At 38.2% G+C, this 72089-nt stretch overlaps 3 protein-coding genes across 3 annotated transcripts; all 3 read left to right on the top strand.

Moving 5' to 3' along the window:
• Positions 1-19489: 19489 nt before the first annotated feature.
• LOC137824908 (uncharacterized) lies at positions 19490-20795 on the top strand. The gene is made up of 2 exons (XM_068630587.1): positions 19490-20289; positions 20354-20795. Exons 1-2 carry the CDS (start codon positions 19490-19492, stop codon positions 20793-20795), a joined length of 1242 nt encoding a protein of 413 aa, XP_068486688.1.
• A 1065-nt stretch (positions 20796-21860) lies between these two features.
• LOC137824910 (uncharacterized) lies at positions 21861-22628 on the top strand. Its single transcript, XM_068630588.1, has one exon. It carries the CDS (start codon positions 21861-21863, stop codon positions 22626-22628), a length of 768 nt encoding a protein of 255 aa, XP_068486689.1.
• A 30274-nt stretch (positions 22629-52902) lies between these two features.
• Positions 52903-61004, top strand: LOC137825863 (ABC transporter B family member 15-like). The gene is made up of 7 exons (XM_068631656.1): positions 52903-53464; positions 53694-53748; positions 53891-54069; positions 54171-54628; positions 54754-55294; positions 56270-57136; positions 59221-61004. The coding sequence occupies exons 1-7, from the start codon at positions 53204-53206 to the stop codon at positions 60631-60633; spliced, it is 3774 nt and encodes a 1257-aa protein (XP_068487757.1). The 5' UTR covers positions 52903-53203; the 3' UTR covers positions 60634-61004.
• Positions 61005-72089: the final 11085 nt, after the last annotated feature.

Below are 72089 nucleotides of genomic sequence, written 5' to 3' on the forward strand. Positions count from 1 at the left end.
GAAGGTGCACCAGGTACTGGTGGATCAAGGAAGCTCGGTGGACGTGATGTTCTGGACGACTTTCAATAAGTTGCAGTTGTCTCTTGACATGCTAACGCCTTATACTGGTTGCCTCTACGGTTTCACAGGAGACCAGGTGGAGGTGCGTGAGCACTTAGAGCCGAGGACCACCTTCACAGATGGTACCGCGTCTCGTACGGAGAACATCAGGTATCTCGTCGCCAATGCCCCCTCCGCTTATAACATGTGGCTGGGTAGACCTACACTAAATAGGCTGAGGGCGGTGCCATCGACGAAGCACATGAAGATGAAGCTTCCTGACTTAGCAGGAAAGGTGATTACCATCAAATTAGACCAGAAGGAGGTCAAGAGGTGTTATGAGAATAGCCACAAAATGAAGAGAGGGGTATTCATGGTCACTACACGCGCACTCTCGTGCTCAGAAGAGGTCACCCAGCCCGAGATCAATCACGCAGAAGTTGCCCGGGGGAAGCGAGCACAGAGAACAGAACCCACTATCGCCACCCGCGTGGAGATCGCCCGGGGGAGGCGACCTGAGCCGGCGACGATGTAGGGGAAAGAGAGATTGGAAGAAAGGTCTTCAAGCTTGGCAGCGCTCCCGAACAAACGGCGCAGGATCAGATTGCCAAGGTTCAACCTGTCCACCAGTGGGCGAAAGAACAACACTTTGCTGGTTTAGAAGAGTTATTCACGACAATAGCTAGGTACAGGCTGAAGATGAACCCCGAGAAGTGCATGTTCGGAATAGAAGCAGGGAAGTTTCTGGGTTTCTTGCTCACCGAGCGTGGGATAGAAGAGAACCCAGAAAGGTGCGCGGTGATGAGGCGCGTGGTTGTCCTGTCTGGATTCGTGTCAGCTGGAGGAGACAAGGGCCACTCTTACTTCCAATGTGTATGGACCCACTGTAAAGAGGCGTTCATCAGGCTGAAGGAGTACCTAGACAGCCCTCCAATTTTGTGCAAACTGCAGCCAAGCACACCACTTTGCCTGTATTTTGCCGTGACCGACCAGGCGATCAGTCCAGTCCTTATTCAGGAACAGGACCAGTTTCGGAAACCCATATGCTTCGAGAGTAAAGTATGGCAAGGGCTTGAGGTAAGATACCAGGTATTGGAGAAGGCGGCCCTGGCGGTCCCATGTCAGCTCTCCCCCATGTGGACTGGTCCTTTCAAAGTGACAAAGGTCCTTAGGAACAAAGCATACAGACTTGAGACACTGGAAGGAGGCGCGATTCCTCGCACATGGAATGCAGTCAACTTCAAGTTTAATTTCAGTTAAGCAATAACATTGTACATTGTATTAAGGGACACTCTTTTTCCCTTATAAAGGTTTTTTAAGGAGGTCACCCAATAAATTTCGATTGAAATATTTTCTCGAGTCTTGTACAAAGTAGTTACGAATTTGTTTCCCTTGTGTTAGAGGTCTCGTGAGTGGAAAGGTAGGTTCGTAGATAACACCTCCCCCCTCGAGTGAGAACGCCAAGGTTGAATGAAATAGTTCACCAGATAAATCCTCCTCGCCCTTGTGCGAAGCTGAGGTAAGTTAAGAACTTGTTTCCCTTGCGTTAGAGGTCTCGTGAGTGGAAGGGCAGGTTCATAGAGAACACCTCCCCCCTCGAGTGAGAACGCCAAGGTTGAACGAAATAGTTCACCAGATAAATCCTCCTCGCCCTTGAGCGAAGCTGAGGTCAGTTAAGAACTTGTTTCACTTGCGTTAGAGGTCTCGTGAGTGGAAGGGTAGGTTCGTAGAGAACACCTCCCCCCTCGAGTGAGAACGCCAAGGTTGAACAAAATAGTTCACCAGATAAATCCTCCTCGCCTTTGAGCGAGAATGAGGTCAGTTGTAAGTTGTCCCTTGGGTTAGATGTCTCGAGAGTGGGAAAGGTAGGTTCGCAGAGAACACCTCCCTCCCTCGAGTGAGAACGCCAAGGCTGAACAACCTAGTTCACAGTTACACCCTCCTGTGGCTTTATACAGCAACGGAGGGTCAACACAAGTTAGCAGTCGAGTAAGACAGAAGAGCAGTTTTTAGTCAAATCAAGATTAAGGAAGTTAAAACAGCTACGCATCCGAGCAAGTAAGTTACAAGCAAATAATAGAAACTGTTCGTTTGGTAACCAAGTACAAGTTAGGAGGGATGAGCCCTTAGAACAATCTGCCCATCTACAACACGGTTTGATGCTGCGAAGGGTAAAGCATCCATCTCGGGGTGCGCGCATGCAACCTGAGCAAGGGCGTTCTCAAACCCCGCGGCATAAGCATCAACAACATCCTCGATCAGCTGAGCCTCAAATTTCTTGAACCTCTCGGCTTATTGAAGGGGCTCGGCCTCTGCACGACCCAGCTGCACTTCTTGTTTGGTAGATATTTCTTCAAGCCTCGCCATCTTGGCCTTAGTTTCTTTGGCCGCCTCCTCCAGCTCGATAGCCCGGTTTCGCAGGGGCAGGATTTTGACCTCCAGCTAGACAGCCTCTTGACTCTTGTCATGAAGCCGTTTGGAGAGGTCCTTTTCATCTTGGCAGAGGCTGGCCCACTCCTGCTTCAGGGCAGTCTCACGGTTGGTGAACGCATGGGCCAGCAGGGTCGTTTACTCATTAGCTTTGGCCTCCACCAGTGCCACCTGTTCCTTAACCCTCACCTCGGTCCTGGTTGTGAAGGCGTTGGATTGAGCAAGAAGAGCGCCAAAGCTGAGACCCAGACTTTCCCTTGTCGTGGCCTCATCCGAGTCCTCCGTCACCCCTATTTGGAAGCCTTTGAGGGCATGTTGGAGGACAGCGGGCAGTTCGGGGGCAGATGGGGTTGCAGGGGCGCTCTCACCGCCACCTTCAAGCACAAGGAGGCTAGAGGGCGAGGAAGCGTTTGGCGGTTGGCCCCAGAGCGATGCAGTGGAAGAGTGGGAGGTCGTCGTCGTCGTAGGCCTACGCCTCTTGAAGACTGGCCCGTCTGCGGAGTTCTCATCAGATTCAATCTCCACCACTCTTTTCTCACGGGGAGGCAGAGCGGGTGATGCTTGGGCGGCGGCAAAAGGGACCGCGGCAATAGGAATGGAAGGAGTGGGGGAGGGCACAGCAGCGGCAGAGACAAGGGCGTGAGGAGCACAGGTGCCCACAGCCCCAGACACCCCTTGACGGCGAGTAAGGGCGTCAGCCAGCTTAGCCCGTTTCTCCTTATTCAGCACCATACCTATGCCCAAATTCCAGAATACAAGAGGTTAGAAAGCAATCTAGAACACGGGGGTAAACATATGAATATGAAGAGGTAGAATGTACAAGCATAATAATATAGTAATAGGCACAACCAAGCAAGACAGGGCGAAGACGATACCGATGTAGCCCTTGAGGGCCTCCGCATCATACTCATGCTTGATCAGTTGAACTGTGTTGAACACGGCTCCCAAGCTAGCAAGGACCTGGCAGAACTCGCGATCATGAGGATTTAGTTCCTCAAGAGTTCTAGGTTTCTTGAACCCTAATTTCCTCACCCAGTAGAGTGGGAAGCCATCTAGGAGGGTTCGGTCATGGTTAATGCAACACACTCTGAAGAACTTCCCTTTGAAGCCCTTATATGACTGTTGGAACAGCGTGAGGAGAACTCTCCCTGCCACACCATTAAAACTCACCCAGAGATTCTTCCCCAGATTCTTAGCCTCGAAAAAATGGAGGAAGACGTCCAAGAGGGAGGATGCCCAAAGTGGTTGCACATAATTGAGAAGGCCCTCATGAAGGCCCAGCTGTTGGGATGGACCCAGTGATTTCTGTCAGCAATATGGTTATTGACAGCACATCGAATTGTGATCCATTTGAAATTTTGTATGGATTAAATCCTTTAACTCCAATATATTTGTTAACTATGCCTAACATTTCTGTTTTAAAGCATAAATATACACAGGCTAAGGTTGACTATGTGAGATAGCAACATAAAAAGGTTGAAGCACAAGTTGAAGAAAAAGGTGAAGGTTATTCTAAACAAGTTAACAAAGGAAGAAAGAAAGTAATCTTTGATCCTGGAGATGGGGTCTGGGTACACATGAGGAAAGAAATGTTAACTAGACAAAGAAAATCCAAGCTCCAATCTAAACGGGATGGACCTTTTCAAGTGTTAGAAATGATTAATGACAATGCCTACAAGACTCAAGAGGGAGTGAATGATGCGGACATCCAAGCCCAAGGGCTACGCACAACAAGATTGGAGTATTAAAATAAAATAATATTAATATTTTATTTGGAGTTAGGATTTAAACTCAAGACCAAGTACAGAGTATCAACCTAACCACTGGGACAAATGATCATTCTTGAAATATAAGGATTGTAGTATTGTCTTATTTTCTTACAAACAAGAAAAGACCTTTGTAATTTATACACTATTGGAACTCAGATTAAGGGGACGAATATTTTGATAATTTTAGAGATTGTTTCTCTGCTAGGGTTTTTCCCTGTATCTTGCGATCTTATCAAGAATCCACCAATTCTTGTGGCGATCATCCTTAGGCTTATCAAACTTTGTTTGTGGCGCCTTCCTTTATCCAGGTTTCTATTGTTACTGTTTTGAATTTATTCCGTTCCGTAACCCTAAATTCCCAATTTTATTGTCATGTCTATTTGGATTCATATCATCATCCCCTGTTCCATCTCCATCACCAATCCCTCCTCCTTCCGCCTCCTTCTATAAGTCCCTATACTGCTGGGCACCGACTGCTCTTCTAAATGAGACCTCTAGCTTTACCTCCCTCGAGAGTATAGCTGCTTATAGGAAGAAGCAGACCTTTCAAAAATCGCGCGTCTTTGGCAAAGACCACGACAAGTTTGTGAGGATGGTGGCTTGCCGAGAAGGAGAGTCGGTGTGTGCTAACGAGTCTTCAAACCCCGAAGGCCCCTTCTGTTTCATTTATTCCGCTGTTTTTCGAAGGCTTGGGCTTTAATTACCCTTCACCCCCTTCGACCGAGCGCTCCTAATAAAGGTGAACGTCGCCCCCGCCCAACTACACCCCAACAGCTGGGCGTTCGTAAGGGCCTTTCCAATCCTCTGCCACTGTCTTGGCCATACGCCAGGTGGATGTGTTCCTCTTCTTCTTCGAAGCGAAAAGTCCAGGCAAGAAGTTGTGGGTCAGCTTCAACAATGTTGCTAGGAAGGTGCTGTTAACGCTCTTCCAGCAGTCAAACAAGGGGTTCAAGAAGCACTTATTCAAGGTGCGAAACAATCGAAGGGACCCCACCCTTTTAGGTGGGTTCCCCCTTTACTAGGCGGAGAAACCAAACCTCCAGAAGCCCAGGTGTCTCGAGGACCATCTTCCTCAGGAGTGGGAAGTATGCGAGCTCCTCTCTGGACTCCATACCCCATTTAGCACATTGGAGCTGCTCAAACTTGAGTTTACCCCCAAGGCTCTTAAGAAATACATCAGTACCCTTCTCATTCCTGTCTTACCTTTGCCTGCATTTTACTTGCTTTATTATTATTTACCTACGTTGACTTGCTGTCTCCATGCAGATATGGGCTTCAACAAAGACAAGAAGAAAAAGTTGGCCAACCTGTTTGCCAAGCGCAGGGCGGCCGCTGCTGGTGTGGGCACTTCAACGCCCACAACTCCTCCACCTTCCGCTACCTCTGCCCCCAATACAACCGAACCAGCCCCTGTTGATGATAGGCAGAAAGGGGTGGTGGTCATCGATTCGTAGGAAGAGGACACGTGCACGGGCCTCGTCTACCCAAGGCAGAGGGTGGGCGAAACCGTGGCGCCCTCTCACTCTACATCTGGTGGGCTTACTCCCACCTTCAGGAATAACCCCCTGAGCGTTTCCTCTTCGCGGCACCTTATTGTTCATGAAGGCGGGGGGGAGAGCGCCCCTGAAGACTGCTCAGTGCCCCCTGCTCCCGAGCTCCCTGCGCTTCTCCAGCAAGCCCTCAAGCGCTTCCAAGACATTGGAGAGCTTGAGCGGTAACCTCCTCCAAGATCGTGTGGCCTACAGCCTCGGAGACTTCCTTGTCGCATCTAGCCTTACGCTAAGTAAGGCCCAAGAAACATAAGAACTCAAGGCTAGGATGGGGAAACTGGAGGAGGAGCTGGCCCTCAAGACCAAAGCCTTCTCCAACCGCGAGATCGCCATGTACAATGAAATGGCTATCCCTGCTTATCCGAGAAGGACGTCAAGAAGCTTCTTTTTGACAAGAGCCACGAGGCCGTCCAACTGGAAGCGAAGATCTTGCCTTTTCGCAACAACGTGGTCGACCTGGAGGAGAAGGTCGACGAGATGCAGGAAAAAATGGCCAAGTTGGAGGAGAGGGCCACCCAGCGCGAGGTCCTACTAGTGAAGGTAGAAGGGGAGCTAGCCGAAAAAGTTGAACTCTTCAAGAAGACGGAGGAGGAGCTCACCAATGATGATGTTGATGCTTACGACAAGGGGTTCCAAGATGCCATCGCTCAGTTTGCCTGGGTGCATCCTGAGGTGGATCTTTCCCCCTTCAATGAGTCCAAATGCGTCGTTGATGGGAAACTCGTGCTGAGAGAGTAACCACCCTGTAACTCTGTCTTTTTGAAGAACAATTTGCCCCTTGTACATGTACATATATCTTTATGAGTATTTATCTTTCCTTTAACTGTTTGTCTTAGTTGCCTTGGTCTGCGTTTCTCTGCCTTTACTTGCATTGATTTCAACTAAGAGCGCCTTCGACCTAGGTTCGCCCTTTAGGTAGCACGTTTTAACCTCATATGTTTTATCTTGTGTGCGCGGATCCCTTAACTGGCTCAACCTTTGTTCGAGGATAAACCCCTTTTTCTATCTTGATCTTCTTCTTGCGAAGTAAGGCGATTTGTTGATCTCATCCCTACCCTCCTTAGATCGACAGGAATGTCTTGCTGGTAACACTGGTGAATGATACCGCTCTCGACCTTGGCTTACAAACAAGGGAGAAGTGTATCCTCCCGATTTTTACCCTGCATCATAAGGGTAAGGGTGAACTTAACCGATGAGCCATGTTGTTCGACCCTGGAGTTCCTACACAAGATGGAGGCTCCCTAAGGAAACATATTGTCCCCATCTTGGTCTTTCTAACTCGAGTGAACGGCTCTTACCGACCTCAGCCTTACTGTACGAAGTCAAGGGACAGGTTTGAATAACTGACCGCAACCTTGCTATAAAAAGTCAAGGGGCAGCCCTTTAACGTTCGAACCATACTGTTCTTAGCCTTGGTAAACTTACGCAAGAGGGAGGCTCATCGAGGAACCATACTATTCCTGACCTTGACGTATTATTTTAAGGGAGAGGTTCATTGACTGGCGAACCATACTATTCTTCACCTTGGTGAACTTACACAAGAGGGGCTTATTGGGGAACCAAACTACCTCAGCTCTTGGTGTATCACTTCAAAGGAGAGGTTCATTGACTGGCGAACCATACTATTCTTCACCTTGGTGAACTTACACAAGAGGGGCTTATTAGGGAACCAAACTACCTCCGCTCTTGGTGTATCACTTCAAAGGAGAGGTTCATTAACTGCAATGCACACATATTTCTCAACTAAATAACTGAAACTTTATTTGGGTGACCTCGTTAAAAAACCCTTATGAGGGAAAAAAAGTGTCCCCTTAAAACGTGTACAATCCAAAACATCTTTAACTAAAATAAAACTTAAGATTGGTCGCGTTCCAAGTACGCGGGATCGTGCCACCCTCTAATGTTTCAAGCCTGTATGCTCCATTCCCAAGGGCCTCCGTTATTCTCAAAGGGTCGGTCCACTTGGCAGATAGCTTGTTTTCCAAATGGTACAGGTAGGCCTTCCGCATCACTAGGTCAGCAACCTGAAACTGCCGAGGTCTCAGCTTGGAGTTGTACTTGTACTCTACCCTCCTTTTCAAGGCTTCAGCCTTAATCCTCTCTTCCTCCCTTACTTCATCTAGTAGGTCCAGGTTCACCTTTCTCTCTTCATTGGACTCCTCGACCATGAAATTCTGGAAACGCAGTGAGTTCTCCTGGATTTCCACTGGAATCATTGCATCTGAACCATACACTAAGTTGAATGGTGTTTCCCTGGTTGTGGATTGAGGAGTGGTGTGGTAGGCTCACACGATTCTAGGAACTTCTTCCGCCCAGGTCCCCTTGGCTTTGTCTAGCCTTCTCTTCAGACCTCTGAGCAAAACTCGGTTGGCCGACTCAACCTGTTCGTTCGTCTGGGGTGTTCTACTGATGCGAACACCTGTTTTACTCCCAGCTCTATACATAGTTTGCCAAGTTGTTGGCTTGCAAATTGGGTACCATTATCAGATACCAACCTCTTCGGGATTCCGAAGCGGCACACTATGTTTTTCCACACGAAGTGCTGGATTTTATGGGTTGTGATCTGTGACACTGGCTCAGCCTCGATCCACTTCGTGAAATACTCTATGGCTACCACAAGGTACTTCATATGCCGTACTGCCAAAGGGAAAGGCCCCAGAATATCGATTCCCCAAGTATGAAATGGCCATGGGCTGTAGATCGATCTCAACTCCTCTGGGGATGCCTTGTGCCAATCAGCATGTTGTTGGCACTACTTGCTTCGCTGGGCGTATCTCGTGCAATCTTCCCTCATGGTTGGCCAGTAATACCCTGCACGAATGGCCTTTGACGAGAGGGATCAGCCACCGATGTATATATCCCTTCTTGTAGTTCTTCCATGATGCGCGTGCATTGTTCACCGTCTACGCATACCAATATAGGATGGGTGAATTCGTGCCTAAATAGTTTGCCATCGATCAAGGTGTACTTGCTCAAATTTTTCTTGATTTTTCGAGCTTCTATGGGTTCTAACAGGAGTATTTCATCGGCTAAGTAGCGCTGGTAGGTCGTCATCCAGGTTTCTCCTGATTCAACCTGGTAAACTTGCAGCGCTATTTCCCCAGCAACTAGGTACCTGCTTATTCTAAGCGTTTTCACTGTCTCTTGCGTTAGCGATCGATGACTCCTCCTCCTCCCTTCCGATGTGCTAACCTGTTGAATTTCTGCCATATTGTCTGTGGTGGTTCGAGGTGTCTTTAGGGTCTCCTGAATTATCGTCCTCTGCCTGCCCCCCTTGCCTGAACTGGCTAGCTTTGCAAGCAAGTCGGGTCGGGCATTTTGTTCTCTAGGCACGTGGACTAACTCGAACACTTTGAACGACTCCTTCAGGACCTAGACATATTCCAGGTATGCGGCCATCTAAGGGTTTTTAGCTTGGTACTACCTCGTGACTTGGCCTGTAACTAACAAAGAGTCACTCTTTGCCAACAGCCCCTTCGCTCCCATCTCCTTAGCAAACAACATTCCCACGATCAGGACCTCATACTCTGTTTGGTTGTTGCTGGCCTTGAAAGCGAAACGTAGAGCCTGCTCAATCAGCAACCCATCTGGTCCTCCCAAGATAACACCAGCTCCACTACCTTGTTGGTTTGAGGAACCATCTACATAGAGCACCCACCTAAAACCTGCCCCTGATTGGTGTGTGGCTACTGAGGAGAGTTCCATTACAAAGTCAACATAGATCTGGCCCTTGATGGGGCCTCTGGGTTCGTAGTGTATGTAGAATTCAGACAGTTCTACCGCCCATCTTGCCATTCTGCCCGCTACATCTGGTTTTTGCCGGCCCTTGCAGATTGGAAGGTCTGTCATTACTATCATAGTAAAGCTCTGGATGTAGTGGCAGAGTCTTCTTGCTGAGAATACCACTGCTAAGGCTGTTGTCCCGACCAGTCTTCAGTCATCGACTCAGAGGTTGACCTTAGACGTCGCACACCGATGCTTGGTAATGGAAGGGAGCCACGTGAAGTGGGCCCCAGACGCACCTACCAGGGGATTAGTTAGTCTTTGATATTGCCATTCTAAGCCCGTTGTTGGAGATCGATAGACCTCTCCAGTAGAGGGAGAAGATCGGACATCAGCCATCAGGATGTAGTAGAAGGCCACGTAAAGTGGGCCCTAGAGTTTCGTTAAGATAACAGTTAAAGACAAGAGATATGTGGGAAGCTTAAGTCACGAGGGATCCATGCATGTGGTGTGTATGACGCATGGAGGCGCAACACATATAGATAACTCTGAGAGGTGTTAAGGCCCACTAGAATTAGGGTTTTCAGGGAAGTTTCATGCATGGCACGTGGATACTTAGGGCACCCACAAACAGATGGCGCGGGAGATTAGGTGCACGAGTTGGTACCCAGGAGGCCACTCTGTTATTCGTTGCACTCCAGTTAAGGGAGGTTCATGTGCCAGATACGCTAAGATCCTATGAATAGCAGCGCAAGGACATTCTCCAAGGAACCCTAGACAAGGGTAACAACACAAAGGTAAACCCTAGTTTCAACCTATATAAAGAGTGCCAAGAACCCTAGTAAGGTACGTAGTTTTTAAGACTGAAGCTATTTTATACACTTAGTGTTCTTAGCCCTAATACTGACTTAAGCGTCGGAGTGCAAACGGCCGCTAGGGAACCCCTTTGTCTTTGCAGGCGAGAAGTTTCTTGACGGAAAGGGGCACGGTTCTTTAGCAAGGATAGAAGGGCCAAAGTAGCCGTTGGAGTCAACCGGCGAGGCGAGTCAACAGGCGAGAACATTTGGCGCCCACCTTGGGGCCCTTTAAACCAAGGTTCCACTCACATTTACATAAGGAGTTTTTACCCGCAATATGAGAAGTACGAGGCAGGCAGCTGCTGGATCCACGGGAAGGGCACCCACCAAGGGGACAATGAGACCACGCAGCAGATCTTAGATACGATGCACGCTCTCCAAGCAGAAGTAGCAGCTTCCCGAGCGGACAACGCAGAATTACACAGAGCCAACGAGGAACTACGAACGGACTTACAACAGGTAGGGAACGCGCGGCGGATGAACGTGCACCACCGGTGCCACTTAGGGCACGTCCCATGCCATTTTTGCGAGCAATCATGAATGTCGTGTTACCAACAACGTCTCTAGGTCCAAAAGTCTCCTTCACAGGACTAGAGGACCCAGAGGCCCACCTTACAGCATTTCACACCCAGATGATGCTCACCGGGGGATCTGACGTCGTCTACTGTAAGATGCTGATGAGCACCCTATCAGGCGCGGCGCAGGAGTGGTTCATCAGCCTTCCCGACGGACACATCACTAGTTTTCATCAGTTTGCCGCACTGTTCAGGGAACATTACCTTGTAAACAAGGCCCCCACTCGACTTTCTTACGATGTTTTTTATGTCAAGCAGTACCAGGGAGAATCCATGAAGGACTACCTGAACAGGTTCGGGATTCAAGTGGTCCGCTTGAAGCCCCACCGATGAGGCCAGGATAGTTCATGCCTTTGTCAAGAGAATGCTACCTGGGCCTTTCAGCGAATCATTGCTAAGGGTTTTGATGGAGATCAAGCTCAAGTGGACATGGAGGCCAATCAACAAGATCAAGAAGAGGTAGATGCACAAATGGAGGACGCCCATGGAGGTCAAAGCCCACCTCAAAGGCTTACAAGAAGCATGTTCAAAGCTTTAGGAGCTAAGGGACAATTATTTTCTCTTTTTGTAATTTCTTTGGTTGAAGGTGCTTAGAGGGAAACATTAGAAACCTCTATTGTTATAGCATCTTTTAGGCTTTAGTTAGGAGCTTTAGGAGGGGGGGTGCGTTACTAGATTGGAATTTAGAGTAAAGAAACTATACTCAAATTTTGAGTGAGCATTGGAGAGCTTTTGAGCCTTCTTCTCTAGTCTTATCTTGAAGGATCCATGGTGTCCTCAAGTGGCGGCAGCACACTCATCTAGGAGCAACCATCCTTCTAGTGGCGTGATCATCCAACCTTACATCCATCTTCATGAGCTTTCTCCTCTCCTTCCTTTCTTCTCTTTTGTTGTTCATGTTTTGAGTTTGTGTTCTTGAGATTTTGGTTCGGCTTTAAGTTTTCCAGCAGCTGTTCTTATTCTTCTTTGTGTTTGGTTCGGTGCATTTCTGTTTCCAGCACTCCTTTTCAGTTCACTTGCCTTTTAATTCATTTTGTTCGGTTCATTTTAGTTCTTGTTCAATTCTATTCGGTGCTTTGATTTTTACCTCTTTTGTTGGTTCAATTTGACAATATGAGGAACTTCCATATGAGTTTGGATTTGGTGCTAGTTTTGGTGAGTTCTTGACTTAGAACATTGATCCAATTCTAAGAAAAAGTGCCTAACAATTGTCCAACTCAAGTTGATTCCTAAGAAAGTCAAGAATCATTCTCTTCTTTGCTATTGGAATCACATCATGTGGTATCAAGAGTTTAGGTGTGTTCTTGTTTAATTGTTGAGTTGTGTAGCACTTTATTTTCAAGAGCTATTGAAATTCTTGCAATTTAAGGTTCTGTTTTAGGCTTATTTGAGTATTGCTTGCTGTTTTAATTTTTGTGCCTATCATATGTTTGAGTATTTTCCTTTTTTGAATCCATACAAGTTTTGTCTTAGTCTTGTTTTTCCATAATTGTCATCACTTCTAGTAGTACTTTTATTGCTTTTGATTGTTTCTTGCTTTAGTGTCATATAATTTTTCTGAATTTGATATTGATCCTTTGTGCCTTTTCTGTTTTAGAATTGAGTTCATACTTGTATTCTAGACCTATACAAGTTCCATTATGTCTTTGCTAGTTCATAATTCTGTTTTTCATTCCTATTAGGATTCCTCTGTTTCTGAAAACGTGCTTACTGTTTTTCCTTATTGCAATTGATTTACTCACTGGAAAATTCTGAAATTCTGGATTTGTGTTAGAAAAGAGTAGAAAAAAGAAGTACTCAAAAATTCAAAGTACACAAAAAATGATAAATAAAATAAAAAAAGTGTACAATTCTGCCGAAAAGAATACGGTAATCTGGCAGCGATTTTGAAAAATTTATCTCAATTAATTGGATTACTGTTTTTAAGTGATTCCAGTGCCATTATTGAGTTAACATCTTGAAGTTTCTGTGGTTTAAATTTCATAATCCAGTTCGCTCTATATCATTCCAGTTAAATCAGTGAACATCAAGCACAGTTTGCATAAAAAAATATCTTCCAGTAGCTAATTTTTGTTTTCTTCATCTACTCTAGTGCTTTTCTTTAAGTATTCTTTTGTGTGCCTACTTTCTCATTGAGTTCTTTAATTTTCTTGCTTGTCTTTTGTTCATTAATCTTTGAGTTTGTCAAACATCTAGTATTCCTTTTGTTCTAGCCTTTCTTTGTTTATACTTTTTCTTGTTTGTCTTTATTGCTTCATTGGTTTTGTGGTGGTTGACTTTGAGATTGGTGTGCTTGCTTTGACATCTTTCATTTGAGGATTCCAAGGCCTCAAGATCAGATTGGTGCAAGGACATTATTTCTTTGAGAGTGACCTAAATTTTTCTGCCTAAATTCACTTCGGCAGTTTGCTTTGAAACACTCACTGTTTTTGCTAATTTTTTTTTGTTTCTTGACTTGTTTGTTGTTTTGTGTGTTTGCTGTTTTTAATTTCAAATGGCTGGATTTTCAAGTGATGCATCCTACAAGCAGAATTCTCCTTCCAAAGCTTCAATCCTTGGTGAATTACATGAAGCACAAAGAACTATTAGACGCTTGGAAGAGAAAATGCAAAAGATGGAGGTCCAACAAGCTAGGCCATCTCCTTCTCTCCATGATGGGCATCATTCTCATAGACCATCTTCAAGAGCCTCTTCAAATGATTTTGGCCGTGAAGAAGAGCATAGGAGAAGGAGGAATCCACCACAATTTCATGGACAAAGACCTCATCATCAAGGAGAAAGACATCACTATGGCAATGGCTTCTATCAAGATGCAAAGTCTAGGCTTCCTTCGGTCAAGCTTCCTTGTTTTAATGGCTCTAGTGATCCTAATGTATATTTAGATTGGGAGGCTAAGTGTGAACAAATATTTGAGATCCATGAGATCCAAGATGAGCATAAGCTTAAGCTAGCCACCCTAGAGTTTAGTGATTATGCCATGAAATGGTGGCATGGAATTGTAAAGGACATTATCTATCACAAGGGTCCTCCCGTGGACTCTTGGAACTCTTTAAAGGATCATATGCGCGCTAGGTTTGTGCCCCCACATTTTAGGAAAGACCTCATGTTGAGACTCCAATGGTTTCAACAAGGCACGCTAAATGTGGATGAATATTATAAGGAGCTAGAGACGCTTGTGCTTAAAATTGAATTAGAAGAAAGTGAGGAAGCTATGATTGCTAGGTTTGTGAGTGGACTTAGGAAGGATATTCAAGACATTGTTGAGTTACAAGAGTATTCATCATTGGGTTCTTTAGTTCATCTTGCAATGAAGGTGGAAGCCCAACTTGCTAAGAAAAATTCTTTCAAAAATGCTCCCAATGATGGTTACTACAACTAGTCTTGGAGAAACAAAAAGTCTTTTTCTAAATTTCCTTCCAAAGAGTCTTCTATCATACAAAGCCCTACAAATTACAATGGCTTAGTGAGGTAGGAGAAATAATTGTCAATAAACAAGTCCTCATCCATTTCTCCATTGGAAAATACAAAGATGAGGTATTATGTGATGTTGTGCCCATGGAAGCCACTCATGTTCTTTTGGGAAGGCCTTGGCAATTTGATAGAAAAGTTTTACATGATGGCTTTACCAACAAACTATCTTTTGAATTCCATGGTCACAAGGTTTGATGTGATTCCAATAGCATAGAAGAGAATGATTCTTGACATTCTTGGGAATCAACTTGAGTTGGACAATTGTTAGGCACTTTTTCTTAGAATTGGATCAATGTTCTAAGACAAGAACTCACCAAAACTAGCACCAAATCCAAACTCACATGGAAGTTCCTCGTATTGTCAAATTGAACCAACAAAAAGAGGTAAAACTTAAAATCACCGAATAGAATTGGAAAGGAAGCAAACTGAACCGAACAAAATGTAATTGAAAGGCAAAGAACTGAAAATACTTGCTGGAAAATAAGAACAACCGAACCAACAACTCAAGAACACAAGACAACATGAACAATTGAAAAAGAAGGAAGGAAGGAGAAGAGAATGCTCATGAAGATGGATGCATGGTTGGATGATCACGCCACTAGAAGGATGGTTGCTCCTAGATGAGTGTGTTGCCACCACTTGAGGACACCATGGATCCTTCAAGATAAGACTAGAGAAGAAGGCTCAAAAGCTCTCCAATGCTCACTCAAAATTTGAGTATAGTTTCTTTACTCTAAATTCAAATCTGAAAAATACAAAGGGAGCACCTCTATTTATAGCCTAAGGTGCTGAAAAATAGGTGGGAAATTTCAAATAAACTCATTTGAAATTCCCACCAAAAACAAGTCACATGGGAGGTGTGACCTTTTTCTACTATGACACCTCCTAAAAAACTACACCTACACCACTCTCCTAAGTCACATGGACAATGTGACTTTATTTTACATTTTCACACTCCTTTATTTAATAACCACACCTCCTAAAACTATACAAGAGTATTTCAAACTTGGCCTTGCCCCTCATGGGATGGACTTGGGCTCTTTGGGCTTTGGCCTTCTTAGGTTTGGGCTTGGGCTTTGGGCTTGGGCCTCATCTTTATTTTATGTCTTCTTTTAATTTTGAGAAGACTAAAAGGAAGAACTTCAAATGTGAAGGTGGATGTCCTCTTCCTCCATTAATAAAAGCCTCCTTTATTTGATTCTCATCAAGGTTACTTTAAAATCTCTCTCTCCAAGAGAAGTCCATGAGGACCAAGTTATCATGAAGAAAAAGAGGGAGAGTGAAAAAGATAAAAAAGATAAAAAAAAAAGATAAGAGTTCTAAGCCTACACTCCTTGTGTCTAGGCGTGACATTGAAAGGGAAATAGTGGCTCATCATCCTCTTTTCTTAGCCATCCCTAGAACTCTTAGAGTAGAATCACTTGTTGATAGTCCTCATTGCTTGGAAAATTTGGTAGAAGAGTTCCAAGATGTGTTTCAAGATCCTCCAAATGGACTTCCACCTTTGAGAGGGATTGAGCACCAAATTGATTTGATACCAGGCTCTTCTTTACCAAACCGTCCAGCATATAGGACCAATCCAAGTGAAACCAAGGAAATTCGCCAACAAGTTGAGGCTTTGATTGAGAAAGGGTGGGTGCAAGATAGCATGAGTCCTTGTGCTATGCCTATCATTTTAGTGCCCAAAAAGGATGGCACGTGGCGAATGTGTTCGGATTGTAGGGCCATCAATAACATAACAATTAAGTATAGGCATCCCATACCTAGACTAGATGATTTGTTGGATGAATTACATGGTTCAAAAATCTTTTCAAAGATTGATCTTAAAAGCGGCTACAATCAAATCCGTATCAAACCGGGTGATGAATGGAAGACGGCTTTTAAGACCAACTTTGGTTTATATGAGTGGTTAGTTATGCCTTTTGGTCTAACTAATGCACCAAGTACCTTCATGCGCCTCATGCATCATGTTCTTAGACCTTTCATTGGTAAGTTTGTTGTTGTTTACTTTGATGACATTCTCATTTATAGCTTATCTTTGAATGACCATAGGTTGCATGTTAGGCAAGTTTTAGAAACCCTTAGGAAGGAACATTTGTATGCTAATCTTGCTAAATGTATGTTTGCTCTTGATCATATAGAATTCCTAGGGTTTGTTGTGAGTTGCAAAGGGGTCCATGTGGACAAAACAAAGGTGATGGCCATTCAAAATTGGCCTACACCGAAATCTTTGAATGAGGTCCGAAGTTTTCATGGACTTGCTTCTTTCTATAGAAGATTTGTCCCAAACTTTGGTACCATTGCCGCACCACTCAATGACATAGTGAAAAAGGATGTGGTCTTTCAATGGGGAGAAGCACAACAAAATGCTTTTGACACTTTGAAAGAAAAATTGACTAATGCTCCCATCTTGGCCCTTCCTAATTTCACTAAGACATTTGAGATTGAGTGTGATGCTTCAAGCATAGGTATTGGGGCTGTTCTCCTTCAAGAGGGCCACCCCATAGCCTATTTTAGTGAGAAATTGAAGGGAAGTCATCTTAATTATTCCACCTATGATAAGGAATTATATGCACTTGTTAGGGCTTTGTTTACTTGGCAACACTATCTTTTTCCCAAAGAGTTTGTGATACATAGTGATCATGAATCTCTTAAATATTTGAAAAGCCAAAACAAACTTAACAAGAGGCATGCTAAGTGGGTGGAATTCATTGAGCAATTTCCTTATGTGATCAAACACAAGCAAGGCAAAGTAAATATTGTGGTGGATGCTCTTTCTAGAAGATACACTTTGCTAAATCTTTTAAGCTCTCAATATCTTGGTTTTGATCACATTAAGGAACTTTATCATGATGACCTTGATTTTTCCCTCATCTATTAAGAGTGTCTTAAGGGAGGACACAAAGACTTTTTTATACAAGATGGCTTTCTTTTTAAAGGAAAACGTCTTTGTGTTCCTCAATGCTCTATTAGATTATCTCTTGTTAGAGAAGCTCATGAGGGGGGTTTAATGGGACATTTTGCGGTTGCTAAAACTTTGGATGTGTTGCATGAACATTTCTTTTGGCCTCATATGCATAAACATGTTCATAGTTTTTGTGATAAATGCATAGCTTGCCACAAAGCTAAGTCTAAGATGCATCCCCATGGTCTATATACTCCTCTTCCTATCCCTTCAATGCCTTGGGTAGATATATCTATGGATTTCATCTTAGGCTTACCCAAGACATCAAAGGGAAAGGACTCCATTTTTGTGGTAGTGGATCGTTTTTCAAAGATGGCTCACTTTATTCCTTGCCACAAAGTGGATGATGCATGCCACATTGCAAACCTCTTCTTCCAAGAAGTGGTACGCTTGCATGGGATTCCTAGATCTATAGTGTCCGATAGAGATCCCAAGTTCTTGAGTCACTTTTGGAAGACCTTGTGGGGCAAGCTTGGGACTAAGCTTTTATTTTCTACCACTTGCCACCCACAAACTGATGGTCAAACCAAGGTGATGAATAGAACTTTGGGACAACTATTGAGATGTTTTATTTCGGGGAATCCTAGAGTGTGGGAGAATTTACTACCCCATGTTGAGTTTGCATATAATCGTGAAGTAAATTCTACCACCTCACATTCTCCTTTTGAGGTTGTCTATGGGTTTAACCCCCTAACACCTCTTGATCTTCTTCCTATTCCCCTTCTTGGAGATGTCTTGTGCAAAGATGGGGATGAAAAAGCTTCTTTTGTGAAAACTTTGCATAAAGACATCAAGAAGAGAATTGAGAAGAAGGTTGGCAAGTATGCTGAACTTGCCAATAAAAGGAGAAAAGCATTGTTGTTTGATGAGGGCGATTGGGTTTGGCTTCTCTTAAGGAAGGATCGTTTTCCTACTCAAAGGAAGTCCAAACTAATGCCTCGAGGGGATGGACCTTTCCAAATCCTCAAGAGGATTAATGACAATGCTTATGAGTTAGATATGCCTGATACATTCTTAGGTAGTCATACTTTTAATGTCAGCAATCTAACTCCTTTTTCTGTAGGTCTCCAGAATTTGTGGTCGAATTCTCTCCAACTCGGGGAGTATGATGGAGATCAAGCTCAAGTGGACATGGAGGCCAATCAACAAGATCAAGAAGAGGTAGAGGCACAAATGGAGGACGCCCATGAAGTCAAAACCCACCTCAAAGGCTTACAAGAAGCATGTTCAAAGCTTTAGGAGCTAGGGGACAATTATTTTCTCTTTTTGTAATTTCTTTGGTTGAAGGTGCTTAGAGGGAAACATTAGAAACCTCTATTGTTATAGCATCTTTTAGGCTTTAGTTAGGAGCTTTAGGAGGGGGGGTGCGTTACTAGATTGGAATTTAGAGTAAAGAAACTATACTCAAATTTTGAGTGAGCATTGGAGAGCTTTTGAGCCTTCTTCTCTAGTCTTATCTTAAAGGATCCATGGTGTCCTCAAGTGGCGGCAGCACACTCATCTAGGAGCAACCATCCTTCTAGTGGCGTGATCATCCAACCTTACATCCATCTTCATGAGCTTTCTCCTCTCCTTCCTTTCTTCTCTTTTGTTGTTCATGTTTTGAGTTTGTGTTCTTGAGATTTTGGTTCGGCTTTAAGTTTTCCAGCAGCTGTTCTTATTCTTCTTTGTGTTTGGTTCGGTACATTTCATTTTCCAGCTTTCCTTTTCAGTTTTCTTGTCTTTTATTTCATTTTGTTCGGTTCAAAGTTGTTCTTATTCAATTCTATTCGGTGCCTTTGGTTTTTACCTCTTTTTGTTGGTTCAATTTGACAATATGAGGAACTTCCATATGAGTTTGGATTTGGTGCTAGTTTTGGTGAGTTCTTGACTTAGAACATTGATCCAATTCTAAGAGAAAGTGCCTAACAATTGTCCAACTCAAGTTGATTCCTAAGAAAGTCAAGAATCATTCTCTTCTTTGCTATTGGAATCACATCAGGTTTACCCGAAGACGTTCATAGAGATTCGACACCGAGCATTAGCACACATTACCACAGATGATCGAGTAACGCAAAATCAAGGCCTTGTCGCCCCTGTCCGACCGCGAGCAGCCACCCGACCTCAGCCTATGAGAGTCCACGAAGCAACAACGGAGAAGAAGGGAGCGGAAAAGCCCTACGAGCAGGCCCAGAGGGGGGCACGCTCGCGAAGGGATCCTCTCCCAAAGCATAACTTCCGAGTGGAGCTCAAAGAGTTGATCGTCATCCCTAACATAGCAGCGAAATTCAAGGTACCAGCAAAGACTGATAGGAAGATGGGGCCCAACAAGAACGGTTGGTGCGAATTCCACCAAGCGAATGACCACTACATACGAAATTGCCTAGCCTTGGCACATCAATTAGACGAGTTAGTAAATAGCGGTTTTCTGAAGGATTACGTGCAAGAAGCAACGGATGACCAGACGTTGGTGGTTGCGGGAGCATATCAGGGGCACGAAATGCCTATTCACGGAGAGGTAAACACTATCTTAGGCGGATTTTCAGGAGGGGAATGCACCGCCTCCCAACGAAAAAAATATGCACAAGGGGTGATGATAGCAGAGGTACTACTGGCGGATCTGCTCCCCGATGTCGACCTCGTCTTCTTGAAGGCTGACCTCCTAGATGTCGTACCTCACGATAATGACCCGGTGGTAATTTCTCTAGTCGTTGCCTGGAGAAGGGTGTGTCGTGTCCTTGTAGATCAGGGAAGTTCGGCCGACGTTATGTTTCTGACAACCTTCAACCGCTTACGGTTGTCCACGGACAAATTAAAGTCGTACACCCAACGTTTGTATGGCTTTGCAGGAAACGAGGTGGTGGTTCGTGGGTACATCGAACAAAGTTCCACGTTCACCGACAGCATGTCTTCACGCACCACTAATATCAGGTATCTTGTCGTCGATACACCCTCAGCTTAATAACATACTACTGGGAAGACAAACCTTGAACAGATTGGGGGCAGTTCCCTCCATGAAGCACATGAAAGTGAAATTGCCCTCCCTCGAGGGAGCAGTAATCACTATCGCATCCGACCAAGGAGAGGCTAGGGAGTGTTACGAAAACAGCCTCAAGACGAAAGGAGGAGTATTCTCTGTCACGACCAGACTGCCGAAGGAAGACGGGGTGACCCGTGAAGAGATCATCCGGGAAAATCGGCCCGAGCCGGCTGAAGGTGTGGTGGAAAAAGAAATCGGAGGAAATATGTTTAAACTTGGGCAGTCCTTGAGCAGGGAGTCACAGGATCAAATCTTCAGGGTCCTAACACGGCACCTCAACGCCTTCACGTGGACCGCCGCCGACATGCCCGGCATTGACCTCGATTTCCTATGTCATCGCCTCACTATGGACCCCAGCGTCCAGCCTGTCCGCCAGAGAAGACGAAAGTTCAACTAAGAGAAGCGTTAGGTCATCCGGGAGGAGACGGAGAAACTATTGAGGGCTGGCCACATCAGGGAAATCCAATACCCTAAATGGCTGGCCAACGTGGTGCTAGTAAAGAAAGCAAATGGGAAATGGAGAATGTGAGTCGATTTCACAGATCTCAATAAAGCCTGCCCAAAGGATTCTTATCCACTGCCCAACATTGACGCCTTGGTAGATAGCGCCTCCGAGTGCAGATTGCTCAGCTTCCTGGATGCCTTCTCTGGCTACAACTAGATCATGATGCATCCCAGGGATGAGTGTAAGACCGCGTTCATGACCGAATCGTCTTGTTATTGCTATAATGCCATGCCCTTTGGGCTAAAGAACGCAAGGGCCACCTACCAACAGCTAATGGACAGGGTGCTAGCACCAATATTGGGACGAAAGGTCCAAGCGTATGTAGATGACATGGTGGTCACGACCCAATAGAAGGAACAACACGCGACTGACTTGGAAGAATTATTCACTACAATAGCAAAGTACAGGCTAAAATTGAACCCGGAGAAGTGCGTGTTCGGAGTAGAGGCAGGGAAATTCCTAGGTTTCCTGCTCACTGAACGAGGAATCAAGGTGAACCCCGAGAAGTGTGCCGCCATAATAAATATGAGAAGTTTCATCTCGGTGAAAGAAGTGCAGCAGTTGACAAGGCGCATGGTCGCTCTGTCCAGGTTCGTATCGGCGGGAGGGGACAAAGGTCACCCTTATTTCCAGTGCCTGAGAAGGAACAACAAGTTCGTCTGGACCCGTGAATGTGAGGAGGCATTCATTAAATTGAAGAAGTACCTAGCCAGTCCTTCGGTATTGTGCAAACCCGAGCCAAGTACCCCGCTCCATTTATATTTCGCAGTTACAGAAAGGGCCATCAGTTCAGTCCTATTACAGGAGCAGGACCAGGTACAAAGACCAATCTACTTCGTCAGTAAGGTGTTACAGGGGCCCGAGGTAAGATACCAGGCTTTGGAAAAGGCGACCCTAGCAGTAGTATTTTCGGCAAGAAGGCTCCGCCACTTTTTCCAGAGTTTCACCGTGATGGTAATGACGGACCTCCCAATCCGTAAAGTTTTGCAGAAACCTGATGTGGCGGGAAGGATGGCACGATGGGCAGTGGAACTGTCTGAATTCAACATACATTATGAACCTAGGGGCCCCATCAAGGGCCAGATCTATGCCAACTTCGTAGTAGAACTCTCCTCAGTAGTGACACATAAAGAAGGGGTGGATTTCAAGTGGGTACTCTCAGTAGACGGTTCCTCAAACCAACAAGGTAGTGGAGCAGGTGTCATTTTGGAGGGTCTGGATGGGTTGCTAATCGAGCAGGCCCTCCGTTTCGCTTTCAAGGCCAGTAAAAACCAAGCAGAGTATGAGGCCCTGATCGTAGGAATGCTGCTAGCAAAAGAAATCGGAGCAAGGAGATTGTTGGCAAAAAGTTATTCTTTGTTAGTTACGGGCCAGGTCACGGGGGAGTACCAAGTCAAAGACCCTCAGATGGCCGCATATTTAGAATATGTTCAGATACTGAAGGAGTCGTTCGACGTGTTCGAGTTAGTCCATGTACCCAAAGAACAAAATGCCCGAGCTGACTTGCTTGCGAAACTCGCCAGTTCGGGCAAGGGAGGCAGGCAGAGGACAGTGATTCAGGAAACCCTGAAGATACCTCGAACTACCACGGGCAATATGGCAGAAATCCAGCACGTTAGCACATCGGAAGGGACGAGGAGGAGTCATCGGTCGTTAACACATGAGACGATGAAAACCCCCAAAATAAGCAAATTCACCAGGTCGAATCAAGGGAAACTTGGATGACAGCCTACCAGCATTACTTGACCGATGGAGCACTTCCGTTAGATCCCACAGAAGCCTAGAAAATCAAGAAACACTCCAGCAAGTACACCATAATTGATGGAAAGTTATTCAGGCATGGATTCACCCATCCCATACTGGTATGTGCGGACGGTGAGCAATGCACGCGCATCATGGCAGAACTACACAAAGGAATATGCAGTAGCCATAACGGCGGTCGATCCTTATCGTCAAAAGCCATCCGTGCAGGTTATTATTGGCCAACCATGAGGGAGGACTGCACGAGATATGCCCAACGATGCAAGCAGTTTCAGCAACACGCTGATTGGCACAAAGCGCCCCCAAAAGAGTTGAGATCAATATACAGGCCATGGCCATTCCACACATGGGGAATCGATATTTTGGGGTCGTTCCCTTTGGCGGTACGGCAGATGAAGTACCTTGTGGTCGCCATAGATTATTTCACGAAGTGGATCGAAGCCGAACCAGTAGCGCAGATCACGGCCCACAAGGTCCAGCACTTCGTATGGAGAAACATAGTATGCCGCTTCGGAATCCCGAAGAGGCTAGTATCCGATAATGGTACCCAGTTTGCAAGCCAGCAATTGGGCAAGCTATGTACGAAATTGGGGATAAAGCAAGTATTTGTGCCAGTAGAACACCCCCAAACGAACGGACAGGTCGAGTCGGCCAACCGAGTTCTGCTCAAAGGCCTGAAAAGAAGGTTGGACAAAGCAAAAGGGGCCTTGGCAGAAGAAGTTCCTAGAATCGTGTGGTCCTACCACACCACCCCTCAGTCCACAACCAAGGAAACGCCATTTAGCTTGGTATATGGTTCGAACGCTATGATCCCGGTAGAAATCCAGGAGAACTCACCATGTTTTCAAAACTTCGTGGTTGAAAAGTCAAACGAGGAAAGAAAGGTGAACTTGGACCTACTGGATGAAGTGAGGGAAGAAGCAAGGATTAAAGTAGAAGCCTTAAAATGGAGGGTGGAGTACAAGTACAGCTCCAAGCTAAGACCTCGGCATTTCTAGGTCGCCGACCTGGTGATGAGGAAGGCCCACCCGTACCAGTTAGAAAACAAGTTGTCTCCCAAATGGACCGGTCCTTTCAGAATAACGGAGGCCCTTGGGAATGGAGCATATAGACTCAAGACATTAGAAGGTGGCGCGATTCCTCGTACTTGGAACGTGACCAACCTGAAGTTTTATTTTAGTTAAATCTTGCACTTGTACATGTTTATGGGGACACTCTTTTTCCCTTAAAAGGGTTTTTTAACGAGGTCACCCGAATAAAAGTTATTCAGTTAAAAGTACATTGCAAATAAACGAACCTCTCCCTTGTAGTGATTAGTCAAGAGCGGAAGTAGTATGGTTCCCCGAGTGGACCTCCCTCTTGCGTAAGTTCACCAAGCCCGAGAATAGTACGGTTCGTAGGAATATGGTTCGATAGTACGGTTCCCAATAAGCCCCTCTGGTGCGAATTCACCTAGGCGAAAAAGAATATGGTTCGATAAAAGCTAAAGGAACTCCCTTCCTTGAGATATTACGCAAAAACAGAGGTAATTTGACCTACCTAGATAAACCCCTCTCATATAAATACACCAAGGAAAGTGTAGTACGAGTATCAAATTCTTAGCTATACCCAGACTCTATACAACAAGGGTGAAATTGAGAAAGTAATTACCCACTTGGGGTAGCCAACATTGAGAAGAGGATGGCGTACACCCCCTCTCACGTATTAAACTCCAAGGACAAACACGCAAGGCGAATAGAGGTAACAGCTAGAAGAAATAAATAGTTATAAAGTGTGCATACAAAGAGGTTTGGTTGACAACGAAATAAGATTACAAAGAGTCATTCTCGCGGCACGATCTGGCCGTCCACAACGCATTTGGACTCGTCGAAAAGGGAGGGGTCTACCTCAGGATATGTGCAAGCGAACTGAGCGATGGCGTCTTGAAACCCCTCACCATAGGCCGCAGCGGCATCATTAGTGAGTTCCTCCTCCGTCCTTCTGAGGGATTCGATTTCCCGGGCCAAGGACTCGGTTTTCTTGACCAATTCGCCTTCAACCTGCCCCAGGAGGATCTCACGTTGCGTGCTCTTATTCTCCAGATTAGCCACCTTTTCCTTCACTCCAGCCACGATGTCGTCTAGCTCAACCGTGCGAGTACGTAGAGGCAGGATCTTTGCTTCTAGTTCGACCGCCTCCAGGTTCTTGTCTTGAAGGTCCTTTCTGGCGTCTTTCTCAGACCGACAAAGGCTTGCTAGCTCCATGAACAGAGCGGTTTCACGATTGGGAAAGACTTTGGCCCTGGCGGCAAAATCCTCCTCGAGCTTCACCATCTTGACCTCAAGGTCCTTGGATTCTTGGGTCTTGCTAATTGCCAGGTTGGAGGCAAAAAAGAGATCCCCCAGAACCTCAGCCACACACTCCCAAAGAAGATTGTCGTCTAAACCCTCAACCTCGCAGCTTTGGAAATGACTAAACACCTTTTTAAGCAGCAAAGGGAGGGGCGTGGAGGAGTCCGTCTCTTGGCCTTCGGGGGCACTCTCTCCCCTACCCTCGAGAGCAACAGCTGGAAGAAGGGAGGAGGCGCTGGGAGGATCGTCTATGAAGGTCGGGGCGCCAGCCGAGACAGAAGCAAAAGGCGTCGCAGTCGCACCCACTCTCGGTCGCTTGAAGACCAGACTGGTAGAAGTATCTTCGTCATCTGACTCTACCGCCAATACCCCGCTGAGTTCAACGGCGGTAGGGGCTGGATTAGTAGGCTGAGAAGAAAGGGCAGCCGATGTCGAAGGGGCCAAGGGTATCGAAAGGCTCGCCCCAGTATCAAAAGATCTGCCAATTTCTTCTTCTTATCTTTGTTGAGACGCATATCTGTGTAAAAGAAACAAATCAATATGGAACAAGCGGACAAGACCAGAATACAAGAAAAATCAGAACAAATTAAGAAGCAGAAGAACAAAAGAGTACCAATGTAGCTTTCGAGATCCTCGAGGTTATACTCACGCTTGAGCAGCTCCAAAGTGCTCAGAGGGGCAGAGAACTCAGACAAAAGCTTACATACACCTCGCTCCTGAGTAGAAAGATCCTCAGGACTCTGGACCCTCCGTAGGTTTGGCTTCTCTGTCTAGTACAAGGGGAACCCATCTAAAAGAGAGGGGTCCCTCCGGTTGCAGCGAACTTTAAAAAAGTTCTTTTTAAACCCCTTGTACGAATGCTGAAAGAGTGTCAAGAGTACTCTCCCAGCCACGCCATTGAGGCTAACCCACAACTTCTTCCCCGGGTCCACCGACGATGTAAGACCAAGACTACAGCAAAGAATGGCAAATGCTCTCACGAACACCCAACTGTTAGGAAGAAGTTGGGCGGGGGCAACATTTAACTCGGTCAGCAAGGTACGTTCGAAGGAGGTGAAGGGCAACCGAAACCCCACCCTTCGGAAGAGGGTTGAGTAAACGAAGAACAAATGACCCTCGAGGTCGGAGGCCTTATCGGAACACACCGGTTCCCCCTCGCGGCAAGCCACCATCCGCACGAACTTATCATGGTCTTTACCAAAGACGCGCGACGAATGGCACAATTGTTTCTTTCTATAAGCTACTACGCTTTTCAAGGTAGCGAAGGTGGATGTCTCCCCTAAGAGGTCCGCTAGAGCCCAGCGGTATAGAGACTCGTAGAAAGAGGCAGGGGGAACTGAGGTAGAAGGAGGAGCAGAGGACAATGACGAAGTTGAAGCAGAGTTAGAATCTGAAGGAGAAGCCAGTTCGGGAACTCGCTACGTTCGTTTAGTCATCTTAATGAGAAATCTAAAAAGGAAAAGAAAGGAGAAACTTTAGAGGAGGAAGGCGGCGCGACTTGACAACATCAGAAGAAACCCAGAAAATAGAGACCCGAAGCATGAACAGTAGAAATGAACGCACAGAGAAATGTAGAAATCATAAACAGTCCCAGGCAGGTGTAATCATGTTGCAAACAATAAAATCGTAAGTGGCAATGCAAGGCAATCGGGAAATAAAAACCATACCTTTTGAGTATTGAAGTTCGAAGGCTTGAATTTCGGAGGAAAGAGAAGAAAGCGTTTTTCTGCGCAGAAAGCTAAGTGGAGGCTCGATAAGTGAAAGTGATGAAACAGTGGTGGGAGCGCAAGGGTTAAAATGTTTGAACAATGAATGAGGAAGTTCGAGCGCCAATAGGTCTCAGCCATCAATCTCGACACGTGTATAACGATTACGCGGAGAATGATGGGATGTCACTTCGGTGTACTGTTCACACTCGCTACCCAATGCCACGTAGGTCGCGCAGCGCGATCACTTAGTCTCTTCACTGAAACAAGTTACAAGATCGAGACTAGGGGGCTTGTGTCCCGACCAGTCCTCGGTCATCGACTGAGAGGCTGACCTTAGACGTCACGCACCGATGCTTGGTAATGGAAGGGAGCCACGTGAAATGGGCCCCAGACGCACCTACCAGAGGAATGGTTAGTCTTTGATATTGCCATTCTAAGCCCGATGTTGGAATTCGATATCGGACCTCTCCAGTATATCACAAGCCCAGAAAGAACAGATTTATTATTGATTGAAAAGATTTATTTCTTGACAGTTTAACAGTTATGCAGAAATTTAAGTGCAGAGATTAAGGGAGAATGAACACAAGGCAATTATACTGGTTCACTCAACTGAGCTACATCCAGTCTTCACCTAAACCAAGGTGAAATTCACTAAATCACAATTCAAACAAAACACAAATCCCACTGTTCTTGAACCTTACAAGAACTTAGGTACACTTGCTGAAAAACCCTATTTCAGCACACACACTCTTCAAGAACCCCTATCAAGAAGAGTGTACAACCAAACTTTTACAAGAAAAGAAATGTGAAACGAATACACCTGATTGAGGATGTAGAAATCTGCCTTAAACCAGTAGAACAGATTGCTAGAACAGTAGCAGCACCTCTCACCAAGCTTTTGGAACCAAACAAGAACAAACACTTTGTGATTTTCGAAATCTTTTAAGAACAGATGCTAATTCCTTGTAAATCCTCAATTCTCTGATGCAAAACTTGTTTTTACAATTGTATGATCGATGTTTAAACTCAGAAACAATTTTTCATTTTATAGAAAACCAACTTATAACAAATTTTTGAAAAACAATTAAAGTTGTTATAAAATGAACAGATTGAAAATAAAATGAACAGATTTATTTTCAAAAGCAGTTAGAGAATTTGTTATGTGAGGAGACTTAGTCAGCCATTCTGGTGCAGGGACAAAACTGAAAAACCGTTTAAGCTCGACATGGCACCAGAGTCAAAAAAAGAATCTATTCATTTACAGATGAACAGATTTATTTTTCAAAACGAAAACAGAAAGAGCTTAACTATTTAAAACACAGTCGTTTTGAAAGGTAGAAGACTTAGTCAAAAAGTTTGATGCACAAAATCTAATTTTCACAAGACTTAGCCAAGGCATCAGTTTAAAAATTAATTTGTTTATTTAGAAAAGAACATATTTATTTTTATGCAGTAAACGTGTTTTTTGTAAAACATGTGAAAAACAGTTTAAGAAATTTTGTGCTTGCTCTTATCACATGGTCAGTGGTTAAAGGGTGAGTTACTCAGCAAAAAGCCTACTCTTAAACAACCTCTAAACACTACCTAAGACACACTTAAAGCAAAAGGAAATATACATGAATTGTACATAAAAGTCTTCATCAAACACATGTCTTGAAGGGGCAGCAACCATCTTCAACACCCTTGACTAAGGTTCCTTGGAGAATGTCCTTGCGCCGCTATTCATAGAATCTTAGCATATATGGCACATGAACTTCCCTTAACTGGAGTGCAACGAATGACAGAGTGGTCACTTGGGTACCAACTTGTGCACCTATTCTCTAGCGTCATCTGCTTCGTGGGTGTCCTAAGTATTCATGTGCCATGCATGCATCTTCCTTGGAAACCCTAACCCTAATGGGCCTTAACGCCCCCTAGGATTATCCACACATGTTGCGCCTTCATGCGTCCTACACACCACGTGCATGGACCCCTCGTGACTTACGCTTCCCACACATCTCTTGTCTTTAACTGTTATCTTAACAAAACTCTAGGGCCCACCTTATGTGGCCCTCTACAACGTCCTGACGACCGATGTCCGATCTTCTTCTCCTATTGGTGGGGTTCAATATCGATCTCCAACATTGGGGCTTAGGATACAAATATCAAGGAGTAAACAATTCCCTGGTAGGTGCGTCTGGGGCCCACCTCACGTGGCCCTCTTCCATTACCAAGCATCAGTGCGTGATGTCTGAGGTCAGCCTCTGAGCTGATGACCGAGGACTGGTCGGGACAGTTACTAAAGCTTGATCGTTTTGCTGCTCTTGAAGATAATTCTTTAGGAACTCGCTCTCTAGCTCATCTAGTTTTTGTGCCAGGGCCAAGCAATTGTGTATGTAGTGGTCATTTGCTTGGTGAAACTCATACCAAGCGTTCTTGTTAGGCCCCATCTTTCTGTTGGTCTTTGTGGGCACCTTCAGCCTTGCCGCTATGTTTGGGATAGCGATTAGCTCCTTGAGCTCCACTCGAAAATTATGCTTCGGGGGCGAGTCCCTCCGTGTGCGTGTCCTCGCCTGGGACTGTTCGTAGAGTTTTCCCTCTCCCTTCTTCTTTATGGCCGCCTCGTGTACCCACATGGGCTGAGGTCGAACTGCTGCTCAAGGTTGGATAGGACCAACAAGACCATGTTTCTCCGTTACTCGATCATCTGCAACGATGTGTGCCAACGCCTGACGTCTGATCTCGGTGAATGTCTTCGAGTAGAACCTTAGCAGCGATTCGCTAAAAGGTCCTGGCAACATTCTTTTGACGAAGGCATGCACCATCGTGGCCTCATCTATGGGTTTCAACCTCACCACCTGGACCCCAAATTTGTTCAAGTAGTCCCTCATGGACTCCCCCTAGTACTATTTAATGTCGAAGACATCATAAGAAAGCCGGGTGGGGGCCTTGTTAACAAGGTATTGTTCCCTGAACAATGTCGCAAACTGGTCAAATGTGGTGATGTGTCCATCGGGAAGGCTAATGAACCATTCCAACTTCGCGCCTGCCAACGTGCTCATGAGCAACTTGCAGTACACGACGTCAGATCCTTCTGTAAGCATCATCTGAGTGTGGAACGTCGTGAGATGTGCCTCTAGGTCCTCTACTTCTATGAAGGTGACCTTCGGGCCCAAAGACGTGGTTGGCAACGCTGTATCCATGATCGCCTGTGAGAACGGCATGGGACGTGCCCTGAGTGGTACAGGTGGGGCACGTTCGTCCACCGCGCGCTCCCCTACTTGTTGCAAATCCCTGCGCAATTCCTCATTGGCCCTGCGCAATTCTTCATTGTCCGCTCGTGATGTGGCAATTTCAACCTTAGATGCCTCCACCTCTGCTTGGAAGGCACGCATAGTCTCCAGTATTTATTGCGTGGTAACGTTGTCCCCTCCAGGAGGCACAGTGCCTGTGGCTACCGCAGATCCTTGCCTTGTACTCCTCATATCACTGGAAAAAACTCTCAACACGATTGTGAGTGGGACCTTGCTTTAACGGGCCCCACGGTGGGCGCCAAATGTTCCTGCCGGTTGACTCGCTTCGCCGATTGACTCTAACGGCAGCCTTCGACCCTTTTATATCTGCTTGAGAATCGTACTTTCTTGATCAAAGAATCTCTCACCTACAAAGACAAAAAAAGGGCGCCTTGACGGCAGTTTGCACTCCGACGCTCAAGTCAGTATAAGGGCAAAGAAACACCAAGTGTATAAAGTAGTTTCAGTCTTAGAAACGGTGTACCTTGCTAGGGTTCTTGGCACCCTTTATATAGGTTTAAACTAGGGTTTACCTTTGTGTTATTACCCTTATCTAAGGTTCCTTGGGGAACGTTCTTGCGTCGTTATTTACATAATCTTAGTGTATCTGGCATATCAACTTCCCTTAACTGGAGTGCAACGAATAACAGAGTGGTCGCTTGGGTACCAACTTGTGCACCTAATCTCTAGCGCCATCTGCTTTGTGGGTGCCCTAAGCATTCACTTGCCATGCATGCAGTTTTCCCTGGAAACCCTAACCCTCATGGGCCTTAGCACCTCCCAAGATTATTCTCCCGTGTCGCCCCTACATCCGCTATACACACCACGTGCATGGATCCTTCGTGACTTAGGCTTCCCACATATCTCATGTCTTAACTATTAACTTAGCATAACCCTAGGGCCCACCTTACATGGCCCCCTTCCATTACCAAGCACCGATGTGCGATGTCTGAGGTCAGTCACAGGGTCGGTCAGGACAATAACATTTCCTTGAAAACTTAAGGTGGCTAGGGGTACTTTTCTCTCCTCACTCACATGGTGGCAAGCAAAAAGTTGTTCTACCTTCATCTCCCAATCTAGATATGTTTCAACATTTTTTTTTCCATAGAAATGAGGTAAATCTACCCTAGTCTCCTTTGGGTTTTCCCTTCTAGTTCTCCTAGGTTGAGGTTGATAGTATTCATTCATTGTAAGACTCTCCTCAGCATATGAGTCACTCAACCTAAAACTACATGCATGTGAAGATATTTTTGTTTTTCTTATGTATTCATCATTTTCTTTAACAATTTTCAACTCCTATTCTAAAGTAGCAAGATAAGCATCCCTTTCTTTTTTATCTTCTATGATTTCGGCCTCATTTGCAATTGTCTATGTGATAGTGATTGAAAGTCTTTGGCTAATTGTTTTAAAGAGATTTTTGTACTGGACCAGGCCTCGAACATCAACATCAGACAATGTCGTCAAACATCGATGGTTTGGTCGCAATAATAGTCCACGTAGGCACAGCCTCATAAATAGTATGCGCGGAATCTAGATATAAGAAAGGCCTAAGTCACGGGAGGGTTCATGCATGTGGTGTATATAGTGCATTCGGGCTTAGCACAAGCAAATATTCCTTGAAGGAGCCTAAGCCCACAAGAACTAGGGTTTCCAGGGAAAGTTGCATGCATGGCACGTGAAAAATTAGGGCACCCACAGGACATATGAGCTCACATCGTTGGTACATGAGTTGGTACCCAAGTGGCCATACTGTTAGTTTTTGCACTCCAGAAGAGGAAGGTTTTGCGTCGTTGTTCCAAACATTCACGTTACTACCAATAAGTCACCTTCACAAGGTATCTTACATTCATTTTCACTAAGGGTTTTGTAAGGGGTAGGGGAATTAGACTTAGAAGATTGATCACTATGGTCACTTACTACTATCCCCCCTTTTACCATCATGATTCTTTTGTTAGGGCAATTTGCAGCAATATGGCCAAAACCTAAACATTTAAAACATTTTTTTATTTGAGGTTTTGGTTGGCGATTTAGTCCTAGAAGGAGAAGGATTGTCTTTAGAAGTGATGGAGATCAAGCTCAAGTGGACATGGAGGCCAATCAACAAGATCAAGAAGAGGTAGAGGCGCAAATAGAGGACGCCCATGGAGGTCAAAGCCCACCTCAAAGGCTTACAAGAAGCATGTTCAAAGCTTTAGGAGCTAGGGGACAATTATTTTCTCTTTTTGTAATTTCTTTGGTTGAAGGTGCTTAGAGGGAAACATTAGAAACCTCTATTGTTATAGCATCTTTTAGTCTTTAGTTAGGAGTCTTAGGGGGGGTGTGTTAGTAGATAGGTGTAAGAGTAGAATAGGAGGTGCCAAAGTGAAGGAAGAGGTCACACCTTCCTCATGCATTGTTTTAGGCGCCGATTCTAGTAGCTTTTAGGAGGGAGTTTTTGAATTTGTGTATCTTGCATTTCAGCACCTTAGGCTATAAATAGAGGTGCTCCCTTTGTATTTTTCGGATTGGAATTGAGACTAAAGAAACTATACTCAATTTTTGAGTGAGCATTGGAGAGCTTTTGAGCCTTCTTCTCTAGTCTTATCTTGAAGGATCCATGGTGTCCTCGAGCGGCGGCAGCACACTCATCTAGGAGCAACCATCCTTCTAGTGGCGTGATCATCCAACCTTACATCCATCTTCATGAGCATTCTTTTCTCCTTCCTTCCTTCTCTTTCAATTGTTCAAGTTTAGCTTGTGTTCTTGAGTTTTGGTTCGGTTATTTTATGTTTCCAGCAGCTGTTCTTCTTCTTCTCTGTTTTTGGTTCGGTGCATTTCTGTTTCCAGCACTCCTTTTCAGTTCACTTGCCTTTTAATTAATTTTGTTCGGTTCATTTTAGTTCTTGTTCAATTCTATTCGGTGCTTTGATTTTTACCTCTTTTGTTGGTTCAATTTGACAATATGAGGAACTTCCATATGAGTTTGGATTTGGTGCTAGTTTTGGTGAGTTCTTGACTTAGAACATTGATCCAATTCTAAGAAAAAGTGCCTAACAATTGTCCAACTCAAGTTGATTCCTAAGAATGTCAAGAATCATTCTCTTCTTTGCTATTGGAATCACATCAAGAAGTTTGTAGGGTGGATTGTTTAAAGGAATTGGAAGGATTATCTTATGGAAGAGGGCCAAGCACCACTTGAAAGGAAGGTCATACACAAAGACATATATAGGGCCAACTACAAGGGCAATGAACAAGAGGCTTGATGAGGATTGGGACACTGCCACTGATGGCAGAGAAACCTACCTTTACATGTTCCAAGAAGTCCAAAATCAAGCGTAGCCTAGTCTTTAAATTCTTGTCAAAATAGTATAGAATTTCCTTTTGTAAAATTGTTTAAATTGTAATTAGGATAAAAGTTGGTTTCTAAAAACCAACCTAAGTTAGCTTACGGTTTCTAGAAGCTACTAAGCTAACATAGGCCGGTCATGTGAGGCATAGGCGCACCAACGGTCATCTTTGGATCACGTTTACCATGTGATCTCTTAGGTGCCACATTTACATGTCATTTGGCTAGCATTTCCTTTTCATTACCTTTTCATTTCTGGTCCTCCAAGGCTATATAAGGAGGAGCCTACCTCATGTTTTCACAAGATTATTTTGAGTATTGAAATGCTACCAAATTTGTGCCATTCATACTCCCTTGCCTCAAATCTCTTTAGATTTAGGTCGTTAATCTTCAATTCTTTCACCTCAAGGAGAGTTGGCCGAACCTCTCTCATCTTCATACTCTTCATGCACCTCTAAGGCTTACACAACTCCTAGGAGAGCCTTATTCCACCTCAATCCGTGAATGCTTCCGCCAAAACCACCACAAAAACCGCAAGATCAAGAGCTCAAAGTCATCATTATCTTGCTTTGCAAATTTATTTTTATCCTTCCAAGATGAGTTGTAAAATCCATCATTTTGAGTATGTTTGAAAGATGTTTTCTTTGTGATTCAACCTTGATGGCTAGGTGAACCATGTTTTCCAATGATGTATACTCATAAAGTTCTACAACATTTTGAATTTTTCGTCTTAATCCACTCACAAATCTAGCAATCTTTGACTCTTCACTTTCATGCATATTAATTTTAGTTAAAGTTACTTCTAAATCTTTGAAGTATTGATGAGCAGATGCTAACATATCATAAAACTTTTGTGCTTTAGCATTAGGTTGTTCTTCTACATCTTCAATAACTTTGACATAACGAGTTCTTATATCACTTTCCTGCATGTATGCATTGTTCACCATTTCGGCTAAAAACCCAAAGTCATATCATCACGCCTGATGTTATCATAAATGGTGGATGCAATGTTTAAGTTAACCTCATTTATCCCCACTTCTCCATGATAAACCCATGTCCTGTAGTTGGGTTGAAAGCCATGTTGAAGTAGATGACTTCTGACATGAGAAGGTTTGAGAATTTTCCCACAAAAACATTTTACACACAAACACCTTACCCCTCCATCTAGTATGTATGAAACTTGATCCATTTCCTTAGAAACAAAATCATGAACACCATCTATGAAGGGTTGTCTCAATCTTCTTGAAGAATCAAGCATTTCATACATTCAATCTCGATACATTACTCTGCATGTTGATGATGAAATTATCAACACTCAATAGTATACGTATACCCTGCAAATGACCTAATACATGAATCATGAGGATATCAGTGTCCAATGCATTACATTTGTCACTGGTGAACTTTGTTGATGGAAGAAGGCCAAGCTCAGGCTAAATCACTAGGTCCATGGCAAAGAAGATTCAAGAATACTAGGACTCTGCTACTGATGGCAGAGACACCTTTCTATACAAGTTCAAAAATACCATAACCTAGTGTAGAATTTCTAAAGTAGAATTTATTTTCTTGCTAAAAGTAAAATAGGAAATTTACTTGTAATTTTTCTTAAATCAAATTAGGGTTGGATTTCAACATCTAAAAACAAACCTAGGTTAAATTAGGGTTTCTAGAAAACTCCTAATTAACCTAGGCCGGTCATTTAGATCTAAAAGAGTCACATGAAGCATACCTTGTCATGCTTGCCTTGTGAGCTCATTTTAGGCGCCTAATTCAAGCTTAATTGGTTTGAAGTTTCCCATTCTTTTCGTTGTACAATGGTCGGACCTCATCACTATATTGAGGTGCTTGGCTCTCATTTTTCTAAGATCAATATATGAGTGAATTGTTGTCCAAGTTTGCAAGCTTTCTCACTCCCTTGTCTAGGATAAACACTTTGATCTTCTTCTTCACCTCTCCAAGTGATATGGCCCAACCAATCATTCTCCCTACCTCTCATGCACCTTCAAGGAAACCATAGCTCCATTGGAACCATCCTTGTCCACTTCATTCATTTGCTTCCACCATTCATCTCAAAATTCCAAGGAAATCAATCGATCATGAAGGCTACACCATCATTTGTTGTTCAAACTTAATATGTGGATATTTAAAACATACTAATTCATGTAATTAATTATTGAGTTAGTGTAAGAATTTTGTATTTGTAAATCCTAAACGAATAGGATACAATAATGTTCGAGCTAAATATAATACGATAATACATACATCATCATTCATACATCGTAATTTTAATTAACGGGTATGTATAAACACCGTAACTCATACGTCGTAATTTCATTAAAAGCGTACGTATAATAAACATCGTAATTTTATTTAACACGTACGTATAAAAAATTAATAAAATTTATTCTCTTTCTTAATTCAATTTTTATCTATCACAATTTTTAAAATATTTTAGTTAATTGAAACTTGAAAGTTATTTAAAAGTCATATGTAATAAAGCAATATGTTTTGAAAAGCTTGTGCCCATTTTAAAATTATTACTAATTAATACTTTAACTTTTCAGACCCCCTCTATTTGATATTCTCACTTCCAGCAGTTTACTATTTACAGTATGTTTTGAAAAAACTTGGGTCTATTATGTTGTCCATGACTTTTACTCTAAACAACCTTATTTATTTTATACACTCACCACTTCACTATTTGTAACATATTTTGAAAAAACTTGAGCCCATTCTGCTGCCCATAACTTCTACTTTATGCATTCCCAATTTATTTTATACACCTACTACTTCACTATTTGCAATATATTTTTTAAAAACTTGGGCCCATTCTTCTTCCAATGACTTTTACTCTATGCAGCCCCTATTTTTTATACATCCACCACTTTACTATGTGCAACATATTTTGAAAAACTTGAGCCCATTCTGCTGCCCGTGACTTCTACTTTATGCATCCCCAATTTATTTTGTACACCCACCACTTCACTATTTGCAACATATTTTGAAAAACTTGGGCCCATTCTTCTGCCAATGACTTTTACTCTATGCAGGCCCTATATTTTTATACACCCACCACTTCACTATGTGCAACATATTTTGAAAAACTTGGCCCATTCTGCTGTCCATTACTTTTACTCTATGCAGCACCTATTTATTTTATACACCCACAACTTCACTATTTGCAACATATTTTTGAAAAACTTGGGTCCATTCTGCTGCGCATGACTTTTGCTCTATACAGCCCCTATTTATTTTTATACACCCACAACTTTTAATTTCTTTCAAAATTATATATATATATATATAAATATTTAAAAAAAATATATCAGACTTATTATTTATTACAAATTACAAATAATATTTCTAATCAGAGTATTCTTTCTTTAACGAAGATATCTAAGAACAATGTGCTCATGGGTTCACTAGCATGTTTTTGCTTAAATGTAAAATATTTTTATTTCTAACATTTTAATTAAGAAAATATATAAATTTCCTGTTATCCCAAATTATTTTAAACATTTGTACAGCAAATAAAATTAATAAATTTTTATAGCAATTTAAAAAGTACTATTTTGAAGAATATTTTATAGAAGTAAAAAAATATAGCTTCCTTACCTTTCTCTTGAAACCTCAACTTCTAAATCTATAATATAGTGAATTATTACGAGATACCCAATGATTTTTAAATACAAGTAAATGTTAATTATATAATCAAGCCCTATAAATATTATGAATATTTGAAATTTTACATTAATAATTATCAAAATCATTTTATTCGTGATTAGATTTGCAAAATATGAAATCGTTTATAAGTGTTGATTGATTAAATTCACACCCAATATAATTATTAATTACCTAAGATTATAACATATGCAGTTATATTTCTTTTTGGAATTTGGAGAAAAAAATATGCTAAGTAATCCAAATTTCCTATAATGGCATATTTAAGAACTAAGCCTAGTAAAATCACTAGATGTCAAAGACCTGTTATGCAATCAAGATTGTTTTATGTGGTACAACATCTATGTTGCTTAATAGGAGGTCAATGATATACACTAAAAGAAGCTAAATCTATGAATATGTTTTTTAGTGCATTGAGGAAAAGTATTAATGTACTTATAAAGAATAGTACACATGTGTCATTTCATGACTCAAAACTTACTACATTATTATGTGGTTCATTTGGAAAATGTCAGGTTCATTTGGAGGTCAGATTCACTAAGTATAAGAATTCAAGTTTTCTTTTTGTTTATTTCTTTTATTACTATTACTATATTTACATTAAAAATTTTGAAATTGCATGTTATGTCCTAAGTAGTTGCTTGTAAAACACACTCATATCCTGAATTAGTCACATGTTCCTCAATAAGAGATTGGAAAGGAGGACCAATAATTAAAGAATAATTTTGTTATATATTCAATTTGCATTTATAAAACATGTGAAGTTTGGATACTTTGGGTATGGTAGTAATTTAACAATTAAGAATAAATTGTTCACTCACACTCACTTTTAATAATTGTATTATATATTTTGTGGATAAATCTTTAAAATGATTATGCTTCATTTCTGAGAAGTCACCTCTTTGAACTATAACGGACATCAAAGGGAAATCTCGAGTTCAAAATAAATTATTCCTTTATACATTACAAATATTATGAGATTCATATTTTTTTAAAGTTACCAATCAATGGTTTTATCCTGACTTTTTATTTTCTTAAGTTTGCTTTCAAATTTTATCACAATAATTGTTTCTTTATTTTTAAATACATTCATTAAATTTTACATTAATTATTTCATGTCAAATTTATATCCCTAAATTTATACATATTTTATATAATATTTGCAAAAGTAAAATAAGTATTTTTTTCTTTACTCAATTATTATTTTTCTATTTTTTTCAATTCTTTCTTAACCTTTTCAAATAATTTCTTTAAATAGTTTTAATATTAAACACTTTAATCAACTAAATAATTTAATTTAATTAACTTATATCAAAATTTAAATTTCACTCCAAAATAAATTATTTAAAACTAAAATATTTATTGCAATATTATAAATTTAAAATAAATAAATTTATGCATACAATAAAAAAATTTAAAAGGATTATACCTATGTGTCGGCTAGACTGACGCATCAAAGATTATTTGTTTTTTCTGGACATGTATCGTCGGTCTTGGTCGACACACACTTCAAATTATTTCTGTCCCATGAGTGAGTATAGCCAACCCAATATTATTATTATTATTATTATTATTATTATTATTATTATTATTATTACTATTATTTAACTCTCTCTTTGCGTCCTCCATGTGTCAGCTGACCCACACAACATCTTCTTTGTGTTGGCTTTTCGTGAGTTTGACCGGCGCAATTCGCATCCTGCTCTTGGCCGACACAAATATTACATAGCTAATACCCCATTTTCTTGTAGTGATTTATATTTCTCTGTTGTCCTCTTGGTTGTTGTAGTTCACTTTGATATTTTTGTACTTGGCCTAATTTTTTATATTTTGACTCACTACAAGAAAATCATGAAACAGAAACCAATTTTAGAGACAAAAAATAATTAGTTGTTATAGTGACTAAATTAGAGACCATTTTAGAGACTAAAAAAAAATTTTGGTTTCTAAATTAGTTTCTATTATTGTTAAATGGTTTCTAAATTTATATCTAATTAGCTACCAAGATTTTTGCTACCAAATTTAGAATTTAAATAATTGGTAGCCAATTAGATACCAAATTAAAAATTATTTAATAATAATATAAACTAATTTAGAAACCAACTTTTTTTAGTTTCTAAAATGGTCTCTAATTTAGTCACTATAACAACTAATTATTTTTCGTCTAATTATTTTTCGTGTCTAAAATTGGTTTTTATTTCATGATTTCTGGTAGTAACTTGTTTAGTAAACTTTCTTAATATGAAGTAAACTTTCTTAATATGAAGACATCTTAAGAACAAATTATAAATTATTTTATAAATCAAATCACGAATAAGTTGTATAGATGAATTTGATCGAGGTGGAAGTGGTAAAAGATGTGAACATTATAATAATGATATAGATATGTAACGAGGTGAATTGCAACATGTGGAGCGTAACCTACTAAGAGTTAGGTGTAACCACAAAAATAAGTTATATGTATTTAGGATTTGGATGTAACTCTTGTAGGGATATTAAGAACAAAACATCTTAAATATTAAAAATGTGAATGATTAAAAAAATATAATTATTTGTGCTTATTTTTACCATCTTATTTACTATTATTTATATATTTTCTATTTTGTTTATTCTCGCATTATTCTTTCTTTTGAGTATTTTTTCAAGTTGTATTTGATGATCTTTAATAATTTTAATTTTATTTAATCTTTCAAAACCTTTCACTAGAAACAGTTTTGATTTTAGGTTAACTAACATATTAGGAAGTTATATATATATATATATATATATTATTTTCATTTTACGAATATGAGTTTATAAGATAAAATAAGTTTTTAGTCTATATTATGTTAATTTTGTAATTCGGATAACTTTATTTAATATTAATTAGTTTTAAGATTGAATCTAAAATTTTCATTATATTTTACTACTAGTTCCTACAAGGATCTGTATCTTAATTAAATTAGTAAAGAGTTAAAGAAACTGTCTAATCAAATTAACACACTAGATTTGTGATCATAGATTTGTTAAGAAAGCTAAAAAACAGATAAAAAGGTATAAACAAAAGAATGAAAATATGTGGTTATTATTTGGGTTGTCCTTGACTTTGTGTCTAACTTCAAAAGCCGTTTTAATTAGAATATAATAACAGTTATAGGGTGTGTTTGACTACAGTATAAGTTAACTAAAAACTTTACAAGTTGATTCAAATTAATAAACTATTATCTAACAGCTAATAAAATTTTAAGAACATGTTTTATTTAAAGAAATTGGGTCAAATATTATACTCTGAAAACTTGACATAGTTTTGAAAAAAAAAATCAAATACTTGACATTGATGTTTACAATTTACTAAAAATTGAAAATGATTAAACGGCCTTTCTTATATCTTCTGGTATAATTTAGCGAAACAAATGTATTTAAATGGAATCCAATCAATTTTAAGAAATTATATTTAACTCAGATACTTAAAAAATAATAATTAATTATTAAATTAATTAAAATAGATACTAGAGATTAAAAAATTATTAGTATCTAAATTAATTTTTATTATTAATAAAATTTATAAATTAATATTTAATTAGTTATCAAATATTTAATTATATTAATTAATTTAAATTTTAAAATTGATAATGAATTATATATCAATTTAAAAATTAATTTAATTTTTTATTAATAATAAAAACAATTTTAAATATAATAAAAATATTTTTGAAATAATATCTAATTTAATTAATATAATAACTAATTATTTTTTTATTTTTAAATTGATTTTTTTATAGTAATAATGAAGTTATTTGTTCAAGTTTTGTAAATAAATACAGTCAGTAAAATAGTCAGTGAAGATGATACTAGAAGTTTCAGGTTAAATATCATGCAAAGTGTTTTTTTTTATGAGTAGTAAAATTATATATAAATAGTAATGGTTAAAATAAGAAATAAAGAGAATAGTTATGGAGGGTATTTATGGAGGTTGAGAAAGGCAAGGTAGTTGATCCAATTGCGAGAAGGTAAATTGTTAGTGCTTTCAATTATAGAAACTTTCAATTACTTTTGTTGAAACTTTCAATTCTATTGTTACTCTCAAGGTAAAGGTGGACCGAGTTGTTCCAATGCATGCATTGCATGCATCTGTGTCATCAGAAAATTAGGCATTTTTTTTGTCAATGTTCTTCTGTTTGCAACATAAACTTTAGCACTGTAAATTGATGTAAAAGATAGTGCATAGCCTGTAAATGTTTGTTGGAATTTACTTTGGCTTGGAAAATATGAATGGTCCCTTTACACATACCTATATACTCATTAATGAACCTTTGCTTACTTCTAAATTTATATATTAATAGAACCTTCATTTCTTGGAAACTGAAATCATGCAAAATGTCAATTTCATAACGAAGTTACTTACCAAAATTTGCCCCCACCTTTTACACTGCCACCTCTTTTTCAAATTAAAGATGCTAACAACATTTAATAATTGAGAACTTCAAAAAATAAAGTATTCTAAAACAAACAAATCACATTGTAGACAAATAAATATATATTATCGTAACATCTTTTGATTACGTAAAGTAGTCAACAATTGTGTTTTCAATTAAGACTTACTTATCTTTAAATTAATATCACCAGATATAATTATTTATATTAAAATATTAAAAATCTAATATCACTAATTAATCTTCTGAACAATCACTTTATAAATATAGCAAGTAAGCAATGCTTATATTTATTATTTAATTTAAAACTATTATTTTAACTAAACATAATAGATAAATAACGCTTACATTATATTTTAAATATTCATATGTAAATATTAATCATGATTTCTTATTAGCATTAGAAGAAAATCATTTTTCTAAATAAAAATCAATTTTAGATAAAAAAAAATAATTAGTTTCAACAATGATTAAATTATACACTATTTTAGAGACTAAAAAATTATTAGTTTCTATTATTGATAAATTATTTTTAAATTGATTTTTAATTCGTTACCAAGGTTTTAACTACTAATATAGAAATTATTTATCAATAATAAAAACTAATTTTAAAACTAATATTTTTTTAATTTTTAAATTAATTTTTAATTTATTTATTATAACAACTAATTATCTGTGTTCTATAAAATTGATTTCTATTTAATAATTTTTTTAGTGTAATGTTATTTTATAAATTGACATCATTATAACTTTAATAAACAATTAATATCTGGTCAAATAATGGTGTAAATAAAGAAAATATAAAAGTAACGGTTCACTTCTTTTTGAAAAATTCGATTTAATTTTTTCTCTTAGAATAAATATTAAAAGTATAAAATAACTGCATTACACATAAAAATCATCAAATAAAGATTAATTTAGAGAAAATAATAATAATTAACTACTATATTAACTAAATTACTAAATTAAATACTATTTTAGAAATTAAAAAATTATTGATATTTAAATTAATTTTTATTATTAATAAATAATTTTTATATTAATATCTATAGCTAATAATTTTATAAATGAAATAATCATTTATTAAAATTTTGATAACTAAATATATATCAATTTAAAAAATATATTAATAATTGAAATTAATTTAGATACTAATAAACTTTTAATCTTTAATATATATCTAATTTAAATAATATAACAAATTAATTATTTTTTTCTAAAATTATTTTTTATTTAATAATTTTCTATATTCTAATGTTGGATATTTAAAACATAAGTGAAAGATGAAACTAAGATAGAAATTAAATTGAAATAATGATTAGGATACATTATTTTATTAATATCATAAGCATAGTCAATGTATAACTTTCTAGCAACGATCTATAACATTTATACGTTGTTATTAAACTTGAACATAGACTACAAAACTGTCAAGGTTATTCAAATTTAGCAATTTTATTCAATTCTTGTTCTGTTACAAATTGTTTCTAATAACCACAAAAACAAAAAGTTTTGACCTTTCAGAACTTTGTTTCTACATTAATTTTTTAGGAGAACATAACATGGCAATAATATTATTAGGGTAATAAACTGGAATGAAAGGTCGAATAAAATAAAAAATTGAACTAAGAACATGATAAATAGAATTAAAATTTATTGAATAAAAAATCAAATTATCTATAACAACCTTTACTAAAAAATCAATTTTGAATTAAAAAATCTTGCTTTGGAAATAAACAAAATATAGAAAAAAATTCATAAATTCGTTATTGTTTTGGGTGGAATGTAAGTTACTTTGACTCTTCTCAGTATTTCTTGGAAGAACCACTTGAAACAAAAATACAAAAAAAAAAATATAAAAAGTTGAAACAATAACGGTGTAAATAAAGATTAAAGAATGACATTTATGATTCATGAAACCAAAACTTGTATGAATTAATTGGACAGTTATTAATGACTAGGACTAGTTTTACATGTCAAATTACAATTAATTAGTGAGAGCGAAATTAAAAATTAGAAATAAAGAAATTAAAGGTGAAAAAAAAACTGTCGGACAACAGCACAAGCTCAATAACACATAGCAACATCACATAATAAAATAATTTATTATATATCTCATCGTGTATTAGTGACTTCACCTTCATCTTAAAGGCTAAAATCTCCATTGACGTTCATTATCTCATATTTGTGTTTATTTGAATGAATAGTTCCTACCCTTTTAGTACTTACATATCACATTTTTTCACCTTAGTAGGTCCACTCTCATTATTATTAACTATTATGTCATGTTTCATCACAAATCTTTATCCATTCAATATGTATCGAATTTCATGTATTACACATAAATCACACTTTTTTTATTCCATATCAACGTTCTTAATTCTTATATCATAACGATAATATTTTCTATCCACCAAGGTTATTAAATCACATATGAAACACAATATTAATTAATAAAAAAATTAAATATTTATTTTGACTAAATAACCAGTAACAATCAAGCATAAATAACCAGTAACAATGTAAGCTTACATTCCTAAGAAATGACCACACCTTCCTCACATCAATTTTGGATTTATTAACTTGTATACCTCTTTTAGAAATAAGATGGTCAAAGACTATACATTCTTTAACCATGAAATGACATTTTCATAATTAAGCACAAGGTTAATCTCAATACATATTTCAAAACTTTTTATAAATTATGCAAACATTCAGCAAATGAAGAGCCATAGACGGTGAAATCATCCATAAGTACATTCATGAAACTCTCAATTAAATTTGAAAATATACTCATCATACAATTCTAAAATGTAGCAGGTGTGTTGCATAGGCCAAATGACATCCTTGCATAGGAAAAACTGTCATAAGGATAGGTAAAAGTGGTCTTATGTTTTTGTTAGTCCTCATGTGTTATGTGTATTTGCATACAACCAAAAGAATCATCAAGGAAAGCAAAAATGTGATTTACCTACTAATATCTAAATTACTTAATCAATGAATGGGGGAGGAAAATGATCTTTTTGAGTGGCCTCATTGTACTTCCTATGATTTATACAAACTCTCCACTTATTAGCTACCCTTGTTAGCACAAGTTCATTATCTTTGTTCTTCATAATAGTTAACCCCAGACTTCTTTGGAACAATTTGGACAGGTGAAACCCACGTACTATCAGATATTGGGTAGATGATCTCAACCATCAGTAGCTTGGTCACCTTTGTTTTCACCACATTTAGTAGTGTATGATTGAGCCTTATTTGGGTTATCTGATCTGTTTAGACTCATTCTCCAGAAGAATTTTGTGCATACATATGGTTGAACTTATTCTAAGAATATTAGCTAGTGTCCATCCAATGACTTTCTTATGCACTTTTAGAACTTGTAGTGGCTCATCTTTTTGTTGTTTCAATAAACTACTGAAATAATTACTGGTAATCTTTCCTCATCATCCCAATAAATATATTTCAAGTGGTTTGACAAAGGTTTCAACTCCAAGGATTGTTGTTGTTTTGATGTTAAATTAATAGATTGTGATTAATGGTTAAAAGATAATGGAACAATAAATGTTGTGGATGTAGATAGTATGAGGGTAGTAGACAGTATAGGGTGGATAAATGATGTATGAATATCAGACGCTATAGAAGGGTTAGACATTTGATGATGGAGAATTTAAAAATATTTTCTCGGCAAGTGGATCGAGTCAACTGTACAATTGAGGATTGTTGTATCCACATAAATTAAAGATGACTAGAGTAAAAATAACTTTCAAAATAAAGTGAGAAAATTATAAAAGTTTGAGGTATAGATGTTGTGAAATAACTATAATAATCCTAATAATTATTTAGCAAGATTAAAATAAAACACAAACATAAGAGAAGGTTAACAATTTCAACACAAGTGTTGGGATTAAAGTAGCTTTTAAATCTTTCTTATTATTGTTACTTATAAATTCTATATTTATTCATGTTCATTGTTCTTTATGGTCAAACCAGGTTAATTCCTTGATCAAGGCTATCTAGAACAACAAACTATCATTATTAAGATGGAACAGTTCAAGCCAAGTACTAAATTATGTTCCCAAACATTGACATACTTAATTGATTTGAAAGGGTTTAGATACATGAATGTGTCTCTCGACATCATTCATGTTCCACGGGCATTAATGGTCGTTCCTCACCATTAAGAATTAAGCATACAATCAAACCAATAAAACTTGAATCTTAAAGAAAATAAGCATTCATAAATAACAATAACTCAAAAGAAATTAAATTGCTCTTCAATCCCAACAAGATATGTTTAGAAACTCATGATAAATCTTATAGTAAAGCTCATAGAGGAGTTGTTAAGAACAACAAGCATGGATCCCTATAAGTTGCATGCCAGCCTCAGGCTTTAGTATTCTACCTTAGTGTTTGCCTTTATTTCATCTTACCAATGAAGTGTCTATACCTCTCTATTTATAGAATTTAGGGAGGAGCTCCAAGAGATTCATCTTCTGCTCAACGCATAGTCAATCCGCTCAGTGAATTAGCTTTCTTTATTATGAAGGAAGCTTTTGGCTTCAAGCCCTTTTTTCGGGCTTTAAAAAATTTCGAGGTTTTACTTTTGCAGGGATTCGCTCCAAGGTAATCCCATCAAAATCCTTTCTTAAGGATGAAGTATTCCAAGGCTTGGGATTCACTTCAAGGCAGTGAATATGCAACCTCTCCTCTTTGGTTCAGGTTAGCTCTAAGTCCTTTCCAAGCAATTTTGGGCGTTCTTCATTATGAACTACTCCTTTCGCTCAACCCCTTGTTGTTCGGTTAACCTTCTAAACTTTGCAAATCTTTTGGTACTCAGAGCATGCTCTTGGTGGTCAACGTTCTGGAAGTTTTTTAGTTCTTACTCTTTGAAATCAATCTGCTTAGCCCTTTTCTATGTGCTAGGCGGATTGGTCATTTCTAATAATTTTGTTTGTTTGCTATTTTTCCTTCTTTTTCAGCAAGATTCATCAAATTCTTCTTCTTTTGAGTCAAGTTTGTTTTGTGAGGGAATTACATGCTTTTCAGGTTGTTTTTCCATATATTCTACTCATTATGCATTCCTAATTTGCTATGATTTTTACAACAACTTGACTCTTATTAAACTCCCCCCAACTTAGCCTTTTGCTTGTCCCGAAGCAAAAGATATTGCAGACTCAGTTTGTGAAATGAAAAGAAATACACATGACAAAACTACAGTTTGAATTTTTAAGAGTTTGTTTGAAATTGTGAGATAATCAAACTTATGCAATTAACCCTAGTACAAGAACTTCTAGGTTACTAAATAATAAGCACACAAAATTCACTTTCATCACAGAAGATTCTACCTAAGCACAAGGTTAATTCTTTTTCCTAGTTTTCCCATTCTAGTACTTATGCTTAAACCCTTCCTAGTTAGTTGCTTTCATTCTAGTGATTTCAACAACTCCAAGACAACTTTGTATATCATTATATTCCTTAAGTCGACATAATAAGAATGGATCACTAAGGACTTTTATAGGTAAGTAATGAGGTTGAGTTTAACAAGAAATTTTGATTTTTCTTTAGAAGGTCTGTGTCATATTCGTGGTCCAACAAGTAGGTTGTATCGAAGGCAATGGGAAGGCTCGTGAAGAATTTGCAAACCTTCTGATCGCCAGGGGCTAATTTGTCTAAAACCCAAGTAAGCTTTGAGTTAGGCTTCTCGGTCCAATATAAAGGAAACTCGTCCAAGAGACCGAGGTGTTTTTTGTTAGCTTGAATTTTCAGAAAATGGCCTTTGAAGTTTTTGTAAGAGGATTGGAAGAGGGTAAGGATTCCTCTTCCAGGGATGCTGTTTACAGAAACCCGAAGTTGAAGTTGTAGCTTCTTCACCTCAAAATGGTAAAGAAACACATTAAGGGAAGGCTGGACACCGAGCTGGTCACACAGGATGGCAAAGGCTCGAGCAAATGCCCAACTGTTGGGATGTAGCTGAGCTGGGGCTACGTTCAACTCGGTTAGGAGTTGTTTTTTGAAAACAGACAAGGGAAGACGGAGGTAGACCTTTTGAAAAACGATGGCGTAGATATAGCAAAAAGGGTTGTCTGGGGATAAGGTTTCATCGTAACACACAGGTTCGTTGGGTGAGCAAGGGTCTAGGAAAATCCAGTTGTCCTCCCTACCAAAATAACATTTCTTTTTCCTAAGGGCCACTATTTTTTCGTGAGAGGTGTAGGAAGAGGTTTCAGAAATAAGGTTTGGGATAGCCCAAGGGTATAAGGTTTGATAATCCATACGGGTTCACGACTAAGGACAGAGGTTCACAGCTAAGGACAGTCATACGAAGAAAGCAAAATAGTTTAGACCCAGCACAATGCAAAACAAGTATCAATTCAAAAAGAAAATCAGGAAAGCAAAACCTAGCTACACATGCCGGAGATTATACGATAACACGTTAGCAGGAGGTAGTGAACGTAAATCAGATATAGATAGAAACAGAGTAATTCCAGGCAGAGCAAGTAAAGGATGAACAAATGAGAGGAAAAGAAGGAGTACCTTCGTGATCGATAAAGGGAAGCTCGAAGAAGTTAGTAGAAGATTGTTGAGTGAGGCAAGGGAGTAAGGAGAAAGCCCTGAATAACAAATGATGGAAAACGAAGGGTTTTAGGGGTTTTAGAACTTCTGCAAAAGGAATTCGAACGGTTGAGTTTAGCTACCACTAGCACTGAAACACGTGTATAGGTGGTGCGAACAGTAAAACATCGCTTCAGAAACGCTTTGAAAACCGCGCTCACCTACCTCTGGAAATCGTCACGTCAACGATCGACAGGGCTCGAGAGACTCTTTCCTCAGCCAAACTCAGCTCGAGTCTGGGGGGCTTGTGTACTGACCAGTGCCCGATCCTCGGTAATATTTTCGTATGCTCGGTTCTTTTGTACCACGAGGTCTACTCGGTTCTTTTGTACCACAAGGTCTGCTCGGTGCTTGGGCCTAAGCAAACTTGGGCCAACGACCTTGTCAGGTTGGGCCCAGATCGCATGATAGGTACACAAAGTACTTCCACTTATGCACCCCTTAAAAGATATATTTGGTGGTAGATATAATTTTGTTATTATTATTAATATGTGGCAATATTTTCCTGTTACGTATCTGTTGCATGTTTCTGTTGGATATCTGTTACACGTGGCTAGTTGCTATTAACCCTAGTGATATAGGGAGACGCTTGGGTAACAGAAAGTGGGTATGCGGATAGCACCTGAAGATCATTGGTGCCCGTGGCAGGTGGTTTTCTGTTACCAATAAAAGTTTAATGAAATTATTTTCATTTAAGATTTGTTGAGCTCTAGGGAGATTGGTTGCATGTTGCATGAGCAGTGATAAAAAGGAGAATAGGTTTCCAGGAAAAGGTATGCTGTTTTTTGCACATTTTACTAAATTGTTACTTTTCGGTGAGCCCTAGCTGACTTGATTGTCGGAGTGTCATCAACAGGTAGGGCACCCTCTATCCCAGCGGAGCCACACTAGAAACAATCAAGAGAGAGATATTGAAGACGATGCATTCATTATAGGTGAATCAGCAGTACAGTCAACCGACAAAAACAACAAATAAAGAAACTATTAGAAGAGAAAGTAAATGTTTAAAAATGTACAAAACACATTAAAGATAAAGTGTCATTTTTTTAAGCACGTAAGGCATTTAAGATAAGGAACAACGTGGCAAATTTGATCATAATATTGAGTTAAGAGAATTACAACTACAACGTTCATAATTGAGGAATATAAAGAAAGAATTTGGAATGTCTCACACATTCAAGATGTGTAAAGAAAAATAAGAGCAAATGTTTCTATATTGAGCGTTTAATGACTATAATGACCTGAAGAGGTGTATGAATATTTGTGTGGTGCCTGAAGAGATAGAGAATACTTGTGGACTTGAAGAAGAGTAAGAATATTTGTAGACCTAAAGAGGTGTAAGAATACTTGTGTACCTAAAGAGGTGGAGAATACTTGTGGTAGTGAAGGCTGTTGAGCGGGTTGCTTGAGGAGACTAGACGTAGCCTTAATTGTTGGATAAACCAATATAAATATATATCTATATCTCTCTACTCTATACTCTTTTAGACACTACAATTGTTTGTTTGTTATTTTACAAATTGAGTTTAGGCTTCATTCAAACCCGGGCCAATTCTTTAAGAAAGACGTTGAATGTCATTAGTGTATAATAATTTAACGTGTTCCTAAACTTCTGAACATGTTTAATAAGTACGAAATATATGTTTCAAAGATGAGTGAATAGTAGAGTTAGGAACAATGCATAATTGAACAAGTTTTAATCCACGAGAAAGCTCATTTTAAACAATATTGATCACACTCTGAATAAGATGAACGACATAACCTTGACACTACAAGAAATTTCAAAATTATTCACGAATTATTACATACGAATACAATTTTATAGCTAAATTCAACTTTACATATGAATATTACTCACAAATCTTTATCCATGAATAAATTTAACATTACATACAAATTATTACCTACGAATACAAATTTATAGATAAATTATCCAAGAATTTATAGATAAATTATCCAAGATAAATTATTCAAAAAATAATAATGCTATCATTATTATTATGATTAATGCTAATATTATTATTAATATTATCATTATTATTATTAATGCTAGTACTATTAATATTATTATTATTCACATTAACATTAATAATAATATTATTATTATTATTCACATTAATGTTGTTAATGTTATTATTATTTATATCAATAATCCAACTAATATTAATATTCATATAATTAATAATTTAATATTATTAAGATTATTATTTATATTATTTTTAATATTAATATTAATATTAATATTAATATTATTATTATTATTATTATTATTATTATTCTTAATATTACTACTATTATTATTATAAATATGAATATTCTTATTATTTATATTATTAATAATATTAATATTATTAAGATTATTATTCATATTATTTTTAATATTATTATTATTATTATTATTCTTAATACTACTCTATTATTATTATAAATATGAATATTCTTATTATTTATATTATTAATGTTACTATTCATATTATTATATTTATATTATTATTATTATTAATATTAATATTATTGATACTACTATTATTATTAATATTATCCTTGATTCATAGATAAATATATCTACGAATATAGATTCATAAATAATTTACCTATGAAACCTACATTCGTCGATAATAATTATAATATTATCAAGGGATATATAGATTCATATGTAAATTATCTTTAAATAGTAATTTATCTATGAATCTATCTGTGGGTATTATTTACCATTCTGTATTCATATATTAGATTAAAAATATTAATATTAATAGATTTATTATTAAAAAAATAATATTAATGATAATATTATTAGTATTATTATTATATTTATTAATATTATTATAATTATTAATACTAATATTACTATTATAGTTAATAGTTTTAGAATCTAATTAGTTGGTAGCTAAAATTTTGGTAACTAATTAGAAATTAATTTAAAAATTATTTATTAATAATAAAAAATAATTTAGATATCAATAATATTTTTAGTTTTAAAAATAATATTTAATTTAATTAATATATTGACTTAATTAGTTTTTAAATTAGTTTTTATTTAATGTTTTTTAAGTATAACGTGAGTCATTTGACCATTTTATTGAATTTAAATAATTTTTAAAATCTTTGCAAGATAACTATTTGTGCATTAAACATTAAACATTAAGAGTTATGTAGTGAAAAAAAAAAAATACACTCTTAGTGCCATTCTTTTCTATTTTAAGAAAAAAATGTGTTTCTATTTCTTTTCTAGCATACTTTTCCCATTACTTTCCACTTAGTTAAAGTTGTGCATTGTCATTCTTATTCCTGTCTTTCTTGTTTCACTCACCAAATTTAAACACAACCAAACTAAACAATACTAATAATATAAGACCACACAACATCATTATTGTCTAGCTCAATAAGAACCACTACAAGAATTTTTTTTAGAAATTAATTTATTAGTATCTAAAATGATAAAAAATAGTCAACTAATTTAATTAGAAACTAAATTATTAGTATTTAAAATAATAAAATTAATCAATTAATTTTGACTCTAATATAATAGTAAGTAACTAAAATATTAATAGTTAATGTTAAATATAATTTAGAAACTATTTTATAAATTTTTATTAATAATAGATATCACTTTAAACATCAATAATTTTTTAATTTATAAAAAAATTAACTTAATTAATATACTAATTGATTTTTTTTTTAAATTAGTTGATATTTAATAATTTTTTTTATAATGAATATTATGAAGTCTAACTCTGTTTCCTAACAAATTTAATAAGGGAAATCATGTTTATTGCCCAAGTCATAGAAATCATATCAAAATGAAATATGTCATTCTCATTTTGCGTGTTACATTCTTATTAGTTAGAATCATAAATGGATAGTGATCCTAATACAAATGATAATTTCTTACGAGATACATTATTTTGATTAGAAGAAAATAATAAATATTAATTTAAAAAGGAAACTGTGGGTATATATATTTATATATATATATATAATTAAACTTTGTTAATTATTTTAGTCAAAGCTCATAACAATTGAAGATTTCTAAATAGAAATTAGACTTATTAATTAAATCATGTTATTGACATATGGAAGACTTGATTTAAGAGAAAACAATTGATTATGTTGACCTTTGAAACTTTAACGTTTCCAGAACATAATATTAAGTTTTGTACTCGAGTTTCCATCTTTGTGAAATATAAATATTCACATACATTTTTTAATGTTGTTTAATATAAAATGTTTTTATAACAATTTGAAATTGCAGCAGGAATAAAGTAACAAAAAATATGATTAATTTTAAAAGTGGTATTTAAAAGTAAACTTAAATTAGTGTAACGGAAATTCATGCCTACTTAAAGACAAAAAAAGTGCTGATAACAAAAAATTGTTAACAATCATGTACGAGATTACATTTAGATTTAGAAAGAGAAATAATTTTTAATGAAATAGAACAATTTTTAATATTATATTGATTAAATCACAATAAACTATGTATTTGATTTTTTCAGAATTATAAAGCGATGTATTTAATTTTTTGGGTCAAAGTTACGTATAAGAAATATATAGTATAAAATGGAAGTTTTTAGAGGCAACCGCACACGGTTCTTATTAAGCTTAGTCTTAAGATAACAAATGTCAGATGAAGGGTTAATATAAATTAAAATAAGGCATTGAATATAAGAAAAGAAAGGGGCCAAAGTTGAGCGATCCCTTATGAAAAGAGAAAGAATCGTGTCAGCAAAAAGCAGTAAAAGGGGCATATCTCAGGAAATAATTTTGAAAGTGGTATAAGATGAGAAAAATGCTTTTATAAAAGTAGAATTATATATTTATGGCTATGAAAAAAGTCCCGATGCTTTAGCAGTGTGATAATTATAAAGTCAAACAGGAGCTAATTCTCCTCCTCACATCACATGTTCCTCCATCCTCAACAACACAATAAACCTCTCCACATGCTATTAAGAATTCCCCAACCCTGACCCTAGCTATTCTGGTCCCTATAAGTTTTGTCCCACACCACTTTAACCCACACTGATTCCTATAAATTCACCAGAATGTTGCAACAACATAGCTCAAGGTAACCAAAGGAAAGCTGGTTTTGGAGCCAAGCCAAGAGGCCAGAGAAACCATGCTCCATTAACTACAGAAGTGGGTCTCCGAATCTCACTGTTGTTTGTTTCTCAAGAAAAAGGGTCGTGTGTCTAAAAATGGTTAGGAATCAGAAAAGTGTAGTAGGTATGGTTAGCCAGGAGAGAAAGAAGAAGATCAAAAACGGGTCTCAGGGGTTTGGGTCAATTTTCATGCATGCCGATCGCAAAGATTTGTTTTTTATGATTTTAGGTACCATTGGGGCTGTTGGAGAAGGCGTCACCACCCCTCTCGTGTTGTATATCAGTAGCCGGATGATCAATAGCATTGGGAGTTCATCCAACACGGATGGAAGCACCTTCATCCATAACATCAACAAGGTTCAATTCTATCTCTCTCTCTATACACACAACAAATTTTTACATCTTCCTAATCACCATCATCTCAATTGTTCTCAGCATCACACCTACTTGAGTGTCATATAAAATTAATTTAAAGCATGATGAGCACGTCACACTCTGAAACTGTCGTAATTTATGAACTCACATGGAAAGAATATAACATGAGCGAAGCTTGGTAACGGTTTTGGCTTTATTATTGGTGATGCAGAATGCATTGGCGTGGTTATATTTAGCTGGTGTCTCTTTTGCCGTTTGCTTCGTCGGTGAGTTTCGGTTTCGCAATGATTTTGCTTTTGCTTTTTCTCTTTTCATTTACGCCACGCAAATTAAAGTGATGATATTGTTGCATCCTCTTTTTTTTTTTTTTTTTTAACAATTATTATATATTTTGCAATTTTTTTTCAGAGGGTTACTGTTGGACAAGAACAAGCGAAAGACAAGCAGCGAGAATGAGATACAGGTATCTGAAAGCAGTGCTTAGACAAGATGTGGCGTACTTCGATTTGCATGTCACAAGCACGTCAGAGATCATCACCAGCGTCTCCAACGACAGCCTCGTAGTCCAAGATGTTCTTAGTGAAAAGGTAGGTGTTATGTTATATTACAGTTACCAAAAGAAAAAATAAAAATGGTAAGTGAAAGGTGGTTGGTTATTTTTGGTTAGAACTAATGACATGCGTTACAGGTTCCGAATTTCTTGATGAACATTTCATTGTTCGTTGGGAGCTACATAGCGGCGTTTGCAATGTTGTGGAGGCTGGCCATTGTGGGGTTTCCTTTCGTGGTTCTTCTGGTGATCCCGGGTATAATCTACGGCAAGACTTTGTTGGGGTTGTCTAGTAGAATCAGAGATGAGTATAATGAAGCAGGAACAGTGGTGGAACAAGCAATTTCATCCATCAGAACCGTTTATTCCTTCGTTGGGGAAAGCAAGACCATGAACGCTTTCTCAAACGCGCTTCAAGGGACGGTGAAGTTGGGCCTGAAGCAAGGCTGGGCCAAAGGCTTAGCCATTGGTAGCAACAGCGTCGTTTTCGGCATTTGGTCTTTCATGTGCTATTACGGCAGCAGACTCGTCATTTATCATGGCGTCAAAGGAGGAACAGTTTTCGCAGTTGGAGCAGCAATCGCTGTTGGTGGATTGTAAGTGATAATTATCATAATGATTATTATTATTATTATAATTAATACTACTGTTGTCGTGATGTAATTTGTTTTATAGTGAATTGATTGAATGGAGGTTAATTGAGTTTGTGTTTGTGAAAAAGGGGTCTGGGAGCGGGTTTAACGAACGTGAAGTACTTTTCGGAAGCGGGTGCGGCAGCGGAGCGTATAAAGGAGGTGGTAAAGAGGGTTCCTTGGATTGATTCTGAGAGCGAGGAAGGGGAGATTCTGGAGAGAGTTTACGGGGAAGTGGAATTTGAGGGTGTGGAGTTTGCGTACCCGTCGAGACCAGAAAGTGCAATATTGAATGGGTTGAGTGTGAGGTTTCCTGCAGGGAAGAGAGTGGCGTTGGTTGGGGAGAGTGGGTCTGGGAAGTCAACGGTGATAGCGCTATTGCAGAGGTTCTATGACCCGGTGGTAGGAGAGGTGCGTTTGGATGGGGTTGGGATTCAGAAGCTGCAGGTCAAGTGGCTGAGATCGCAGATGGGGTTGGTGAGCCAGGAGCCTGCTCTGTTTGCGACAACCATTAAAGAGAACATACTTTTCGGCAAAGAGGACGCCACGGAGGACCAAGTTGTTCAGGCTGCAAAAGCTGCCCATGCCCATGATTTCATCTCCCTTCTGCCTCACGGTTACCAAACACAGGTCACAACTCTACTCTACTCTCCACCCCACTGCTCTAACTCACTTCTCTTACACTATCATATATTTTTACCAAAAATTATTAAAAATAATAAAATGCATAATCCTTCACTAAAATATCCCCTCAACTCCTTTAAAATCTATACCTAAGGAAATTTTTCAATATAACCATTTTTTTTATTTTTTTTTTCAATTTTAGTATCTCATTTTATTAATATAATGAAATATTCTTTTATTTTATATGAATTTATTAAAAATTAAAATTATTTTTTAATTTTTTAAAATTATTTTAATTTAATTTTTTAAAATTAATATTAATGTTCAATTTTTATATCACTCTTTCTCCGAAAGAAAGAGAGAACATACTTTCACACATTTCTACATCAAATATTATATATTAAATAAAATAATTTTTATTTTCATATCATTCTCTTCACTTCCCTTTTTCTTTTTCAATTTCCCCTTATCCAAAATTATTATTATTTTTATATATGTGTTAAGGAAGAATTGAAAAGGTGAATACAAAACGCTGTTGCACTTGTGTTTTCGTAGTATCATAATTTGTCTCTTCTATTTTTGTCACTCTAGTTTTAAGAAATTCAAAATAATAAATATGTTAAAAAATCTAATACAAACACGGTTAGTGTTTTCAAATCAAATTTAGTTTTTCTTTACTAATATTTTAAATTGACTTTAGGTTAAAGATTTCATTGAATATATTCTAGAAAATATAAATAAAAAATTATAAATTAAAATTGCTTTATATTAGTAAAAATAAAAATTTAAAGAAACTACTGAGAGAATTGACACTATTAAGTATTAATTTTATTTTAATACTGTAAGAAGAAAGTTATGGTAAAATTTAAACATAAAATTGTGATTTTAGTTATTTACATGAAATATATGCATGTTAAATAATTATTTTTATGGTATTGAATAATATGAAGCTTAATATAATGGTTTTGATTCCACTTGCAGGTGGGAGAGAGGGGGGTTCAGATGTCAGGGGGACAGAAACAGAGGATAGCAATTGCGAGGGCAATAATCAAGAAACCGCGAATTCTCCTTCTGGACGAAGCAACAAGCGCGCTAGACAATGAATCGGAGCGACTCGTCCAACAGGCATTGGACGACGTCGCCGAGGGTTGCACCGCTATCATCATCGCCCACCGTTTATCGACCATCCAAAACGTAGACCTCATCGCCGTCTTCGGGGGCGGAAAGGTCATAGAGATGGGCTCGCACGACGAGCTCCTCCAAAACGACACCAGCGCCTACGCCTCCGCGTTCCGCCTCCAGCAACAAACGGAGAAAGCGAAAGAAGACGAAAGCGCGGAAACCGTTGCTCCCGGAAGTGTTCCCTGCTCGATAACAACCACCGACACAGAAAACGACCACCTAGTGGGGCCATTTGGTGGGAGTTGTAGTGACGTGGCGGAAGCAAAGAAGGTACGCGCGCCGTCGTTTCGTAGACTTGTATCACTGAGCGTCCCCGAGTGGAAGCACGTGGTTTTGGGGTGCTTAAACGCGATGGTGTTCGGTGCCGTTCAGCCAGTTTACGCATTCACGATGGGGTCCACGATACTGTTGTATTTTCAGGCGGATCATGAGGAGATGGTGAGGAAGACTAGGATCTACTCGTTGGCCTTTCTGGGCCTCTTTGTGGTGTCTTTCATTGCGAATATTGGGCAGCATTATTGTTTCGCGTACATGGGGGAATACTTGACCAAACGGGTCAGAGAGACCGTGCTTTCCAAAATCCTCACTTTCGAAGTTGGATGGTTTGATTTGGACGAAAACTCCAGTGGCGCCATCTGTTCAAGGCTTGCCAAAGACGCCAATGTGGTAAGTTTTTGCTTCCCTTTCCTCAATTTCTTCTGCTTTAACGTTTTTAAGTTTTTCTTTACACCACTAACGATATCAATCATTTCCCATTTCCCATTGGAAAACAAACACCATAACAAAAGATGGAACATAATGCATATGATAAGATATGTTTAGAAAAACAAAAAAAGTCTTGTTTATCAGTACCCCACACTTGTCTAAGTCAAAATAATAGGATCTCGAATAAATGCCATTTTTCTCATTTTTAAAAAAAATATAGGTAGGCCACATGATAAATAATACCTTTTATAAGTGATACACAATGAGTGAAAGATAATTTTTTTTATGTGGTAATTAAGTTCAAAAAGAGTATTAAGCGTTCATGTTCAGTTTCTAAACTGTTTTAACCAAACATTTATCAAAATTTCCACTCTAAAAAAGATTTCCAAAGTCTTCTAGCTTATAACTTTTTCCTAGGTTAGGACAGCGAAAGATATCAAGTTTTTCAGTTATTCTTTTTTCTTCTTATTTTTGCTGTAAAAGTGATAGTGGGAGGTGTATAAGATGAGAAGAAAAGGTACGACGGTATTGTTACTATTTAAGGTTTTATTATGTCGTACGATAAATTCTTAGCTATAATGCATATATCTCTCTACATGCAACGCTACGGTTGTCGGTGAGAATTTTGTGTGTGCTTGAGAAAAGATAAATCTTGTGGATTAAAGATGGAGAAACTGTATTGGTATATCTTCCCTTGTGGTTACATCCTTTCCGTACCCTTTTTCTTTTGAAGAAAAGGGATGACCCAGGCTCCATCTCACTTTCCGTTCCCTTATTCTCCTTTCGGCACTTTTTTTATTTTATTTTATCTTTCAGGGACAAGGGTACTTCTAAAGACATAAATATATACTCCAAGTATAATTTTTATTCACTCTGCTTCTACACTTGAATTAGTTCGTTCAAATAAACACTCATTCATTGAATACATTCAATTTAGAATAGGATACTGAGATATATAGAAATCTAATTTGTGATAAAAACAAAGTATAACCAAATATAAATAGGTCTCATAGAAAATATGAGAAAATTAAAGTGGTTTAAAAGCATTTTCCCATATTAAATGAGGAGGGAAATAGGTGTGGGCCAGAGGAGAGGGGGCCGAGAAAGAAAAGAAAGTGATTTTATCACAACAGTAAAATTTAATATGATAATATTTACTTTAAATCATTCGATAGGAATATATAATAACTTAAGAATACATACTATATATATATATATATTCTAATTTACTTATTGAAATCAATTTCATTTTATATACTTGTCATCAACGGAAACCATATTTGTTATCATAATATTCTAATGAAAGCATCTTTTCGTTATCCTAATATTCTTAAGATAGGCATCTTTTGGTTGTATCTTTTTCTTAAAACATCTTAATAATTTATTAAAACCTGACTTAAAATTATAAATTTTACCTTTTTAATTTTATTTATAGTAAACACTTTGTAGTACCAGTTAATTATCCGTACATACTTACTTTTTTACTAGAAGTTTGCAATAAAGACTGTCTATTTTAGCATATTTTTCCTTAACTATAACAGTAAAAGCGTAAATTGAGGAGCACTTAGTATTAAATAACATTAACATCGCCACTACTGCTAAAAATCTCATTGTACTTTAAAATAAATTAGTTTTCATTTTTTCCAAGTGGGATTGTTTTACTATTTTTGATTATATATTGGCATCTTATTAGAAAACAATACAAAATATTTAATTGATTTCATCAAATGTTGTGATGAACGAATGAAAGAGAGGACTGTGAGGCTTAGAAGGTGGCATTGTGGCTCCTGTCACGACTGAGGAAAGTTATGTACTTTATTTGGGTACGCCAGATAATTTGGTCGTGGCTACATGCCGTCTAAACCGGCTTTAATGCACGCACACGTGCTTGTGTTTGAGCGTGTTCTTGAGCTTTTTGTGTGCTAATTGTTGGTAGTTTGGGGGCTACACAAGATCTGCGTAGTGGTTAGTGTGATTGTGACTGTGATTGGATCCGTGAGTAGCGTGTGTTTTCATATTTGATTGTGTTGTGGTGTTTGAATCAGGTGAGGTCTCTAGTGGGAGATAGAATGGCATTGCTGGTACAGACATTTTCCGCGGTGCTAACAGCCTACACACTAGGTCTGATAATTTCCTGGAGGCTTTCTATTGTTATGATAGCGGTACAACCTATCATCATTGCTTGCTTTTACACAAGGCGTGTTCTTCTCAAGAGCATGTCCAACAAGTCCATGAAGGCCCAGCAACAAAGTAGCAAACTAGCATCAGAAGCGGTTTCCAATCTCCGAACCGTCACTGCCTTTTCTTCTCAGGACCGGATTCTGAAAATGCTTGAAGCAGCCCAAGTGGGCCCAAGCAGAGAGAACATTCGGCAGTCATGGTTTGCTGGCATTGGGCTTGGATTCTCCCAAGGCCTTGCATCTTGCGTTTGGGCCCTAAACTATTGGTACGGTGGGAAGCTCATCTCGCACGGGTACTTAACAACAAAAACCTTCTTTGAGAGCTTCATGGTTTTGGTGAGCACTGGGAGGATAATTGCGGATGCGGGAAGCATGACCACGGATATTGCTAGAGGTGCAGATGTTGTGGCCTCTACTTTTGGCATCATAGATAGGTGTACAAAAATAGAGCCTGATGACCCAAATGGGTACAAGGCAGAGAAGTTGGTTGGTGAAATAGAGTTTCATGAGGTGCATTTTACGTACCCTACCAGGCCTGATATGGCTATCTTCCAAGGGTTCTCTATGAAAATGGAGGCAGGGAAATCAACGGCATTGGTGGGGCAAAGTGGATCTGGGAAATCAACGATCATAGGGCTAATAGAGAGATTTTACGATCCACTTAGGGGGATGGTGACAATAGATGGGATGAACATAAGATCGTATAACCTAAAGTCACTAAGGAAGCATATAGCACTTGTGAGCCAGGAGCCAACGTTGTTTGGTGGGACCATAAGAGAGAACATTACATATGGAAGAGGTGGGAGGGTTGATGAGAGTGAGATGATAGAGGCAGCACGAGCAGCTAACGCTCATGATTTCATAGCGGGTCTGAAGGAGGGTTACGAGACATGGTGTGGGGAAAAAGGGGTACAACTTTCAGGGGGTCAAAAGCAAAGGATAGCAATAGCGAGGGCCATACTGAAAAACCCTAAGGTGTTGCTGTTGGACGAGGCCACAAGTGCATTGGATGGTCAATCAGAGAAGGTGGTGCAAGATACCTTGACGAGGGTAATGATAGGGAGGACCAGCGTGGTGGTGGCACACAGGTTGAGCACCATTCACAATTGTGATGCTATTGCTGTGATGGAAAAGGGGAGGGTGGTGGAGACTGGAACCCACTCCTCCTTGTTGGCCAAAGGACCATGTGGAGCTTATTACTCTTTGGTGAGTCTTCAGACTAGACATGCAGCCACACCCAACTACACTTCTACTAAAGCTACCCACTCTGTCAGTTGAGCTTCCCAAAGTACCAAGTTGTCTTTGTCCGCTCGGCTTGCTAGCTACTTGACCTTATTTTGGAGATAATAATAATAATAATAATAATAATAATAATAATAATAATAATAATAATAATAATAATAATAATAATAATAAGAATAATAGTAGTCTTAAAGAAGATATGACATGGGTTTGGTTGGTTTGGTTTGGTTTGGTGATAGATGAAAGCAACTTAAAGAAGTGGATGAGATGGTGAAGGAACTTTCAAATTTAGTGTACCTTTCTTATTTCGCACTTTCTCTCGTGTTCCCAACAACATCGATCCATGTTTAAATAATGTATGTATATATAATAATAGGTCTTAATGATATCAAGCATACTTGTGCCAATGGTGTCAATATTTCTCTCTACTTTCCAGGTCGAAATGATTACTAACTTACCAGATATTAGACCAAACTACCACCGCACTCCTTTACAAAGTTTTAAGAGTAGATTTTTTATATTTTGTTAAACTTGTTTAGACATTCTTACACCAACTTTCTAAATTATTTGAAAATATTGCACAGTATATTTTTATATATAAAAATTAGTTAATATTAAAAACAAAAATAATATTTACATTCTCGTGCAAGTATCATTTACTTATTTTTTAATTAGAATCTACTTTAAAAATGATAAAATATTATATTTCAAATTTTTTTAATTAAGCCCTTACTGTTAAAACCGTGCTAAAAAAATTTAGAATAATATCCTAACAACAATATGATTATTTCAAAATTTATAAAATAACATTCAATTTTCTATGATAATAAATATAATTTGTACCACAATATGACATTAGAGGAAATAAATCTAAAGCTACATGAGATAGTTTGAAAATAAATAGTCACTACATTTGATCAAAGTTATACAAGTTCGTTTGATAATAAACTATCATCACATAAATATTTATTACTTTAATTACACTAAGCTCGGACCATCGAGCTATATAAATGATCACAAAGTCCAAAATGGAGTTGGTGATGAAAATATGACTCATTTTCCAAAGCTTGACCATAAATATGGTTGGAGCTAAAATTCAAAATAAAGTCTGATTACCCTAAAAAGGGGTTCCCGAGCTTGGGGAGATTATGTGATGCAATCAATGTGGATTGTTTTGGAATGGAGTTGAGGTAGCAGCGGAAGAGAATGAAGATGCACTGAAGATTGGAGGTGATTTGATGAAGAATGGAAGTGATTTTGGTATTGAATTTAGAAAGAGGTTGGGGCAACTTTATAAGGTTTCACTACGCCTCTAGGCTCTCTAACAAAGGGGAGATTTAGGAGAGAATGATTCTGAAAATTCAGGAATTTCATTCAATATATGCCAAATCTTAATGAAAATGGTAGAAGTCACCTATTTAGAGGTGAAAAGGATGAAGGTTGCTTGCTTCTTAAGCTAGTAGCTTAAAGAGGTGCCACCCAAGTCTCCTAAGATGCTTTAGAAACCCTTGTTTGTGGTTTAGCGAGGGAAACTATAACCCTGGATGAATGACTTAATAAAGGTTTTAACCCTAGATAATGTAAAAGTCAACCCCCATAAAAACCATTTTTTCTTGTAGTGACAACTACAATACATAGAGAGAAAAAAAATGAAAACAGTGTTGATCAAGAGTGATCAAGTGCTTTGAAGAATCCAAATCCAAGGTGTTTGATGAAAGACTAGTGTTGCTGCGGTGTGTGGGTGGAATCTGGGTAGATTAAAGTGTGATCCACTCTTTTGTTAATTCTAAAACTATTGTGAATTAAAACCTTTTTGAAATTAACTGTTTTTCCTACTAATTGAAAAACAACCTGTTGTTTTGTCGAATCAACCGGTTGTTTTCCTCTTAGGAGCTTTGAAAAAGGTTGAAAGTTGTTTGACTTGGTTGACTTAACTGTCAAACCAAATCAATCGGTTTTTTCGTGGTTTCAACCGATTGTTTCTTTGAAAATCCTAACAAAATTCAGTTTTTGATTGGTGAATTTGTTTTAAATTATTTCTAACTGAATAGGCTCTTTCATTAAATGCTTTGAGCAATCTTTGGAAAATATAAATAGTTTGTTTATGTTTCCAAATAAGTAAGACACAGTTTTGAGAAATTCATGAGGAGAGAAAATCATGAAAATAACAAGAAAATAATGAAAATAGAAAGGGAGATAGGAGAACGAAAAGAGAGAATGAGGAAGAACAAAGACAATTGGGATTTGATGGGATAAGATTAAATATTCCCACATTTAAAGGGAAAAGTGATCTGAAGCTTACTTAGAGTGGGATATTAAAGTAGAACATATGTTTACTTGCAATTAGTATAATGATAAAACCATTTTTTCTTGTAGTGACAACTACAATACATAGAGAAAAAAAATATGTAAACAATGTTGATCAAGAGTGATAAAGTGCTTTGAAGAATCCCAATCCAAGGTGTTTAATGAAAGCTGGTGTTGCTGTTGTGTGTAGGTGGGATCTGGGTATATTAAAGTGTAATCCACTCTTTTGTTGAATCTAAAACTAATGTCAATTAAAACCTTTTTGAAATTAAGTGTTTTTCCAACTAAGTGAAAAACAATCTGTTGTTTTGTCGAATCAACCTATTATTTTACTCTTAGAAGTTTTGAGAAAGGTTGAAAGCTGTTTGACTTGGTTGGGTTTAATAGTGCCAAAGTTCAAGAGCGGGGGTGAATTGACCTTTTAAAACTTTCTCGCAGAAACAGTGATTAACACAGTTTACAGAAAATAAATCGATTTATGTGAAAATGAACAGATTTATTTCAGCACTGTTTTTGTTTGAAAAGCGTTTATACAGCAAGGTTAATCACAAGATTGTGCAGATAGATTTTCCAGATGCACACACACTGATATTAGAACGAAAACTAGTGAACCACAAAACAGCAAACTTCAATTTCAAGCAAGTGATTAAGGTTCAATTGATAGCATGCCAATTAATTGAGTAGCCTTTACAATCAACCTGTTCCAGTGGCTTTTAACAAACTATGAGTGTTCTTCTTGATATCAAACAGTTTTCCAGAAATTAAGAACAATGAATCACAGAACAGCAAGCTTCACTTTCAAGCAATTGTTTAAGGTTCAATTAATAGCTTTGACAATTTCTTGAGCAACCTATCACAGTCAATCTGTTCCAGTGGCTTTTAACAGATTTTATATGTTCTTATCAGAATCAAACAACTTTTTCAGAAATTAAGAACAGTATAAACTGAACCCAAAAAGAACAGATTTATTATTGATTGAACAGATTTGTTTCTTTGCTGTTTTAACAATTATGCAGAAACTTAATTGCAGAGATTGAGAGAGAATGAACACAGGGCAGTTATATTGGTTCACTCAACTGAGCTACATCCAGTCTTCACCTAAAACCAAGGTGAAATTCACTAAATCACAGTACAAACAAACACAATTCCCACTGTTCTTGAAACCCACAAGAACTTAGGTACTCTTGCTGAAAAAAACCTATTTCAGCCACACACACTCTCCAAGAAAACCTATCAAGAAGAGTGTTCAGCCAAACTATTACAAGAAATGAGAAGTGAAACGACTACACCTGATTGAGGATACAAAGATTTGCCTTAAACCAGTAGGCAAGATTGCTAGAACAGTAGTAGCACCTCACACCAAGCTTTTGGAACCAAACCAAGAACAAGCACTTTGTGATTTTCAAAATCTTTGAAGAACAAATGCTAATCCTTTGTAGAATCTTAATTCTCTGTTGTCAAAACTTGTTTTTGCAAATGTATGAACGACGTTTAAACTCATAAACAAGTTTTCATTTTATAGAAAACCAACTTATAACAGAATTTTGAAAAACAGTTAAAGCTGTTATAAAATGAACAGATTGAAAATAAAATGAACAAATTTATTTTCAAAAGCAGTTAGAGAATTTGTTAAGTGAGGAGACTTAGTCAACCATTCTGGTGCAGAGATAAAACTGAAAATCGTTTAACCTTGACATGGCACCAGAGACAAAAAGAATCTATTCATTTACAAATGAACAGATTTATTTTACAAAACGAAAACAGAAAAGCTTAACTATTTGAAACACAGTCGTTTTGAAAGATAGAAGACTTAGTCAAAATACATGATGCACAAAATGAAATTTTCACAAGACTTAGCCAAGGCATCAGTATAAAAATGAATCTGTTTATTTAGGAAAGAACAGATTTATTTTTATGCAGTAAACGTGTTTTTTGTAAAACATGTGAAAAACAGTTTAAGAAAACTTATGCTTGTTCTTATCACATGGCCAGTGGTTATGAGGTGAGTTACTCAGCAAAAAGCCCACTCTTAAACAACCTCTAAGCACTACCTAAGACACACTTAACGCAAAGCAAAATACAAATGAAATGTACATAGAAGTCTTCATCAAACACAATCTTGAAGGGGCAGCAACCATCTTCAACAATCTCCCCCTGTTTGATGGAGACAAATCTCCATAGCTAACCTCATAGCTTTGTTGCTTTAAGTACCTGCACTGTACCAGACCTTAAACCAGAAAAAAAACAACAACATTGCATATCATGTAAAATTGGTTTAAAGGTGTAGAATTAACTCCCTGTTTCAGCTAGCTTCACCTAGTATGGTGAGCTATTTTCTCCCCCTTTGGATTCATCAAACAACATATAGGCATAGGGAATAAAGGATATAAAGCAGAAACCATAACCATAATAGTCCAAAAGATAGAGATAAATTGTTCATCATTACAGACTTTTAAACTAATAAGAAAGCATGAAAAATAGAAAACTACTGATCCTTGTAGTAAAGCTCTACAAGTTGTGCCTGAACCCCTTCAATCTGATCATCAAGGTGTTGAAACCTTGCATGAGTAGTCTCAAAGTATGCCTTTGTTCTGCAGACATTACATCAAGACGATACAGCATTTGCTTCTCAAACATAGACATTGGTTCTTCTCGGTATTCTGGAGCTTGATAGGCAACTATGGCATTTGCAGCAGCTTCCTCATGCACAGACTGAGTAGCAGGTGAGTCATCATCCATAGGAACAACTTCATCCTCATCCTCATTGTGGAGGTTTGATGCCTCATGTTCTGCTTGAGGGTCCTTCCCTTTAAGAACCACCCACTTGTCCTCAATTTTGTGAAAACCCATTTTGGTGAGAGTTGAAGTATCAATCTCAATTACAGCCTAGATAGGGTCGTTTCTCTCATTTGTAACATCAATACCAAAGTAATCAATCAATTTGGAAACAATTATAGCATAGGGAAATCGGTAATCAGCCAACCTTTTTGATTTGAGCATGTGTTCATTGATAATGAAAACCCAGTTTACCTTAATTTGGTTCATGATGCAATATAGGAGAATGAGATCCTCTTCATGTAAGACAACATGGTTTGTCCCTCTTGGAATAAGTTGCCATGCTATGATGTAGGCAACTAGACGTGGAGTGAGGTTCAAATGCCCTGCATGGAACCTGTTTATACTCTCTGTAGGATTCCTCATGCAACTCTTATAATATTGCAGCATATTTTATTCCAGCCACAGAGTTCCACACCTCACTTGTGATCTTCATCTTAATTCCTTTCACATAAGAGACAACATTCTTCCCATCCAATGTGAGGTTAGTATAAAACACCTTAACCAAGTCAGGATAAACATTACCCGTTAATTCCAGCAGCTTTTTCAGTTTCTGGTGCTTCAACACAACCCTTGTTTCTACCAGTTTTTCAGATTTTAGCCAGTTGAAATCCAGCATCTTGGGTATGTTGATCTGCTTCCTGCTTGTCTCGTGAATGTAGGCATTGATGCCTTCTTCATTTCCAGCGAACCAACCTTCTAGTACACCTTGAGAGGTGGTTTTCTTTCCCTTGCTTTTCTGTTTTTGTCTTGAAGACGAAGCCATGTTTGAACCAGAAAATATTTCTTGTTTCTAATGGTGAGAATCAAAGAGAGGCAGCCAATGTGGGTAGCCAATATTCACACAGATTTATAGCAGAATAAATGGATTGATATGGCAGTTATGAGTGGATATGCATGAAGATTTTATGCTCTAAATTTGTGCAGAGAATCTTTGAAAATATGCACCAAATATTTAGGGTCACGATGCATACACTCAAACTTTTATTGAGCACCCAAACCATCAAATCGGTTACATAACCATGACCAAAACCGTCAAAGGTACAGAGGTTAATGCCCACTAAGTTAGTCAAGTAGTCAAAGATCATAAATTCTCTTTCCTAGTCATCAATGCATATCAGTGCAGAAAATAAATACATTAAATTACGAATAAACAAATTTAATTTTTCACTGCTAGGCACAATTGACATTTATAATACCCAATTCATTAAGCAGAAAATTAAACCTATTTTTGGCTAATGGTTTTGTGAACAAGTCAGCAAGTTGTAAATCAGTACCAATGAACTTAATATCACATGTTCCATTAGATATGTGTTCCCTTAGAAAATGATGCCTAATTTCAATGTGTTTGGTTCTTGAATGCATGACAGGATTTTTGGTTAAGTTGATTGCACTTGTATTATCACACAGCAGAGGTATATGGTTAAGTAAGATACCAAAATCATTCAATTTTTGTCTTAGCCATATAGTTTGAGCACAGCAACTCCCTGCTGCAATGTATTCTGCTTCAGCAGTGGAAAGAGCTACACAAGCCTGCTTTTTGCATTGCCATGAGATCAAGCTTGATCCAAGCAAATGACAGGTTCCACTTGTGCTCTTCCTATCAATTTTGCAACCTGCAAAATCTGAATCAGAATATCCAGTTAAGCTTAATGAAATATTACCTGGATACCACAAGCCAACTTCTTTAGTTCCTTGTAAACATTTCAAAATCCTTTTGACAGCATTGTAGTGTGATTCTTTAGGAGCAGATTGAAACCTTGCACACATGCACACTGCAAACATTATATCTGGCCTACTGGCAGTGAGATATAGTAGTGATCCTATGAGCCCTCTGTATTTGGTTTCATCAATAGAAATTCCAGCTTCATCATGATCCAAATGACAGCTTGTTGAGAAGGGTGTGCTGATTGGTTTACACTTGTCCATTTCAAATTTTTTCAGCAGATCCTTACAATACTTAGCTTGACTTAAGAAAATGCCATCCTTGAGTTGTTTGACCTGCAAGCCTAGAAAATAGTTCAACTCACCCATCATTGACATTTCAAACTCACTTTTCATGACTTTCACGAAAGCTTCACACAATTCTCCATTGTTTGATCCAAAAATGATATCATCCACATATACTTGTACTAGAATTGAGTCATCTCCTTTCTTCTTAATGAACAAGGTCTTATCTGATGTGCCTCTGTCATAGCCTTGTGAGGTGAGAAAATCACTTAGCCTCTCATACCATTGTCTAGGAGCTTGCTTGAGTCCATAGAGAGCCTTTTGAAGTTTGAACACATATTCTGGATGTTGATGGTCTTCAAAACCTGGTGGTTGTGAAACAAATACCTCTTCATTTATATAGCCATTTAGAAAGGCACTTTTCACATCCATTTGAAATAGCTTGAACCCTTTGATGCAGGAGAAGGCAAGCAGCAATCTAACAGCTTCTAACCGAGCCACTGGTGCATAGGTCTCATCATAGTCTATCCCTTCTTCTTGATTGTACCCTTTAGCTACAAGCCTAGCCTTGTTTCTGGTGATCACTCCATGCTCATCCATCTTGTTTCTAAATACCCATTTTGTCCCAATTATATTCATCTCAGGTATTCTAGGTACAAGAGTCCAGACCTCATTAAAAGCAAATTGATTCAGTTCCTCTTGCATGGCTAAAATCCAGTTGCTGTCCTTGAGAGCTTCATTCAAATTCTTGGGTTCAACTTGAGATACAAAGGCCATTGCTTCACAGAAATTGTTCAAGGATTTTCTAGTTGACACTCCTTTCTCAATGTTCCCAATGACATTATCAAGGGTTAAGTCTCTTGGGGTTTTCCACTCTTTTGGCAAACCTGCAGCTGCAGTAGATTCTGGTATAGCATGTGTATCAGCAGTATCAAAATGAATCGATTCATTTTGATTTAAAACAGATTTAAATTCATTACTGTCAAGGTCATCATCAGCAGTTTTAGATATGCTATGATCAGTTTCATCAAAAACAACATGCATTGGTTCTTCTACTATAAGCAACCTTTTATTGAAGACTCTATATGCATGACCATTCAAAGCATAACCAATGTGCACACCTTCATCAGATTTAGCATCAAACTTACCAAGATTTTCTTTGCCATTATTCAATACAAAACATTTACACCCAAATACTCTAAGGTGGCTCACACTAGGTTTTCTGCCCTTATACAATTCATATGGGGTTTTCTTAAGAATTGGTCTTATTAAGGTCCTATTTAATACATAAGCTGCAGTATAAACTGCATCAACCCAAAAATACTTAGGAAGCTTAGATTCATTTAACATAGTTCTAGCTAGTTCCTCTAATGATCTATTTTTCCTTTCAACTACACCATTTTGTTGGGGTGTCCTAGGGGCTGAAAAGGTATGTGCTATCCCATGCTTCTCACAAAACCTCTCAAACTTAGCATTTTGAAACTCTCCCCCATGATCACTTCGAATTGATTTTATGCAGCAACCATTTTCATTTTGCAGAACTTTTGCTAATCTCTTAAAGGCAGTGTAAGCATCATGTTTATGTGCAAGAAATAGAGTCCATGTAAATCTAGAGTAATCATCCACAACAACTAAAGCATACAAATTTCCAGCCAAGCTAGCAACTCTAGATGGACCAAATAAGTCCATATGTAACACATCCAATGGATTTTTTGTAGAGACAATATCCTTTAACTTGAAAGAGGATTTGATTTGTTTACCTTTCACACAAGTATCACAAAGCCTGTTGTCCTGAAATTTAATGTTAGGTAAACCAGAAACTAAATCTTTAGATTTCAATTTATTCAAGTGATTTGTGTGTATGTGAGCTAACCTCCTGTGCCACAACCAAGACTCATCACTTCTGGACAGCAAACACTCATTTGAAGAGTTAGTTTCCATGATATTTAGCAGATATATGTTATTCACTCTCTTACCAGTAAACAGTACCTTACTAGATGAATTACTTGAGATTGTGCAGCCTTTTGACCCAAAATTCACTTTGTATCCTTTGTCACAAAGCTGACTTATGCTGAGAAGACTATGCTTGAGTCCTTCTACATAGAGCACATTCTCAATGGTTGTTGAATTCCCTGTTCCAACAGTTCCTCTGCCCAAAATCCTCCCTCGATTATTATCACCATAGGTTACATGTCCTTCTGCTTTGAGCTTCAAGCTAGTAAACTTTATAAGATCTCTAGTCATATGCTTGGAACAGCCACTGTCCAAGTACCACTGATTTTTCTTGCTGCCAATCTGCAAAACAGAATAAAAATGATACAAATGGTACCCTTTTCAGTATAGGGTCCAACATAGATTAAAACCTTCTCTTTGGTAGCCATTTTGCTAAGTTCTTAGGCACAAGATGCTTTCTAGCAATGCAAGACCTAGAGGTATGACCAGATTTCATGCAGTAAAAACAGGTTACATGAGATGCCTTTTTGCCACTGTTAAAAGCTGAAAAAACTGATTTTGCTGGAACAAAAAAACTTGAAAGCTTTTTGACATTGGTTGCATTTCCAGGGGTATAACCAAGTCCATTTTTATTGAAAACAGCATTCTGTGATCCAAGGAGAGACTCAAGGTTTTCTCTTCCCTTGGTGAAATTGGAAAGGGTTTTCAGCAAATACTCCACTTGTTTTTCCAATTTTTTGCAGTTTTCACAGCTTTTAATAGAGGCATGCAAGCATGTTAGTTCAAAGCTTACCAAATCTGTTTTGGCTTTATGCAATTCTTCCTCAAGTGTTTTTACTTTAGGTGCAAGCACATTATTTACCTTTTGCAGCTTATTGCATATTACAGCTAGCCTATTTGCTTCATCATGTGTTTCCTTGAAGGCAACAAGCAAATCATCATAGTTATTAGAATCAGCAGAAAAATTGCTTACTGAATCAGAGCTTGACTCCTCAACCTTCATCATGAAGCACAAATTGCTTTCCTCATTCTCAGTTGAGGAGCTGCTGGTTGAAGACACTTCATTTTCCTCCCATGAGACGTAAGCTCTTTTTCCCTTGTTCCTTTCAAATTTCTTGCTGGCAGATTTGTCCTTTGTTTGATTGTCTGGACAATCTGTTTTGATATGCCCTGTTTTGCCACAGCCAAAACAAGTATATTTAGAGGAATTTGAATCATTGGGTTTAGGATACCTTCTTTTCTGCTGGTTCCTATTTCTGCTTTTCTTCCTCAGGAATTTGCTGAATCTTTTTGTAAGAAGGCTGATTGTATCATCATCTTCAACATCTTCTTTTTCTTCCTTGATCTCATCCAGTTCAGTAGCTTTTAGTGCAAGACCTTTGGGTTTTCTCTCTGTTGTTTCCTGCTCTTTGAGTCTTTTGAGCTCTAGCTCATGCTCCATTAGCTTTCCAAACAGTGCAACAGTTCCCAGCTTTGACAGATCATGACTTTCAGATATGGCAGTCACCTTTGGTTGCCAACTTCTGTTGAGGCACTTCGATATCTTTATGTTGAGTTCCTCTCTGTCAAATTCTTTTCCCAAACCAGTGAGGTGATTCACAATATGGGTGAACCTTTTCTGCACATCAGCAATGCTCTCCTCGGGTTGCATTCTGAACAGTTCATATTCTTGGATGAGAGCATGTTTCCTTGACCTCTTCACATCTTAAGTACCCTCATGAGTCACTTCTAAGACTTCCCACATCTCCTTAGCTGACTTACATTAGGATATCCTGAAGAACTCATCCATTGTCAATGCAGAGGTTATGATGTTCTTGGCCACAAGATCATGTTGAGCCTTCCTCCTTTCGATCTCATTCCATTCTGATCTTGGCTTTACCACTTCTTCATCCTTGACAACCTGCATTGGCACATAAGGTCCATTGACCACAGCTTCCCAAATTAATGCATCAATAGATTCCATGAAAATTCTCATTCTAACTTTCCAAAATGCATAATTCATTCCATTGAACATAGGTGGTCTATTAACAGTAGATCCTTCAGCAAAAAGCACATTAAACTCAAACATTATTACAAACAAACTTGATTAAAATACAAGTCCTAGCTCTTGATACCAATTGTTGGGTTTAATAGTGGCAAAGTTCAAGAGGGGGGGGTGGGGGTGAATTGCCTTTTAAAACTTTCTCGCAGAAACAGTGTTTAACACAGTTTACAGAAAATAAATCGATTTATGTGAAAATGAAAAAATTTATTTCAGCACTGTTTTTGTTTGAAAAGCGTTTATACAGCAAGGTTAATCACAAGATTATGCAGATAGATTTTCCAGATGCACACACACTGATATTAGAACGAAAACTAGTGAACCACAAAACAACAGACTTCAATTTCAAGCAAGTGATTAAGGTTCAATTGATAGCATGCCAATTAGTTGAGTAACCTTTACAATC

The sequence above is a fragment of the Phaseolus vulgaris genome, chromosome 8 (assembly GCF_000499845.2).
Source record: "Phaseolus vulgaris cultivar G19833 chromosome 8, P. vulgaris v2.0, whole genome shotgun sequence".
Lineage (NCBI taxonomy): Eukaryota > Viridiplantae > Streptophyta > Magnoliopsida > Fabales > Fabaceae > Phaseolus > Phaseolus vulgaris.

What these genes read in the sequence shown, in the direction of transcription:
- LOC137824908 (XM_068630587.1), top strand. Translation starts at nt 19,490, where the DNA reads ATGAGAGTCCACGAAGCAACAACGGAGAAGAAGGGAGCGGAAAAGCCC. An exon ending in TCACGCACCACTAATATCAG is followed by an intron (nt 20,290 to 20,353) that starts GTATCTTGTCGT and finishes AACCTTGAACAG; the next exon opens with ATTGGGGGCAGTTCCCTCCA.
- LOC137824910 (XM_068630588.1), top strand. Translation starts at nt 21,861, where the DNA reads ATGACGGACCTCCCAATCCGTAAAGTTTTGCAGAAACCTGATGTGGCG.
- LOC137825863 (XM_068631656.1), top strand. Translation starts at nt 53,204, where the DNA reads ATGGTTAGGAATCAGAAAAGTGTAGTAGGTATGGTTAGCCAGGAGAGA. An exon ending in TTTTGCCGTTTGCTTCGTCG is followed by an intron (nt 53,749 to 53,890) that starts GTGAGTTTCGGT and finishes ATTTTTTTTCAG; the next exon opens with AGGGTTACTGTTGGACAAGA. An exon ending in AAGATGTTCTTAGTGAAAAG is followed by an intron (nt 54,070 to 54,170) that starts GTAGGTGTTATG and finishes CATGCGTTACAG; the next exon opens with GTTCCGAATTTCTTGATGAA.